Source organism: Oncorhynchus masou, chromosome 17, assembly GCF_036934945.1.
Source record: "Oncorhynchus masou masou isolate Uvic2021 chromosome 17, UVic_Omas_1.1, whole genome shotgun sequence".
Taxonomy (NCBI): Eukaryota; Metazoa; Chordata; class Actinopteri; order Salmoniformes; family Salmonidae; genus Oncorhynchus; species Oncorhynchus masou.
The window spans coordinates 32,906,263-32,978,351 of record NC_088228.1 but is presented as its reverse complement, the minus strand read 5'-3'; the positions used below and the strand labels follow the sequence as shown (position 1 = coordinate 32,978,351).

The 72,089-nt window shown below is 44.0% G+C and overlaps 2 protein-coding genes across 3 annotated transcripts in view; both read left to right on the top strand.

Moving 5' to 3' along the window:
* LOC135558883 (dynamin-3-like) overlaps positions 1-9,297 on the top strand; it is a 19,472-nt gene extending 10,175 nt beyond the window's left edge. For both annotated transcript variants that reach the window (XM_064993084.1, XM_064993083.1), the window contains 6 exons: positions 3,750-3,859; positions 4,113-4,227; positions 5,334-5,510; positions 5,765-5,991; positions 6,231-6,413; positions 9,145-9,297. In XM_064993084.1, the coding sequence (XP_064849156.1) occupies positions 3,750-3,859; positions 4,113-4,227; positions 5,334-5,510; positions 5,765-5,991; positions 6,231-6,413; positions 9,145-9,190 (858 nt within the window). In that variant the 3' untranslated portion in view covers positions 9,191-9,297. The remainder of the gene's footprint in view (positions 1-3,749; positions 3,860-4,112; positions 4,228-5,333; positions 5,511-5,764; positions 5,992-6,230; positions 6,414-9,144) is intronic.
* Positions 9,298-16,848: 7,551 nt separating this feature from the next.
* On the top strand, positions 16,849-43,097 carry LOC135558882 (SUN domain-containing ossification factor-like). The gene is made up of 23 exons (XM_064993082.1): positions 16,849-17,040; positions 17,231-17,325; positions 23,897-24,011; positions 24,159-24,341; positions 24,689-25,032; positions 25,197-25,338; positions 25,513-25,630; positions 25,715-25,839; positions 25,930-25,997; positions 26,317-26,424; positions 26,910-27,015; positions 27,622-27,642; positions 28,111-28,166; positions 33,973-34,067; positions 34,359-34,424; positions 34,620-34,764; positions 34,856-36,229; positions 36,406-36,493; positions 36,731-36,835; positions 37,093-37,253; positions 37,478-37,569; positions 37,764-37,819; positions 37,982-43,097. The coding sequence occupies exons 1-23, from the start codon at positions 17,008-17,010 to the stop codon at positions 38,417-38,419; spliced, it is 4,134 nt and encodes a 1,377-aa protein (XP_064849154.1). The 5' UTR covers positions 16,849-17,007; the 3' UTR covers positions 38,420-43,097.
* The last annotated feature ends 28,992 nt before the right edge of the window (positions 43,098-72,089 follow it).

Here is a 72,089-nt window from a genome sequence, read left to right as displayed (position 1 = left end):
TCTTTGTCTGTCTTTTTTTTGTCCCCCCCCCCTTCTTTCTGTCTCTTCACCTCTCCACACTGCGCTGGGAGTTAAGGCATTTGGTTTTCTTTTGCACAATTGGAACCATCCCAAAGAAAACCACTGCTCACACACACACACATGCGACTACACACATCGGCTTTATGACACATCATTCGACGAGTAATAATTCAAAACGGTAACTCGATGGATCGTAGACATTCTCATGTCGCGTTTACTATTAAAGTAGTTGTTTTACGAATCTCTGACCTTTCAACCAGTGTTAGGGGTAATCTGTTACTTTTGTAACACGTTGTGCAACGGATTACTTTCATGAGTAACGGCTGGGTAACGTTATTAGTTACTTTGTCAAGACTTTCAGCATCATGTCTCCACCGGACGCGTGTCTCCATGATCCAATCCCAACTTGTTTCCTCGTTTTAGTTCTTGAGCGAGCGGAGGAAAGCCGTTTTGGAGAAATGTCATAACAGCTGCTGTCCATAGAAATGTAGAGTATGCACCTCTGATCTTTGCTATTGATCGCTTCTGTGATAGCAAAGCCCATAGAGGGTTTTCACATCTAGTGGTAAATGTGCCTTCTGTACATCTCTATGGGTCCCTTTACACGCGGTCTATAACCAGAACTGGCGGCTCGAGAGAGATTTTGAGTGAAAAGATAAGAAATCTGTACAGATGTTTGGCTTACATTTATATATGGCTAATTAAGCAGGACTTGTAGACTAGCACAGGAAAGCAGCGCCACAGATGAAAGGAGAAACTAGAGATAAACCTGAGTTAGTAAATAGCTATTTTTGGTAGTGCGCTCGCCATGCTCCCTCCCTCTGACAGTCAAACAAACAGGGAGATTTTTAGATTTGTTTCATGGAAGTACATGATAGAGTAATGCTTTACTTTCCACACAAAGTAATATTGTAAAGTAACACATTACTTTTGTAATATTTAATGTACAACTAATCGCACCACTGCATTCAACCAAGCATTTTTCCAAATTTCCTTGGGCGTCTTACTGTTTATTTATTCTCTCTCTCTCTCTCTGACCCCCCCCCCCTTCTCTTTCTCGGTGCAGTTGGCAGTTTCTCTGAAACTGCACACATTCTTGGCAGGAAAATCACACATTTGTAATCCAAACATCAGCCTCCAATGTTTCAGGGAGAAATAACCTATTAAATGGCAGTATTCCTCCCTCTCTGTTTCTGAACCCAATAGCCCTTCGTTATCCAAACCATCTATCACCAATACAATTCCACAGCCACCCTAATATTACAGTAATCGTGTTCCCAACACCATTGCTAATCCTACAGTAGCATCCCTACCCAATAAAATATTATTACCTATACAGTATACAACTCCCAATACAGTAATTTACTGTAACACAACCTTACATACATAATAACTCTTATACATCCTTTTAACAGCATCATCCACTTGCCCCACTAAACTACCAAACCACTAGGCCTCTCTAGTTGGTTTATTATATCAGTGAAATAATATTTTTGCTGCTTATTCACCCTGGACAGTATGAAGACCAGCTGCCACACAATAGTTTGAGCACAGAATATGATAATAGTATCATTTAACTCTATCTCTTGACTTTGACTGTATCTTTAGGCAACATTGTTACTGTTACCTCCCAACCTAACGCCAATGAAATACTGGAAGGATGTGTTGTATTTGAAACAGGACTTGATGGATGGATTGATCACTTTGCATGACTGTTTGAGCCTATGGTCCTCCCTCTCCCCATCTACTGCATCAGAATCGGGGCTGGATTCTTTGTGTAAAGATCCAGGAGCCGACACACTTCTATTGCTGTTTATACCGTACATTTAGTAAACCGACCGTTTCAAGGCCATTAGAACACATTGGTCTGAGATCTGACTGACTTTTTAACTTTATATAGGTCTTTTTTTCTTCTTCTTTCTTTGAAACCAATGATGTACATTTATTCCACGAAGGTAAAATAAGTCTTAAATGCAGTCAGAACATTCAAAAAGTACAAAATAGGAACCGATACCCGACACAGAGTAGAAGACAAAGCAAAGAGATGAGCAAACGGCAGTGGAAGATGGTCGGTGGTGGAGTGTAGATGATCAAACCCACTATGAAACCTCCTTTTGAAAGCCAGTGTTTCCCCAAATGGAAGAGAAGTGCTTCCCTGCCCAGTCTAACCAATGTGCAGACTACTGTACACCAGTATGACAATGAACAGGTAGTCTGAACACTGGGAGGACGGAGCCGGACAGTCTGTCTTAGGCCCCAAAAGACATTGACTCTCTGCCATGCCGTAGGCCGTAACGTTTGCTGATCTTTGTCTTTCTTCCTTCCTTCCTCCATTTTGGCATCAAGAAGTAGGGATCCCCCCCCCCCTCAAACCCCAAAACCTATTTTCTTTTCACCCGTCTTTGTCGCCTCTTCTCCCCCTCTCTGTCGTTTGTCTGTTGTGTTTCTGGGTGTCGTTCCCGTCACTGTCCGTTTGGGTCATGCCGGCCTTGCAGAGTATCCAGGCTTGACGTGGCACATTCACACTCAGACGACCGACCGGGACAGACTGGCTGAGCACTCAGGGAGGGGATATTGCAAAAAAAAGAGAGAGGGAAGGAAAAAGAGGGAGAGATGGAGGAAGAGGGAGGGACACGTGTGACCATATATGGGTTGGAGTGACCCCTTGGGGAATACAACCGAGAGAAGTCTGCAATGGTTCTTTTCTCGTTTCATACCTAGTGAGACGCTACAATCCTAGTGAGACCCTACCATCGCTCTGCAGGGGGTCACATATGGACACCTCTGTTGAACCACTTTTCGGGAATCCTTCACTTTGTTTCTTCTTCAGGTCTCCCTCTTTCTTAACTCCGCTCTGGAAGTTCTTCCCTCCTTCTCTTGCACCCCGTCTCTCTGTGCTGTTAAGCAGTACCAGATGTTGAGTCTTAACGCCAGGCTGTCATTTAATCTCTCGCTCTTTCTCCCTCACTCCCTGGAAAATCAGGCAGGAAGTGGGCCTCTGGAAAGGAAAGTAGAAATATTGAAGAAATAAGAGGGGGAGGGATAATGGGGAGAGAGGGGGAAGAAATGAGATGGCCAGGTTTGATGGAGTGTGTGTGATGGAGTTTTTTTTACAGTAAATTTGACTCTCTCTCAACTCTTTACTCATGTCATGCTCAGTGTTATCCTGACCAGCAGACCCCTGCTTGATCCGACGTCCATGCATTCAAATGCACACCACAGTGCATTCCCGGAGTCCCCTGTGTTTCTCCACATCTGTATTTCTCCTCTTTATCGTAGCCAGAACGTTTCCTCCAGCCCCAGCTCTCTCCCCCCCCCCCCCCCTTTTTCAAACGTACCGTGGAGAACGACCCACACACTAATGACTTCCACATGTCGTCTCCCCCTCCCTGCCCCGCTCTGCCTCCCACTCTCATTCTTCCTCCCACTCCACTCCATCTCCACCTCTGTGCTCCCCCACCCTCTCCCCTGTGCTCCCCCAACTTCACCTCCTTCTCCCTACTCATCTTTCCACATTCCCCTTCTCTCCCTTTCTCCCTGGATCAGCGCCCGACTAAGCCAACCTGTTGATTTTAAAAATCAAGCTGAAAAATAAACATAATATGACACACAGAGATCAGATAGTAATCAGAAACGAAGTAAACATTTCCCTAACATGGTTCTTTGCAGTTGCTTGTTTATATTGTAAAAACCTGCTGATGGTACCTCCCTTTCTGTTTGCATCTCAGGAGAAGGAAAAGAAATACATGCTCCCTCTGGACAACTTGAAGGTGCGCGACGTGGAGAAGGGGTTCATGTCCAGCAAGCATGCCTTTGCCATCTTCAACACAGAACAAAGGTCGGGAAACCAGACACACATCTTAACATTACTTGTAATATTATGGCATCACTTCTACTTAAAATATTCCTACTTTAGTACCACTAGTTTTAATAATAACGATACATACTGTAGAAGGAGACAGAAACCAGATAGTCTGTTGGGCTCGTTTTCTTCCTTTTTATTTAAATTGATGAGCCTGCCATGTGGCCCTAAAATGACCCGGAAGCGTAACGAACTTCCTCTACCCCTCCTGTGTGTTGTGGTCTGACAGGAATGTGTACAAGGACAATCGTTTCCTGGAGCTGGCCTGTGACACTCAGGACGAGGTGGACAGTTGGAGGGCTTCTCTCTTGCGTGCTGGAGTCTACCCTGAAAGGTCTTCTAATGTGAGTGACCACTGCACTGGCCACCAGGGTTGGGGGTCAATTCCATTTCAGTTCAGGAAAGTAAACCGAAATGGCTGAATTGAAATTAAATTGACCCCCAACCCTGGTGCCCACCATTGTGACCACATACCGTGGTGTCACTGCATATTAGGCACTGCAACTTATTGTCCACCTCATCTGCCCTGTTGATCCTGTTCCCTATTACCCATGACTACCCTTCACTCCCTTCCCATGTTGCACTTCTGTTATGTCGTCCATCCTATCACTTCCCAAGTGAGCCATCATCACTTTATTTTCCCTTTCTCCATCCTCTCTTTCTCAGTGAAGTTCGATGTAACTGTGAAGAGGGTGTAGCAGGTCACAATAGATGTTGGCGACACCTTGTTGATATGCTATTTGATATTTGTATTTATTTAAGGGTCCCCCATACTGTTCCCCATTAAACAGTACATCATATAACGTTATTTCACCACTACATAATTACAATACAAAATGTACAACACAAACGTTATAATACCACCGTACAACAACCATGCGTGTCTCAATAGTCTCCGCTGTTCCATAAGGTGTATTTTTACCTTATCTGATTCTACTGCTTGCATCAGTTATCTGATGTGGAATAGAGTTCCATGTAGTCATGGCTGTATGTAGTACTGTGCACCTCCCATAGTCTGTTCTGGACTTGAGGATTGAGACCTTTGACATGTCTTGTGGGGTATGCATGGGTGTCCGAGCTGTGTTCTAGTAGTTTAAACAGACACCTCGGTGCATTCAGCTTGTCAACACTTCTTAGAAAAACAATTATTTGATGACGTCAATCTCTCTTCCACTTTGAACCACGAGAGACTGGCATGCATCTATGCTACTGTTATAGTGTCTCATTTTTGCTAAAAGTTATTATTATTTTTTTTTAAAGCCTTTCTTAAGGTTGTTGCTGATGATGTACAGAGCTTTGTGATTCCCATGTGTAATGAAAAGCGCTTTACAAATACAATTTATTATTTTGTCATTTGATGTGCACATGAGTTTTCTACATCTAAAGAGGCAAGCCACAATATCTGTGTCACTAAATACAGGTGTGTTAACTTAAAGCTCTCTTCCTCCAGGTGGAAAGTGAGGGAGGCGGCACATCGTCCTCGTCCCAGGACAACTTCTCCATGGACCCTCAGCTGGAGCGGAAAGTGGAAACCATCCGGAACCTGGTCGACTCCTACATGGCCATTGTCAACAAGTGCATCCGTGACCTCATGCCCAAGACCATCATGCACCTCATGATTAGTAATGTAAGGGATCTCTGCTCCACGCTGGTGGAATTGTATCGGGCATGGGTTCAAATAGTAGTTGGTGTTTTTTACAAACACTTTCAGCTTTCGCTTGAGCCTGGCTGGTGTGCAACTTTTCACGTGGTTCCGTTGTGCCAGGCAAGCTAACTCGAACAGGTTCCTGTATAACACTGTGTGACAACCATGGTAAAAAAGAGCTTTTATCAAATAATTTGAATGATTGATTGATCCATCAACTCTCTCCCCGCCACCAGGTGAAGGACTTCATCAACGCGGAGCTGCTGGCCCAGCTGTACTCGGCCGAGGACCAGGGTGCCCTGATGGATGAGTCCCAGGAGCAGGTCCAGAGGAGGGACGAGGTCCTCAGGACCCACCAGTCCCTGAAGGAGGCCCTGGCCATCATAGGGGATATCTCCACCACCACCATCTCCACCCCCATGCCCCCGCCCGTGAACGACTGGCGCGGTGGAGGCGGAAACAGGTAGGCATCCTGGTAGTCCATGGATAATGACTTCCCTAGATATCTAAGTGTAATGTAATGGAGTCGACAGGTGAAGACAGGTGTAATTGGTCGACAGGTGAAGATGTTGGGTTGGAGAGCAGGAGAACCGTGTTTGAAGACTGTCATTAATTTTTATTTTACTTGGAGACTTAGTCTTATCTATGTGATGTCAAGAATATGTCATGCATGAAAGGGTACTGATGGCCCCCTCCCCCCAGGTCTCCTCCAACCAGCCCCACTGGTTCCAGGAGGATGTCATCAGGCCAACGCCCTAGTCCCGGAGGAGGGCGAGGGGCTCCACACCCTCCTAACCGCCCAGGACCCCTGGGGCCCTTCAACAACAGTGCTGACAGCCCCCAGGTCCCCAGCCGCCCTAACCGGGCCCCTCCCAACATCCCCAGGTGAGGCCAGGGTATCCTACTTTAGGCCTATATGCTCCTGTGTAGCTCAGTTGGTGTGAGCGTGCTAAGATCGTGGGTTCAATTCCCACAGGGATCACATACGAAAAATGTGTGTACTCACTAAGTTGCTTTGACCTTTTGATGAAAAGGTCTGATATACACTGCTCAAAAAAATAAAGGGAACACTTAAACAACACAATGTAACTCCAAGTCAATCACACTTCTGTGAAATCAAACTGTCCACTTAGGAAGCAACACTGATTGACAATAAATTTCACATGCTGTTGTGCAAATGGAATAGACAACAGGTGGAAATTATAGGCAATTAGCAAGACACCCCCAATAAAGGAGTGGTTCTGCAGGTGGTGACCACAGACCACTTCTCAGTTCCTATGCTTCCTGGCTGATGTTTTGGTCACTTTTGAATGCTGGCGGTGCTTTCACTCTAGTGGTAGCATGAGACGGAGTCTACAACCCACACAAGTGGCTCAGGTAGTGCAGCTCATCCAGGATGGAACATCAAGCGAGCTGTGGCATAAAGGTGTGCTGTGTCTGTCAGCATAGTGTTCAGAGCATGGAGGCGCTACCAGGAGACAGGCCAGTACATCAGGAGACGTGGAGGAGGCCATAGGAGGGCAACAACCCAGCAGCAGGATCGCTACCTCCGCCTTTGTGCAAGGAGGATAAGGAGGAGCACTGCCAGAGCCCTGCAAAATGACCTCCAGCATGCCACAAATGTGCATGTGTCTGCTCAAACGTTCAGAAACAGACTCCATGAGGGTGGTATGAGGGCCCGACGTCCACAGGTGGAGGTTGTGCTTACAGCCCAACACCGTGCAGGACGTTTGGCATTTTCCAGAAAACACCAAGACTGTGCTCTTCACAGATGAAAACAGGTTCACACTGAGCACATGTGACAGAGTCTGGAGACGCCGTGGAGAACGTTCTGCTGCCTGCAACATCCTCCAGCATGACCGATTTGGCGGTGGGTCAGTCATGGTGTGGGATGGCATTTCTTTGGGGGGCCACACAGCCCTCCATGTGCTCGCCAGAGGTAGCCTGACTGCCATTAGGTACCGAGATGAGATCCTCAGACCCCTTGTGAGACCATAGCTGGTGCGGTTGGCCCTGGGTTCCTCCTAATGCAAGACAATGCGGCTGGAGTGTGTCAGCAGTTCCTGCAAGAGGAAGGCATTGATGCTATGGACTGGCCCGCCCGTTCCCCAAACCTGAATCCAATTGAGCACATCTGGGATATCCATGTCTCGCTCCATCGACCAACGCCACGTTGCACAACAGACTGTCCAGGAGTTGGCGGATGCTTTAGTCCAGGTCTGGGAGGAGATCCCTCAGGAGACCATCCGCCACCTCATCAGGAGCATGCCCAGGCGTTGTAGGGAGGTCATACAGGCACGCGGAGGCCACACACACTATTGAGCCTCATTTTGACTTGTTTTAAGGACATTACATCAAAGTTGGATCAGCCTGTAGTGTGGTTTTCCACTTTAATTTTGAGTGTGACTCCAAATCCAGACCTCCATGGGTTGATAAATTTGATTCCCATTGATATTTTTTGTGTTATTTTGTTGTCAGCACATTCAACTATGTAAAGAAAGAAGTATTTAATAAGAATATTCCATTCATTCAGATCTAGGATGTGTTATTTTTAGTGTTCCCTTTATTTTTTTGAGCGGTGTATATGGACATGGTGACACTGAACAATTTGGTACCCATAACCAGGGGTAACCCTGAGTTTTTCCTGACCATATAGCTAACCTGACTCAGCTACCAACATCATTTGTAGACGTTCCATTATTTTAAGCGGAATATTTGAAGGGTTATTAGTTCAAGTAAAACACACAAACACATTCCAGTGGTTTGTGGTTAATGAAACAAGGAAGAGTCCACAAGCTCAAGTGTTTCTCTTCGTGCTGAGTGATTAACGAAAATACTACATTTTCCAGGTTATTAAACAACGACTTGACCGATGTCAGTTAAATTACTTGAATTCCATTTTTTATTTTTTTTATATGAGTTCAACCTGACATTTCTCTAGAGAGAAATCAAATTTTCCATGAGAAATTAAGTCAACAACTATGTGGGACGCCGGGCTGATTTTGGAAGTTAGGCAAATATTCAACTTAGTTCAGCGCAGAAACGTGGTAATTAGTTACAATGACCCTAATCCATTGCACCTGTTCTTTTTGCATGAGAGAGGAATGACTCAACATAACAACGAGAGGGATAGAGAGCTTGTGAGGTAGCTCTACCCGATGGATAGTTTTAGTAGTTGGTAATAAGCAGCCTTGAAAGTATGCCTTATCTACATTGATGAACCAGTAAAATTATTTTGTCAGCCAGCTAGCTACTACTAGCCTTGCTAAATAGAATGACTCGTTCAATGGGGAGCACGGAGATAACGTTAGATGGTTGTCTGGCTGGCTGGCTGCTTCTGCCTGAGCAGAGATGAGATGATGACTTTAAGAAATGACAAATAAAATCCTAAAATAAAAAAACAGAAGTAATATACACAACGGAATGTATTTTTTAAATTAAAGTTCAAAGTAATGCGATTGCCTGTTTTTAACCCATCTGCTTCTCTTCCCTCTCTCTCCCTCTTCCCTCACTCTTCCTCCCTCCTCTCACTCTTCCCGCTCACTCGCTCTCCCTTTCTGTCATCCTTTGGCCTCTGAACACTACTGCCCTCCCACCCTCCCTTCCTCTCCACCAGTAGGCGACCCCCTCCTTCTCCAACAAGAAATATCCCCCCATCATAAGCAAGGAGCTTGCGATCTCTAATGGGACTAGTGTTCATCTCCTAGCTCATCCTTCCCCTATTCTCCCCAAGCCCCTCTATCTCTCTCTCCTTGGTCTTTACCCCCCCCCCCCCTCCCCCCCAGTGCAGACATTGAACCCTCTGACCTCAGGCCAGGTGACGATCAATGTCCATGTATTTATGTACAGTATGGTGCTTGTCTTGTGGTGTGTATATATCTCTATGTGCACTTGTGCTCGCCTGTGGTCCAGGTTTTCTTAGCAGATTCAGTTCCGACTGGGTTCCAGACCCTAGAACTTCCATCTCCCTTACCTAGAACACAACCTGCGTAGAACCCCTCCACCCCAGCTGCTGCTTCTCTACATATCTATGCTCAGCAGTGGCACTGCCCTACCCATTCCAAATGCGGCATGGCACATAGGCTGCTTTTGCTGCACGTACTTGTGTGTATGTGGGAGGCGGAAAAATTGGCCTATATATATGCCAAGTTCGTTTTAGTATTATATATTACACATTGTACAACACCCCCTTTCTGTATGTTTTTGCCTAGGTGTTCTTCTCTTAGAGACGAAAGGGTGTGTGTGAGAGAGAGTAAGTGTGCCTGTGTCAACCCCATGTGCATGTATTGTCTGTCTGCACGTTTGTTGCTGTTTTAAGTTTGATTTGTTTTCATGGTTCAAGCTGTTAATAAATCAAGACCCTTGAGAGTAATTTGATGTTGGATCGTACTGTGATTTTTGTTCCTGTGTTGTAGTAGCAGCCGCAGCAGCTGATACACATATAACAATGCTGAGGACCAGTACCAACAGTGTATTGTTTCACACACAACCGCCGCAATAAATGCACTTAACCCTGTCAATGGAGTCTGGTATGCCTGTATCTGCTGTATCGGTGGTCATCTTCGTCACGCCTTTTTTTTTTTTTTTAAAGCTCAAACTCAGAGGCTGGCTGGAAAGATGGAGGGAGGCTATTCCCAACACAAAGACAGACAAGTTCACCGATATTACTTCGCCTACCACAATTATGGGGATACACATATCCCTGTATGACTGAGAACATGGTGACATGTTCCATTTAGCCTTTTCCTCGGGTTGGGTTGAAGCCCTCCCATGTTCCTGACAGATCACAGGCCACTTCAGAACTCTCTCTATGTGTAAAACCTTTTCTCCTCTCACTCACCACCTCTCCATTTCCCCCCGCCCCCCTCTCCTTCCCCAGTCCTGAGTCCAGTCAGCCGCTGTGCCAGAGCTTAAGGTGGATTTCTCTGAAGTGTTCTCTGTCAGTATGTTATTGTGAATGTGGGCCTGTCCTCTTTTTTGAAACTGTTTTCTGCTGTGTGTGTGTGTGTGTGTGTGTGTGTGTGTATACACATACAAACATAGGTATGATTGAGAACGGTTGACTATAATGACCTTGTTACAATCTAGCACTCTCTGTGTCTCTAGTAGCATCTCACTCTACTTCTTTATCTGGAAATTAGACCACTTCAATGGCATGATTTTACAAGTCTGTCTTGCTAATGGTAGAGGAAATAATACAATATCAAGCAGAACATCAACGAATGGTATGAAGATATCTTGCCTGTAGGAGGGTATAGATAGACGTAAGGAGTAATTGGGGAATTGAGTTGCAACAACGGTGGTTATTTTATTTGTGTGTCTATCTCTCTAAAATAAACTCTCTCCCCTCTCACTTTCCATTTGTTCATAGTGTTTCTCTTCAAAATACATTTCTAGGCCCTTGCATGCCAACCCCTTGGCCCCTCTAACTATAAACAGTAGCTGAACATACAAGTTGTTAAATTCTTTCAAAGGACCTTGACTGCACTGCACACGTACTAAGACGGCGGGTTTGTTTTAATTGAATCAACGGATTTATATTGTGGTGTGGTTCTTGTATTAGGCGATCACCTTATCCATGATACACTCAGGAGCAGTATACGTAATCCTCCAGAGATGGCGCTGGATAGCCATAACTAACTGCAGGCCTACAATTGAAGTTTAATTCCAGAAAGCTATACATCTATTTTCAGCAATGTTGGTAAATTACCTTTTTATTGTTTTAAAGAATTTCTATTGGCATGTTTTGTCACCATCTTATCATGGCACAAGGTGTTCAATGACATATGTATGAAAAATGATCACTTGATGGTTTTATTTCGGAGAGATGTTTTGTTGCAAAATGCTATACTGTATATCCGCCTCAGTCCGCGTATACTAAGTTTTACAGTCAAATGTTATAACTACATTTTTTTAAATAAAGTGTACAAATGATACATTTGTGACATCAATATTTACAAAAAAAGGGGGTTTTAAATGAACAATTCAGTAATATGAGAGCTATGTAAAAATGTACATTTGATAGTTTTAGTTATTTAAGAGATGCTCTTATCTAGAGCGACTTAGTTACTGTAAGTGTATTCATCTTAGGATAGCTAGATGAGAACCACATAACAGTGAAATATACAGGATACAAACATTCCAGCTAAAGGATGAATATATAGTATTTAGCAACATAACCTGTTTTGAATACATATCTAAAATCTATTGATAAAAAATCTGAGAACCGTAATCTTTTGAACACACACATAAAGGTACCCATAAACAATTTCTGATGGAAAGGATTTTGGAAAGAAACTATTCAATTTATTATGGGGCCAATTAACACCTCACCAACAATGAGTTACATTCAAAGATTTATATATACACTAGATGACTCACAGGGGGCACTGCTTTGAAGCCTCTGCGCCTCCATCTTGGCACAAAAATATATATTTTAGAAGCTATAGAAAGGCCTTTAATGTAAACATTTGTTTTAGCGCTTTATTCTATAACAGATACATTAATGCATACTTACAAACTACACAGTATGTTAGCTAAATAAATCAAAAAATATAAGTTCTACTGTTACTGTCCCCACTACAACAAAAATGTTGAAGTGCTGTGGAATTCCATTAATTCCTATGGAGGACTGCTCCTTCCGTGCATTGCCAATATGGCTGACCGGTGGCTTCAAAGCCTCAAACAGGCCAAAACATAGCGTGAATACATAGCAATCCAGGGTTTATATACATCAGTGGTTGTATTGCATCACTTTTGCTTGTTTGCTTTTTTGAGTAATGCAGGTGTTTCAGCCTAACTCGGTGCTTTCTGTGGTGGTGGGGCAGCCACCGGAAAATACGAAACGTAGGGTTTGGTAATGTTCTCTAGTTGCGCCTTGATTAGCTCAGTGTTCTGTCACTCATGGGGACACTCACCGCAAAATTACGTCAAATCACGTTATATCTACCACAGCTTTGATTGGACTGATCATGTCAATGTCATCATACTTTCAAAATATTAGCTAACAAGCTAGACAAGGAGTCTTCATCATGCATCAAGTCTGCAATCTACTGGCAAATCCTTTGCAGTTCTTGTCATATGAAGAGAAATTATAGATCAAACGTATCGGTGCTCATCGGCCATTGGACATAAACCATTACACAACAAGTTGGAAATCTCAAATTCAGCAATGAGTGCTAAGGCGCCACTGTAGCCCTGGGTTCGATCCCAGGCTGTCTCACAGCTGGCTGTGACAGGGAGACCCATGAGGTGGTGCACAATTGGCCCAGGATCATCCTGGTTAGGGGAGGGTTTGGCCGGCTGGGATGTCCTTGTCTCATCGCACTCTAGCGTGTCTCCTTGTGGCGGGCCGGGCAATTGCAAGCTGCCCTTGTCAGTTCGACAATGTTTCCTCCGACACACTGGTGCGGTTGGCTTCCAGGTTAAGCGAGCAGTGTGGTTTGGCTCTCGACCTTCGCCGAGTCCGTAGGGGAGTTGCAGTGATGAGACATGATCGTAACTACCAATTGGATATCACGAAAATGAGGTTAACGCCATGGGCCAGAAAATATTGAATACATTGGCCATGCTGTCATCCAGCATGACTTCTGCCATGTTCATAACAACTGGAAACTTGGAACTGGGAAATCTCCGACTTCATTGAGTTCAAGACAACTGGGGAACTCAGATAAAACTAGCTCCAACTGGGAAAATAATTTTGAACGGTCATCCAACTCGGAATTCCAAGTCTCCACCTTCCTGTTCAAGTGAGCACAGCACAACAAGGTGAGTCCAAAAATGTCTTGTATAAATGATGGAAAATGCCAGGGAGATATGTAAACTGTAGCTAAGAAAGTAATACTAAGTGTATGTTGTGTAGTAATCTTTTAGTAGCCCATCTGCCTCACCCTAATAATTTGGTCACTTTCCCCTTCATAATTTAGCCTACTGTTCTGACTTGGTGGTGCACATGTATCCTATAGCCTTTTTTTAGAGCAATGTAATCATTGAATATTGTAAGAGCATTCATTGTCTGCTTATATCCCCTTTATTTATCCTACAGGTCTGACTTGGTGTACAGGGAGAATACTGCAAGAACAGCCCATGTTCTGAATTATGTTGCTGTACATTTCAAAAGCGCTGAACAAATAGTTATATTGACTACGACCGTCCTAGTTCGCTCATTAATGTCTTAATCCAAATTACGGATTGCCTCTTATGCACTCGTCGTCCCCTTATGTCATAGTTTGTACAGTGCCTTGCGAAAGTATTCGGCCCCCTTGAACTTTGCGACCTTTTGCCACATTTCAGGCTTCAAACATAAAGATATAAAACTGTATTTTTTTGTGAAGAATCAACAAGTGGGACACAATCATGAAGTGGAACGACATTTATTGGATATTTCAAACTTTTTTAACAAATCAAAAACTGAAAAATTGGGCGTGCAAAATTATTCAGCCCCTTTACTTTCAGTGCAGCAAACTCTCTCCAGAAGTTCAGTGAGGATCTCTGAATGATCCAATGTTGACCTAAATGACTAATGATGATAAATACAATCCACCTGTGTGTAATCAAGTCTCCGTATAAATGCACCTGCACTGTGATAGTCTCAGAGGTCCGTTAAAAGCGCAGAGAGCATCACGAAGAACAAGGAACACGTCAGGCAGGTCCGAGATACTGTTGTGAAGAAGTTTAAAGCCGGATTTGGATACAAAAAGATTTCCCAAGCTTTAAACATCCCAAGGAGCAATGTGCAAGCGATAATATTGAAATGGAAGGAGTATCAGACCACTGCAAATCTACCAAGACCTGGCCGTCCCTCTAAACTTTCAGCTCATACAAGGAGAAGACTGATCAGAGATGCAGCCAAGAGGCCCATGATCACTCTGGATGAACTGCAGAGATCTACAGCTGAGGTGGGAGACTCTGTCCATAAGACAACAATCAGTCGTATATTGCACAAATCTGGCCTTTATGGAAGTGGCAAGAAGAAAGCCATTTCTTAAAGATATCCATAAAAAGTGTTGTTTAAAGTTTGCCACAAGCCACCTGTGAGACACACCAAACATGCGGAAGAAGGTGCTCTGGTCAGATGAAACCAAAATTGAACTTTTTGGCAACAATGCAAAATGTTATGTTTGGCATAAAAGCAACACAGCTCATCACCCTGACCACACCATACCCACTGTCAAAGATGGTGGTGGCTGCATCATGGTTTGGGCCTGCTTTTCTTCAGCAGGGACAGGGAAGATGGTTAAAATTGATGGGAAGATGGATGGAGCCAAATACAGGACCATTCTGGAAGAAAACCTGATGGAGTCTGCAAAAGACCTGAGACTGGGGCGGAGATTTGTCTTCCAACAAGACAATGATCCAAAACATAAAGCAAAATCTACAATGGAATGGTTCAAAAATAAACATATCCAGGTGTTAGAATGGCCAAGTCAAAGTCCAGACCTGAATCCAATCGAGAATCTGTGGAAAGAACTGAAAACTGCTGTTCACAAATGCTCTCCATCCAACCTCACTGGGCTCGAGCTGTTTTGCAAGGAGGAATGGGAAAAAATTTCAGTCTCTCGATGTGCAAAACTGATAGAGACATACCCCAAGCGACTTACAGCTGTAATCGCAGCAAAAGGTGGCGCTACAAAGTATTAACTTAAGGGGGCTGAATAATTTTGCATGCCCAATTTTTCAGTTTTTGATTTGTTAAAAAAGTTTGAAATATCCAATAATTGTCTTTCCACTTCATGATTGTGTCCCACTTGTTGTTGATTCTTCACAAAAAAAATACAGTTTTATATCTTTATGTTTGAAGCCTGAAATGTGGCAAAAGGTCGCAAAGTTCAAAGGGGCCGAATACTTTCGCAAGGCACTGTACATCTCAATTCTCAGTGGAAACCGCATTTGTTAAAGCAAGTCAGCCATATCAGCTGTTTTTTTTTTGTGGCAGTAAATTAGGCTGAATTAACTGTTTCGTTGCCAGATAAGGCTCTGCTGATAACCAGGTGTAGCAGGGGTAAGGATTCACTCCATGGTGCTGAAAAGAAAGCTCTGCTGTTGGGACAGCTTTATGTAGGCCCTAACAGGTTGTGGGCACAGTTTGTCACCGTTATAGTGCAATTAGTGTATTGTGGCTTTGCTGGCATTCATCTAAGATTATATATTTTTTGTTATCCCCACCAAGATTTACATGCTAAAATCGCCACTGATCATGAAGTACAGTTCTACACAGAGTAGACTATGGTCGTACGTCATTGTAATTACATTATTATATTAATATGCACACAAGAATTGGGTTGTTGTCTTAAGTGGGTTATTTTCTAACAGACAATGAGAAGAGGAAAAGAAAGCAACTCAGACATTTTGGGGGGTTCAGTTGAAAGCTCCAACTCATCAATGAGTCATTTGCCAATTTACTGTAAAAGTCCATTCACATATCCAGTAATCAACAACAAAATATTTTTTTTTATTGAATTTAATATGTTATACTTATTTGTGTGATAGTTGGGAATTTGAGAGCTACCTCACTTTTTGAAAACTTATAAACTTTACCACAGAGTTTCTCAGCCCAGAAGCGCAACATCGCGAGACTTCCGGGAACGCTTTTGAAGCAGACCAGTCCGGGGTTAGAGATGTCAATGAGAGAAGTGAAACATTAACATCAAATTGTATTGGTCACACACATATTTAGCAGATGTTATTGCGGCTATAGTGAAATGCTTGTGTTCCTAGCGCCAACAGTGCAGTAATATCTAACAATTCACAACAATACACACAATCTAAAAGTAAAATAGTGGAATTTAAGAAATATATAAATATTAGGACAAGCAATTTCGGAGTGATATTGACTAAAATATAGTAGAATATAGTACAATATATACATATGAAATGAGTAAAGCAGTATGTAAACATTATTAAAGTGGCCAGTGATTCCATGTCTATCGGGCAGCAGCCACTAAATGATATCCTTGATGATCTTTTTGGCCTTCCTGTGTCATCGGGTGCTATCTGTGTCCTGGAGTGCAGGCAGCGTGCCCCCGGTGATGCATTGGGCAGACTGCACCACCCTCTGGAGAGCCTTGCGGTGCGGGCTCGATGCAGAGATGCCATGTCTGTCTGTGCCATCTTACCAAAATTTCTTAGTTGTTAATTTTCTCATTCTAAAGGCACGACCTGGATTCGAGCCAATATCTTAAGTAGTGGGACGTGTTATTATTACAACCTCGTGAAAGTTACAAACTGACACGTTTTTCATTTTCGTCAAAAACAACTTTATATCGAAAGCTGCTTTTGAGGTGATGGCATGCACATGCGCAGTTCGGCGCGAGATGACCGTTAGACGTGTGTCTGCTCATGAGTTTAGCTAGCCAACGTCGCCATGACATCGACTAAAAGCTATATCGGACATTTCTATTAGAGAAGCAGTTTCTGCTTATCTTCATAGGTTACTGTCTTTGATTTGACTGCGTTTTCATTGGACAGAGCCGGGGACCGGATGACAGCTGGGGCAGGTTGGCGGGTGCGCAAGGTCTCCAGACAGTACACACCACCACTGGATTTGACAGCCAACAGTACAGTACACTTTTAGGAAACTAGCTAGCTAGCAGTTTTATATGTCGGATCAGTAGCTTGTCATTTCAGAAGTTAGATAGCTAACGTTACTACGTTGACTTGAAACATACAACTGTTGAATAACCACAGTATTGACACGTTTGTAGGTAAACGGCGAGAATGTTGGTCCCTGCGGGATGATGATGAAAAAGAGACTGTGGCGAGTTGTGACAGTGTGCCTACTTGTGTTTTTACCGTGTTGGTAAGTTAAGCCTTACATTACTTTCACACCAAGAAAGATGTTTTGCATCACTTAGTAACGTTATTCAAAAGTCGTTCGAGGATATGTTAAAATAATGAACTACAAAATCATAACGTTAACTAGCTTGCTGCGAGCTAGTTTTTTTTAGTGGTAACTTACCAGCGAGTGGCTAGCTAACGTAGCTCTATACTATACAGTAGCTAGCTACTGTAGCTAGTTTAGTCGACTCGTCTGAGATGTCAATGCAGTTTGCCAGTTACTATACCTAACTAGCTCAATTCAACGGTTAATTTCTCCGTGTTATTGTTTTGTTTTCAGTGTCATTAGCTAGTTAGCTATCCAATTCAGGGTACGTCAACGATCCATCAAATGCCGCCCTCACCCTGCCTCACCATCCATCAACATTGCAACAAACATGGAACCATTAGTTCAATCAACAACATCCCTATATAATACTGAATAGGACAGCTTTAAAAAAAATAGATCAAGTCAAAAAACTGGCACTGCATTGAGCCTGTGGGCATGTGTTCTGTTCTGTGAAAGACAGGATTTGACTCTTCAGCTCTTGAGGGGATTACAGCCCACTTAACGTTAGTCAGTCAGCTAGCAGGCTCGCTGCGATTAGGTCTTGACCCCTGGCTGTGAATCCGTTGACTGGGTCCATCCAGAGGTGCTTATGGAGAAGAACGCACCAAGTTTACTTTAACTACACATCAATGCTACATTCATACTCAGTCAGATATTTAAATAGCCTGAAGACCTTTCGAGGAAAGGTCAAAGAACCTAGCCTGGTCTCACACGAAATGCTGCTCTGTCGTTCGCTACGTACGTATGGTCAACAAGCCGGTTCGGACAGACATTTTAGCTTACAAATCGATTTGTGGAGAACATAGATTGAAATGGCTTGCATTGAGTGAGATACTCATGTGTCCGTGAGAATTAGGGCTGTCTCTTGCCTGTGTGAAGCAGGATGTGAAATGTACACCACTTGAAGCTGATATGTCCCTCCTGCCATTTCATTCGGTCTTCTGACTGTCCATCAACTCCTGGTTTAACCTTACCTCGCAGCCACTAACAACACATACAGTGCCTTGCGAAAGTATTCGGCCCCCTTGAACTTTGCGACCTTTTGCCACATTTCAGGCTTCAAACATAAAGATATAAAACTGTATTTTTTTGTGAAGAATCAACAAGTGGGACACAATCATGAAGTGGAAAGACATTTATTGGATATTTCAAACTTTTTTAACAAATCAAAAACTGAAAAATTGGGCATGCAAAATTATTCAGCCCCCTTAAGTTAATACTTTGTAGCGCCACCTTTTGCTGCGATTACAGCTGTAAGTCGCTTGGGGTATGTCTCTATCAGTTTTGCACATCGAGAGACTGAAATTTTTTCCCATTCCTCCTTGCAAAACAGCTCGAGCTCATTGAGGTTGGATGGAGAGCATTTGTGAACAGCAGTTTTCAGTTCTTTCCACAGATTCTCGATTGGATTCAGGTCTGGACTTTGACTTGGCCATTCTAACACCTGGATATGTTTATTTTTGAACCATTCCATTGTAGATTTTGCTTTATGTTTTGGATCATTGTCTTGTTGGAAGACAAATCTCGGTCCCAGTCTCAGGTCTTTTGCAGACTCCATCAGGTTTTCTTCCAGAATGGTCCTGTATTTGGCTCCATCCATCTTCCCATCAATTTTAACCATCTTCCCTGTCGTTGCTGAAGAAAAGCAGGCCCAAACCATGATGCTGCCACCACCATGTTTGACAGTGGGGATGGTGTGTTCAGCGTGATGAGCTGTGTTGCTTTTACGCCAAACATAACGTTTTGCATTGTTGCCAAAAAGTTCAATTTTGGTTTCATCTGACCAGAGCAACTTCTTCCACATGTTTGGTGTGTCTCCCAGGTGGCTTGTGGCAAACTTTAAACAACACTTTTTATGGATATCTTTAAGAAATGGCTTTCTTCTTGCCACTCTTCCATAAAGGCCAGATTTGTGCAATATACGACTGATTGTTGTCCTATGGACAGAGTCTCCCACCTCAGCTGTAGATCTCTGCAGTTCATCCAGAGTGATCATGGGCCTCTTGGCTGCATCTCTGATCAGTCTTCTCCTTGTATGAGCTGAACGTTTAGAGGGACGGCCAGGTCTTGGTAGATTTGCAGTGGTCTGATACTCCTTCCATTTCAATATTATCGCTTGCACAGTGCTCCTTGGGATGTTTAAAGCTTGGGAAATCTTTTTGTATCCAAATCCGGCTTTAAACTTCTTCACAACAGTATCTCGGACCTGCCTGGCGTGTTCCTTGTTCTTCATGATGCTCTCTGCGCTTTTAACTGACCTCTGAGACTATCACAGTGCAGGTGCATTTATACGGAGACTTGATTACACACAGGTGGATTGTATTTATCATCATTAGTCATTTAGGTCAACATTGGATCATTCAGAGATCCTCACTGAACTTCTGGAGAGAGTTTGCTGCACTGAAAGTAAAGGGGCTGAATAATTTTGCACGCCCAATTTTTCAGTTTTTGATTTGTTAAAAAAGTTTGAAATATCCAATAAATGTCGTTCCACGTCATGATTGTGTCCCACTTGTTGTTGATTCTTCACAAAAAAATACAGTTTTATATCTTTATGTTTGAAGCCTGAAATGTGGCAAAAGGTCGCAAAGTTCAAGGGGGCCGAATACTTTCGCAAGGCACTTTATGCCTGGAATTCTTACATTGAAGCTCAGCAGGGGAGAGGGGTTTCGCCTCTGTAGTACATTTAGACAGGGCTTGACATTAACGCTTGTCTGCTTGCCTGGGGCAAGTAAAAAAAAAAAAAGTAAAAAGCTAAATTCACAATATGAAACCAGTTAGGCTACTCCGTTCAGAATTGTATCAGTGTCCTCCCAATCTCTGCAGAGAGCATCAGGGTATACTTATTGTAGGCCTGCATTGACAGGCACAAGCAGTCTTTCAATCATGCAGTTGTGAGATGCGTTTTTGAGATCAATGCATAATTTTTGGTCAGCAAGGAAAATCCTGGAAAAGTCCTGGGTTATGCATCACCTGTGTGTGCCTGTGGGCCTTGCCAGAGGGAAGAGAGGTAAGTAAAATAATATAGTGTAGTTTGGCAGGCTATCTTGCTAGTTAACTATTTAGCTTTTAGCTTGTATTAATGTCATTATTGTGTCCAATGTCCTAAAAACCTTCCACCGGCACTTGTGTATAACCACAGTTGATACGGCTGCACAGTTGATACGGCAGCACAGTTGATACGGCTGCACAGTTGATACGGCTGCTCAGTTGAAACCAATGCTGCATACTCTGGTTATAAAACAGTCTCTCAAGCGCTCAAAATTGGCTAGGATTATCCGCTATTCAATACTGGCCATGTAATTCTGACAAAGTAAAAAAATAAAATAATAATAATAATCTTAGAATAGCCTAATTGACAAGTAACTCTCCCCTGAACACTGCATATTTTAACCTTACAAATACATAAACATCTTAGTTAGCTACCTCTCCCACCGTAGCCATTTGATCCCTGGTTCACTGAATGAGGGAATTATTTTATAAAGACTTAAAACATATTTGACTGTAATGTTGCAGGGTGGCCAACTGTCCTCAAGGAGTTTCCAGGAGAGCTACTGGGTGTGCAGGCTTTTGCTCCATTCGTGCTCGAACACACCACATTGTCAAATATCAGCGGATCAACAGGACCTTGATACGCTGACTCTGGTGCGTTTTGAGCAGGGTTGGATCAAAAGCCTGCCACACCCAGTTGCTCTCCAGCTGGAGGGTTGACGGACCACATGTTTAATACAGTGGCCTGTCAGTGCAGTATTTTACGTTATGGAGGGTTAAGTGCCTTTTTCGAGGCCTCAAAGGCAGGATATACTGTGCGATACATGGGATCAGAGACCAGCAGTCTTCTGTCGTCAATACCAGTGACGATAATGAGTGTTGTTTTGTGAAGGGGGTTCCGTGCATCATGCAACACAATTTTCAGTCACCTTTTTGGCCCGTGGTGGTAGACCTTTTTCTAGTTTTGGGATAAGTGACTTGAGCTCAGTCCTACTTGTCCAAAGGATGTGGCCACAAAATATAATTTCAAGCCCTGTTCAGAGATCAATTTATAGCCAATGATCTAAAATAATGAATGAATTGATTTTAAACAACAACAACAAAAAGCGCTTTCTGTTTGTCATAGACATGAAAGGCAAGTTCCTAACGAGTTCCGTTAGCCAAGCTAGAGCTGTGTGAGACGTTCACAGTGATGGGCGCAGACGTTTTGATCAAGAGATACCTGTAGAAAGTGTGCACATTTTCTGTAACCCTGAACATACAAATATGTAAATATTATAGGTATAGTCATTTTTATAATTTGATTTATACTATATTTAGAAAGCATAAGTCACTTCAAGCCTCATTCATACAGTTGTTAAATAAGAAATACAACATCTAAAATATTTCATATTTTAATTTGATCATATTTCTACTATTTACTTGGCAGGAATCCATTTTAGATATGCATGCTCCGTTCAAAAAATTCAGAACTAAGAACCGATATAGCCCTTGGTTCACTCCAGACCTGACTGCCCTCGACCAGCGCAAAAACATCCTGTGGCGGACTGCAATAGCATTGAATAGTCCCCGCGATATGCAACTGTTCAGGGAAGTCAGGAACCAATACAACCTTGGCCCCAGTGATGTACTGGGCTGTACGCACTACCCTCTTTAGCGCCTTGCGGTCGCAGTCCGAGCAGTTGCCATACCAGGCGGTGACTCAACCAGTCAGGATGCTCTCGATGGTGCAGGATTTCGAGGATCTGAGGACCCATGCCAAATCTTTTCATTCTCCTGAGGGGGAATAGGCATTGTCATGCCCTCTTCACGACTGTTTTGGTGTGTTTTGACCATGATAGTTTGTTGGTGATGTGGACACCAAGGAACTTGAAGCTCTCAACCTACTCCACTACAGCCCCTTCGATGAGAATGGGAGCGTGCTCGGCCCTCCTTTTTCCTGTAGTCTTGATCACGTCGAGGGAGAGGTTTTCATGGCACCACACTGCCAGGTCTCTGACCTCCTTATATGCTGTCTCATCTTTGTCGGTGATCAGGCCTACCACCGTTGTGTGATTGGCAAACTTAATGATGGTGTTGGAGTCGTGCTTGGCCACACGGTCATGGGTGAACAGGGAGTACAGGAGGGGACAAAGCATGCACCCCTTAGGGGCCCCTGTGTTGAGGATCAGCGTGGCGGATGTGTTGTTACCTACCCTTACCACCTGGGGGCGGCCCGTCAGGAAGTCCAGGATCCAGTTGCAGCAGGAGGTGTTTATTCCCAGCTTAGTTTAGTGATGAGCTTTGAGGGCAATATGGGGTTGAATGCTGAGCTGTAGTCAAGGAACAGCATTCTCACGTAGGCATTCCTTTTGTCCAGGTGGGAAATGGCAGTGTGGAGTGCAATAGAGATTGCGTCATCTGTGGATCTGTTGGGGTGGTATGCAAATTGGAGCGGGTCTAGGGTTTCTGGGATGATGGTGTTGATGTTAGCCATGACCAGCCTTTCAAAGCAGTTCATGATTACAGACATGAGTGCTACGGGTCAGTAGTTATTTAGGCAGGTTACCTTGGTGTTCTTGGGCACAGGGACTATGGTGGTCTGCTTGAAACATGTAGGTATTATAGACTCGGCCAGGGAGAGGTTGAAAATGTCAGTTAAGACACTTGCCAGTTGGTCAGCGGATGCTCGGATTTACATGTCCTTCCATGATCCATTCTGTTGTTAAAATGGTCACGCACTCTGATACATTATTCATTGTCTAGTGCCTTAACATCAGCATGGCTTCTCAGGGGTTATATTAAGACTGTTGGCTATGAATTAAAAGGTAAACAAACACTGTACAACTTACAGTATTTGTGTCTTACCAGACTCCAGTGGCCAAGCAGAGGTAGGTAACTTACCCTATTCACCTCACTACTAGACAATAGACTTGCTGTTGACAAGGCCAAGTTTGTGTTGAAGTATTTTGACACTGGAGCTTAAGACAATCACCTGTGTCCCCAGTAGAAATGTGACATTGTTGTTCGTGGAACTATTTAAAGCCTTGTTATGACTGACCGGTGATCTCTGTTGTCCCATGCCAGGATGAACAGGACAGCTGTGACATTGACTTGTCCATTTCCCTGTAACACCGTCAGACTGTCAACAGACGGCATGCAGTTGTCATTTTCTCTGTGCAGCCACATGGTTTTAGGTTTTGAGTTTGACCTCCAGCCTGGCCAGCCCCCCTCTGATTGCCCATGACTCATTCATGGATTCTTTTGAAATCAAGTTGTTTTCCTTCTGATTAAGGCTTGTCCTTGTTGGTATAGTAAACATAGTGACTCTAGGTTACAGGATATTGCCACATCTTAACAGGATTCGGGGTCAATTTAATCTAAATGACGCCGTTTCGGGGAGTAAACTGAAATTCTAATTCCACTTTTCCCGTTACTCTCGTCTCTCCTAACTCGAACTCAACTCCCCTTGCCCATAACAATAACACTGATGTCTTCTCCTGTGTTTCCCCAGGCACCCCACTAAGTATGTTGGCTGCACAGAGCAGCCCCCAGAGGCTCGGAGCATGCCTGCACCTGCTCAGGACAGCAGTGGAGAGGAAGACCCAGACGACAAGTCCCATCACAGGGTACATAACCTGCCCCACCTGTTGGACCATGAGATGTTTTCATTCTCTTTCTACATACCTAATATAACCAACTTTCCTGTTGACATAGGGTTCTTTTAATGTTGGATAAAACAGCAACTAATGTTTCCTTCCTGTCCCATCTGTCAGGGTGTTGTTCAGGTAGAGGAGGGCTGGGGGTCCCAGTATGTCCAGTACCTATCTGAAGAGGAGGCGCTGCCAGAGGGAGAGGAGGTGGATACACAGCAGCAGGGCCTAGAGGAGGAGGAGGAGGAGGAGGCGGCGGCGGCGGAGACTCCAGGCACAGAGGTGGACGACAAGGAGCATGTCAAGGTATTTGTTTGGTTTATTTAGATCCCCCACTTATCTGTTTACAACCTACTGCAACCTGCTGCTCCTGGGGTCCACAAGATACTGCAATGATGAATCCTAACGACTGAATCCTAAGGCCTGAAAAACTACTCCACCCTGGCTTGCTTACTAGATGTGAAAGCAGTCGTCTCTCTCTCTCTCTCTTTAGTGTAAGTGCAGATTGAGACTTGGATGCTGTCCGTCAGACCTATTGATCAGACATTTTGATTGTTTCTGAAATCTTTTTAGCGTAAAAGGTTATACATCACGTACGGCTCAGGCAGGTGGGTGGTTGTCATGGGCCATCAATACTAAGTTCGGTGTTTTAGTGCCGTGATGATGTTTCCCAGACGTTGGACCTGGAGGATTCTGTAGCAGAGAAGGAGCAAGAGACAGCACGGCCAGAGGCCCGGCCAGAGGCTGAGCAGCCACTTCCAGAGGCTGTTGTCACCCAAGAGCAGAAGCCAACCCCCGCCTCTGACCTTTCCCCTCCACCATCTGCCCCTGCCCTCAACCCCATCCCCGAAGACCCCTCCAGCACCCCTAGCTCATCCTCTAGTGTACCAGAGGAAATTGTGTCTGATGTCCCTTTGTCAGAATCCAGCGATGCTGATCTGGCCATAGCCGACTGTGAAGCTGGAGAAACCAACCCCTTTGACGGCACCCTCACCAGGTCAGTGTAACGGAGGTGCTCCCGTGGTGAGTAGCCTTACCTGAGGACTGAACCCAGAGAGCTAATGGCTAGGCTTAAATCAGCAGGTTAAGACAGTCTATTGGTGCTCAGGTTCGTACCCATTTTTTTAATGTAGGCTCTCTTTCTATTGTCCCCTTATGTAGTCTTCCCGTTGTCCTGGAGAACACATCCAATGCCCTGGGAAAGGGCACCAAGACTGACATAGACCCCCCTCCGGCCCAGGCAGGTCAGGCCTTAGTGGGGCTGGCTCAGGGGGCCAACGCCTCCCACATGCTCAAAGAACAGGTAGAGAAACACCAACATTTTGTTGTACGGCAATAACGATTTCTGATGCTGATAGTCCCAAAAGTAACAACCTCCAAGCTTAATAATCTGAACCTCAAAGGAAAGTATTTGTGACACACAGACAGTATGTATTTGACCCAGCTCTGATGCTTGTCTGTTGACTGCTCTTCTTAGGGCTTGATCTCACACATCGCCACAGAGACAGTTCCCACCGTGGCAACCAAGGACCCGGAGGACAACCCCACCTTTGACGAGTGGAAGAAGAAAATGATGGAGGTGGAGACAGAGAAGAGTAAGATAGATAGGTGTTCCTGGCCCATCACAGTCACTCAATCAATTACTGGTTTTGATTTAAAAGTCTTATCTCTCTTCATAGCTCAGGCCACTCATACCTCCACCAATGGCGGCTCCCACGCTGTAAAGAAGGTGCAAAAGAACTTCAACAACTATGCATCGGTGGAGTGTGGGGCAAAGATCCTGGGTTCTAACCCAGAGGCTAAGGTATCTATTTCAAACTGTCACCCTCCAAACCTATCTAAAATAGAGATGTTTAGCTTTGCAGATTTTGATGGAAGGATCTTTGTTTCTCAGAGCACTTCGGCCATATTAATGGAGAGCATGGATCATTACATGTTAAATCCCTGCAGCAACAAGATCTGGTGAGTGTGTGTGTGTGTGTGTCTAGATCCCTGTAAGAGTTCATGTGTTTTTGTCGCTCAAAAATGTCTTCTGTCCTTATCCTTATACTTCCTGTAAAACCTCCCTGTTGCTTTTCCTCTTTATAACCACAGGTAGAACAACATCCACTACTCCACTCACCACCTACTGTATCCTCATCCCTCAACATCCTCCTTCTTTCCCTCATTCTTTCTCTCTTCTCTTTCTCCTTTTCTCTCTCCTTTTTTTTCTTTTTCTTTTTTTTTTTTCTTCTTTCTTTCTTTTTCTTTCTTTCTTTCTTTTTCTTTCTTTCTTCTTCAGGTTCATCATCGAGCTGTGTGATCCCATCCAGGTGAAGCAGTTGGACATCGCTAACTTTGAGCTCTTCTCTTCCACACCCAAAGACTTCCTGGTCTCCATCAGTGACAGGTTTGACCTGGGTCATGTTCATTAAAGCTGGTGTCCTTAAATTGGTGAAACTGCCACGTCCGTTTGGGATATTACAACAACAAAGACGTTACTGCAAATAACGAACACTTTTTTTTTTCATCATTGCTTGCGCGATAGAACAGCAGAATATGTTTCGCCATTATTATTTTTTACCACGCTACTGGAGGCTCCTCTCCTCCGTTTCTCAGTTTCAACAACAAAACAATTACATTTTTATACCGTTTAGAAACTGAAACAAAAATAACTGCTGTTTTTTTTCTCTCCAGATATTCTCTCCCTGTATTAGTCAGTTCTCTTCTTTTTGGTGCCTAATGAACACGACCTCAATGGGAATGTCTTGTTCTGATATCTTTTAATCTGTCATTTGATACTGAACATCATAAATGCTACAAACAGAAACAGTCACTACTACTGCACTAAGGATAGATCAGTAGGTTGAATTATGTTGGATGATGCTCCGTCAGGTACCCAACCAACAAGTGGGTGAAGCGGGGAACTTTTCATGCTCGGGACGAGCGCACTGTTCAGAGTTTCCCTCTGGATGAGCATCTGTATACCAAATATGTCAAGGTGTGTATGGCGTCCTCGTGTTCCTTCTCTACTCCCGCTTTACTCTTTCAGTTTTTTGGGGGGAAAGAGGTACTCTGAATGGAACTTCTTATTTAAATTAAAAGAAAAGATAATCAATACTAGAGTATCCCCCACTTTACTCAAATCCTGCAGGCCTGTGTATGTATGCTGGTCCTCTCATTCTAGAGTAATAGTTTACAATTATACAACGGGTGGGTCTAATCCTCAATGCTGATTGGTTAAAACCGTATTCCACAAATTACTACCGGCCAAATCTATGACTCTGAAATTCATTTTTAATCTGTCCCATCTGACTGCGCAATCCACTGTCATCAGCCCAGCCAGGCAATTTATAAACTTGATCTCCACTATAAAAAGCATCTAGAAATGATCTCACATTTCTTTTAGACTAACAGTTCATTTTCAACAGCGGAGATTTGTATAAACCTCGCTGTTTTTCTCGTATTTAATCTGATGCTTCTGTACCTCTTCTCCGAGGACTGGAGCAGGAACCAGCATTCATACACTCAGTCCTGTTTTAAATGCATGTGTGCATGTTTCTTCTTGTAATTATTTGTTTCTCTTCTCTTGTTTCTCCTGCTTCAGATGTTCACCAAGTACATAAAGGTTAGCCCATTTCTCACTTAGAGGTGATCGGTCTGTGGAGGAGCATGTAGATAGTGGAGGGAATGGAAGGGCTTTGGTGTTAGTCACAATGCTAACAATAGGAGAAGCTTGCTAACTGATCAGCCCTAGCTTACTGCAGGCCAGGTAGCACAGAATCTATACAATCTGGACCAAGCCAATCAAAATATATTTGTAATTATTATCATTCATCTAGTCATGTCACTCATGAGAATTCCATATAATTTTTACTGTAGAGAAGCCCATCCTTTAGGGCAAGGATGTTTGATCACAGCTTCAAAGTGCGAAAGCTTGTCGTCTGTCACCCAGAAAAGCATCAACGTTAACAACTTACCTCTGGAATTTGACTATTTGTCCCAAGATTTCAATGAGAATTTGACCACCGGCCAAATCCCACCATGCGCTGATGCCTGTTTCCTGGATGTAAATGATGTCTTTGTTTCGTCGCAGGTGGAGCTGGTCTCTCACCATGGATCTGAACACTTCTGCCCTCTCAGTCTCGTAAGGTATGCAATGAATAGAAAACACTGAATTAATGGAACATTTTAAAATGTAATTGGGAAAATCGCAGATAATATAAAAATAACATATAGCTAGCTGTAAAAAGCATAGATTTACTGAATCCACAGGTCTTGTACAGTAATGTTTGCCAATGGATTACCATCAAGCTGAAGATAGTGTTTTGTGTGTGTGTGGGGGGGGGTTAAGTAATAGAGTAGGAGTGGTAAAAATTTGCCCCTAGTCGCCCCTCCTAAACCAGTTGGTAAGGCTGAGCCGAGGGGATTTTTGCATCTGGGACTGCTCGTCCTAGTGCTGTTGAACTTAGCTCTCTCCAACACCATAGAAATAAGCTGCCTTTTGTCAGGGGCACTGGGGGGCAGCTCTGGCCGTCAGAGATTGCAGAATATTATCTCTTCAAAAAAGTACAGCCAACCAATCACCAACATAGTTTTTCTCCTATAGAGGCATGAATGGTTGTAAAAAAAAATATAGAAACTCAGCAAAAAAAGAAACGTCCCTGTCTTTCAAAGATAATTCATAAAAATAAGAATAACTTCACAGATCTTCATTGTAAAGGGTTTTAAACACTGTTTCCCATGCTTGTTCAATGAACCATAAACAATTAATGAACATGCACCTGCTTACAGACGGTAGGCAATTAAGGTCACAGTTATGAAAACTTAGGACACTAAAAGCGGCCTTTCTACTGACTCTGAAAAACACCAAAAGAAAGATGCCCAGGGTCCCTGCTCATCTGCGTGAACGTGCCTTAGGCATGCTGCAAGGAGGCATGAGGACTGCAGATGTGGCCAGTGCAATAAATTGCAATGTCCGTACTGTGAGATGCCTAAGACAGAGCTATAGGGAGACAGGACGGATAGCTGATTGTCCTTGCAGTGGCATACCACGTGTAACAACACCTGCACAGGATCGGTAAATCCGAACATCACACCTGCGGGACAGGTACAGGATGGCAACAACAACTGCCCGAGTTACACCAGGAATGCACAATCCCTCCATCAGTGCTCAGACTGTCTGCAATAGGCTGAGAGAGGCTGGACTGAGGGCTTGTAGGCCTGTTGTAAGGCAGGTCCTCACCAGACATTACTGACAACAACGTTGCCTATGGGCACAAACCCACCATTGCTGGACCAGACAGGTCTGGCAAAAAGTGCTCTTCATTGACAAGTCGCGGTTTTGTCTCACCAGGGGCGATGGTCGGATTCGCATTTATCGTCAAAGGAATGAGCGTTACACTGAGGCCTGTACTCTGGAGCGGGATCGATTTGGAGGTGGACATGACCCTCCAGCATGACAATGTCACCAGCCATATTGCTCGTTCTGTACGTGATTTCCTGCAAGACTAGAAAACAAATGTCAGTGAAGAGCCCGGATCTCAATCCCATTGAGCCCGTCTGGAACCTGTTGGCTCGGAGGGTGAGGGCTAGGGCTATTCCCCCCAGAAATGTCTGGGAACTTGTAGGTGCCTTGGTGGAAGAGTGGGGTAACATCTCACAGCAAGAACTGGCAAATATGATGCAGTCCATGAGGAGGAGATGCACTGTAGTACTTAATGCAGCTGGTGGCCACACCAGATACTGACTGTTACTTTTGATTTTGACCCCCCTTTGTCCAGGGACACATTATTCCATTTCTGTTAGTCACATGTGGAACTTGTTTAGTTCATGTCTCAGTTGTTGAATCTTATGTTCATACAAATATTTACACACGTTAAGTTTGCTGACAATAAACACAGTTGGCAGTGAGAGGAAGTTTATTTTTTTGCTTAGTTTAAATCTTTTTTTTTTTTCTTTTTTTAAGGAAACTGTAAAATAATGTACCAAATCCAATCACTAGGGAGCATAAGGGGTCATTATTGTAAGGGACCAAAGACTCAACCACGCATACACCCTTGATAATGACTCCATGTGTAGTAGTGTTGCTTCCGGCGCCGACAGAGATGGCCGCCTCGCTTCGCGTTCCTTAGGAAACTATGCAGTTTTTTGTTTTTTTACGTGTTATTTCTTACATTAGTACCCCAGGTCATCTTAGGTTTCATTACATACAGCCGAGAAGAACTACTGTATATAAGATCAGCGTCAACTCACCATCAGTACGACCAAGAATATGTTTTTCGCGACGCGGATCCTGTGTTCTGCCTTACAAACAAGACAACGGAATGGATCGAATGCAGCGACCCCAAAAACGACTCAGAAAAAGAGGGAAACGTGGCGGTCTTCTGGTCAGGCTACGGACACGGGCACATCGTGCCCCACTTCCTAGCATTCTTCTTGCCAATGTCCAGTCTCTTGACAACAAGGTTGATGAAATCCGAGCAAGGGTAGCATTCCAGAGGGACATCAGAGACTGTAACGTTCTGTGCTTCACGGAAACATGGCTCACTGGAGAGACGCTCTCGGATGCGGTGCAGCCAGCGGGTTTCTCCACACATCGCGCCGACAGAAACAAACACCTTTCTGGTAAGAAGAGGGGTGGGGGTGTATGCCTTATGGCTAACGAGGCATGGTGCGATGAAAGAAACATACAGGAACTCAAATCCTTCTGTTCACCTGATTTAGAATTCCTCACAATCAAATGTAGACCGCATTATCTACCAAGAGAATTCTCTTCGATTATAATCACAGCCGTATATATCCCCCCCAAGCAGACACATCGATGGCTCTGAACAAACTTTATTTAACTCTTTGCAAACTGGAAACCATTTATCCGGAGGCTGCATTCATCGTTGTTGGGGATTTTAACAAGGCTAATCTGAAAACAAGACTCCTAAATTTTATCAGCATATCGATTGCGCAACCAGGGGCGGAAAAACCTTGGATCACTGTTACTCTAACTTCCGCGACGCATATAAGGCCCTGCCTCGCCCCCTTTCGGAAAAGCTGACCACGACTCCATTTTGCTGATACCTGCCTACAAACAAAAGCTAAAAAAGAAGCTCCCACTGAGGTCTGTCCAACGCTGGTCCGACCAAGCTGACTCCACACTCCAATACTGCTTCCATCACGTGGACTGGGACATGTTTCGTATTGCGTCAAATAACAACATTGACGAATACGCTGATTCGGTGTGCGAGTTCATTAGAACGTGCGTTGAAGATGTCGTTCCCATAGCAACGATTAAAACATTCCCTAACCAGAAACCTTGGATTGATGGCAGCATTCGCGTGAAACTGAAAGCGCGAACCACTGCTTTCAATCAGGGCAAGGTGTCTGGTAACATGACTGAATACAAACAATGCAGCTATTCCCTCCGTAAGGCTATCAAACAAGCTAAGCGTCAGTACAGAGACAAAGTAGAATCCCAATTCAACGGCTCAGACACAAGAGGCATGTGGCAGGGTCTACAGTCAATCACGGACTACAGGAAGAAACCCAGCCCAGTCACGGACCAGGATGTCTTGCTCCCAGGCAGACTAAATAACTTTTTTGCCCGCTTTGAGGACAATACAGTGCCACTGTCACTGCCTGCAACGGAAAAATGCGGTCTCTCCTTCACTGTAGCCGAGGTGAGTAAAACATTTAAACGTGTTAACCCTCGCAAAGCTGCAGGCCCAGACGGCATCCCCAGCCGTGCCCACAGAGCATGCGCAGACCAGCTGGCTGGTGTGTTTACGGACATATTCAATCAATCCCTATACCAGTCTGCTGTTCCCACATGCTTCAAGGGGGCCACCATTGTTCCTGTTCCCAAGAAAGCTAAGGTAACTGAGCTAAACGACTACCGCCCCCCGCCCCGTAGCACTCACTTCCGTCATCATGAAGTGCTTTGAGAGACTAGTCAAGGACCATATCACCTCCACCCTACCTGACACCCTAGACCCACTCCAATTTGCTTACCGCTCAAATAGGTCCACAGACGATGCAATCTCAACCACACTGCACACTGCCCTAACCCATCTGGACAAGAGGAATACCTATGTGAGAATGCTGTTTATCGACTACAGCTCGGCATTCAACACCATAGTACCCTCCAAGCTCGTCATCAAGCTCGAGACCCTGGGTCTCGACCCCGCCCTGTGCAACTGGGTACTGGACTTCCTGACGGGCCGCCCCCAGGTGGTGAGGGTAGGTAACAACATCTCCTCCCCGCTGATCCTCAACACTGGGGCCCCACAAGGGTGCGTTCTGAGCCCTCTCCTGTACTCCCTGTTCACCCACGACTGCGTGGCCACGCACGCCTCCAACTCAATCATCAAGTTTGCGGACGACACAACAGTGGTAGGCTTGATTACCAACAACGACGAGACGGCCTACAGGGAGGAGGTGAGGGCCCTCGGAGTGTGGTGTCAGGAAAATAACCTCACACTCAACGTCAACAAAACTAAGGAGATGATTGTGGACTTCAGGAAACAGCAGAGGGAACACCCCCCTATCCACATCGATGGAACAGTAGTGGAGAGAGTAGCAAGTTTTAAGTTCCTAGGCATACACATCACAGACAAACTGAATTGGTCCACTCACACAGACCGCATCGTGAAGAAGGCGCAGCAGCGCCTCTTCAACCTCAGGAGGCTGAAGAAATTCGGCTTGTCACCAAAAGCACTCACAAACTTCTACAGATGCACAATCGAGAGCATCCTGGCGGGCTGTATCACCGCCTGGTACGGCAACTGCTCCGCCCTCAACCGTAAGGCTCTCCAGAGGGTAGTGAGGTCTGCACAACACATCACCGGGGGCAAACTACCTGCCCTCCAGGACACCTACACCACCCAATGTTACAGGAAGGCCATAAAGATCATCAAGGACATCAACCACCCGAGCCACTGCCTGTTCACCCCGCTATCATCCAGAAGGCGAGGTCAGTACAGGTGCATCAAAGCTGGGACCGAGAGACTGAAAAACAGCTTCTATCTCAAGGCCATCAGACTGTTAAACAGCCACCACTAACATTGAGTGGCTGCTGCCAACACACTGACACTGACTCAACTCCAGCCACTTTAATAATGGGAATTGAATGGGAAATGATGTAAATATATCACTAGCCACTTTAAACAATGCTACCTTATATAATGTTACTTACTCTACATTATTCATCTCATATGCATACGTATATACTGTACTCTATATCATCGACTGCATCCTTATGTAATACATGTATCACTAGCCACTTTAACTATGCCACTTTGTTTACATACTCATCTCATATGTATATACTGTACTCGATACCATCTACTGTATCTTGCCTATGCCGCTCTGTACCATCACTCATTCATATATCCTTATGTACATATTCTTTATCCCCTTACACTGTGTATAAGACAGTAGTTTAGGAATTGTTAGTTAGATTACTTGTTGGTTATTACTGCATTGTCAGAACTAGAAGCACAAGCATTTCACTACACTCGCATTAACATCTGCTAACCATGTGTATGTGACAAATAAATTTGATTTGATTTTATTCAGAATGACTTACAGTTAGTGTATTCAGCCTTAAAGTAGCTAGGTGAGACAAGCACATATCACAGTCATAGTAAGTACTGTGGGATTTGTAGTATTTCCAAGTCCCATTTGGATGGTAGATACCCTGCAAGACTGGAAAACCTTTTTGGTTTGAAACCTTTTCCTTTAGGATACTTATAATAACCTTAACTATTATTCAACCTACTTGGTGTGTTATTACTGGGCTACTGGCGTCTCTCTGTCTTCCCTCTAGTGGCTCCTAGAGAGTATAACAGCTCTTCACCAATATAGCCACCAGTCAATGTAGGCCATTCTTTGGCAATCCTCAATCTCATTCAAAAACACAACTATGTGAGATGGCTTAGAGCGGTTTCTCTCCGCTCTGTTGAAGGGTGTTTGGAACGAGTATGGTGGAGGAGTACGAGGAGATCGCTGACCCCCTAGACAGACCGGAAGACCAGGATGGCGACCAGGATGACCACCTCGGTGAGAGGAGAGCCTCTTCTACAGTAGCTTGAATACCTGTCAATCACAATCACTGTGACAGTGAATGCTATATAAGATATGACACATTGACCAATGGTCATTTATATGTTTCATGTACACAACAGTTTCACTTTCATGAGGAGAACCTGGTATAATATAATGTGAACGTCTGAAGTCCCGAAGCGACTCTACTGCAGGTTTTATTCGTACATGTTACCGCTCACCTTTTGAACTGTTTGGATGACTGATGTTGGTAAGTGTAGTGTTATCGCTCTGCTGTGTGACCCTCAGATTATCCTTCTGGATATGTCCCTGTAGAGGACGAGGCGTCTAATGACCTCATAGGATCAGCCAAGGGTGAGTTTACCGACACCGTACAGCCAGCTAAATATCCTGTTACACCAGTCACACAAATGTGGTATCAAACTGCACATCAATATTGAAAGAATGTGATGTGTCGTACTTGAGTCGCTCTCCTTTGGCGAAGCCAATGTGTAGATGAATTCAGTGACTGGGATAAGTATTCACTAATGGGCTGTCCTGTTGTTCCAGATGTCATTCTGAACATGGTGAACAACATTAAAGTCAACGTGCTGGGAGGAGGACCAGGGGAAGGGAACTTCTCAGGCCAGGCAGTGAACATGACTGCCAGTGAATCTTCATCTGACCCCGACACCACCTCCGCCGTCAGCCCTGTGTAAGTACCAGCCAACCAATCACTTCTACACCTAGTCTTTTACTGTATCTACACGCCGCTGTAGTAGCTTATGTCCCCGTCTCTGTTCCAGGCCTGACACTGTAGGCGTTGAACAGTCTGAGGTACCAGAACACCCTGTCACTACCACAGAGGATCACACACCAGAGCCCCCTACTCCAGAACCCCCTGTCACAGAGGAACCCAAACTAAAGAATCTAACTGGGGAGGAGCCGGTTGTGACTCCTATAGAGGAGGGGGAGGTCCAGTCCATAGTTACCTTGCTGGAGAAGGAAGAGGAAGGGAGGGACAGAGAGGTGCACCATTGCCCTGGCCTCCGACAGCAAGAAAGCCTTGACTACTGTGGCCTGTCTTCCTCCTATCCTTGCTCCTGCTCAGCCTCCTTCCAGGAGTACCTCCTCCACCAGTGTTCCGTTCAAAGGACCTGCACCAGCCAGGAGAGGGAGCCAGAGGCACCCCCAGTCCCAGGAACCAGCATCACCCCGTCACAGCATCTCACCATCTCCCCCACGGCCACTCAGACCCCACAGCAGCCCCACACTCTGGGGGAACAGCCTCAGGAGAGAGAAGCCAGCTCTGCCCTCGGGGAGAGGGCAGCAAGTCCCACTCAAGCCCCACCACACCTTCCATGGGTTGAGACGGAGGCAGTGGGAGAGAGAGAGCCCAGCACTGAGCTGCCCCACCTGGAGCCCAGCCAGCCCTCCAGCCTGCCCAGGCCCAGCTCCACCGACATTGCCAGCTCTGCCACTAGGCCCACCCCTACCATGGAGCCTTCACACCAGGCCTCCTCGAAAGATCTGCCCGGGCAGAAGCAGCCCGACACTGGGGCAGAGAAGAACCGGGAGGTGCAGCAGGAGGAAAACAGCCAGCCTTTTCCCACTGTCACCACCACCACCTCCTCCAGCCCCAGTGGCCCACTAGAGCAGAGTTGGAGAGCCCCTGTAGAGAGGCCCTGTCCAGACGTCCAGCCTGCCAAACAAGACATCCCGGTCATCCACACCCCACATGTGCCCGATCCCCTCCCCACTGTCTTCAGCCCCACAGAGCAGCAGCAGCAGCCTCCTGCCCCCACAGCTGAACCAGAGAGTGCTGCTGGCAGTGGCAACACTACTCCTGGGGAGTCCCGCTCTATCCCCATCGTGGTTATGACAGAACCCCCCTCGCGTGGCCAGACTGTCGCAACGGAAACCAAGGGGGAAGCAGAGCTTGTGGAGGACATCCTCTTCACCTCGGCGCCCAATGGCAACGGACAGCAGCTGCTTCCCCCACCCTCCCCCTCAGACTTCTACGCAGAGCTCCACAAACCCACGGAGCAGGCGGTCGGAAACCCGATGCACGGCTCCACCAGCCAGAAGGAGTCTGTGTTCATGAGGCTCAACAACCGCATCAAGGCCCTGGAGATGAACATGTCGCTGAGCGGACGCTACCTGGAGCAGCTCAGTCAGAGGTATGGGCACTCTGAGGTTGATGGCTCGTACTAAGCATTGTGCATCATCCAGTCAGCCTTCGTTAAAATGTCCAATGTCAAACAGTGAATCGCTGTTGAAATGATCAGTGCTTTCAAATCCATTTGAACACAGTCAGTCCGTTGAAGGTTTAGATGGTTTTGTCATTGTATTGAAGGTACCGAAGGCAGATGGAAGAGATGCAGAGGGCTTTCAACAAAACCATCATCAAACTGCAGAACACATCCAGGATAGCAGAGGAGCAGGTGGGGAGTGGAGGACCACCTTCAATGTGTTTGTATAGAGTGTTACATACTACGCAGCCCATTTTAAGATGGAATCTCGCACCGTTTTGGCCGATTGAATAATGAGAATGTCGCATGAAAGGCTCTGGTTGGATGTTAATCAATCAAAAATCAAGCTGTGATTGGCAATGTATGGGAATGTGGCTTGTGAGAGTGTTTGTGATTGGCCCAACTCATTCGTTTCCTGGATCCCTATAGGACCAGAGACAGACGGAGTCCATCCAGTCGTTGCAGGGCCAGCTGGAAGACATCACACAGCTGGTTCTCAACCTGTCTGTCGGAGTCAGTCAGCTGCAGAGCCAGGTAGATACTGCATACCTAACCTAGCCTATTGAATACAGCAGGGTTGGGGTCAATTTCAAGTCAGTCAATTTGGTAAGTAAACAAGTCCTATTCTTCATTGCTTTTGAACAAGGAAGTTTGGCCTCCTGAATTGACAAGGAATGGATCCAAAACCTGGAACGCAGCAGTATTCAAATGAATTCTATATTTCTTTAAAGTCTTTACCAACCCACACCACATGGCTGCACTGTGTTAGTTTTCCTCTGCCTATGTTGTAGGTGTCTGAAAGGCAGAGTTACCTCCTGCTGTGTCTGGTGTTGTGTTTGTTCCTGGGGTTGCTGCTGTGTGTCCAGCACAGTCGCATGTCTGCCATTGATCCTCCCTCCACAGACCCAGCGCCTCCTATACCCAAGAGCTACAGCTACTGCTGCCCAGAGAGGTATCTACACTGGGGGGGATGACACACACACACCATTGTTTGTGCTTACGTACTGCTTACGAACGTGTTATGAAGTCCTAATAAAGGTACCCTTGAACTGGAGTTGTCCCATCCAAGGGACACCACACATTCGCCCGCACAATATTGTTGAGACACACATTGTGTCATCAGGATACTGTGTTTAAGTCTTGTCCTAATCGAACTAACACATCTGTTCCTCTCAGGCGTTTCTGGGAATATGAAGACATGAGCTTGAAGAGAGGAATGTCATATCCTCTCCTGCACTCGGGCTCCTTCCAGTTACCCACCACTGAAGGCAAGTTTACCTACGACTATATTGTGTGTAGTGTTCTCCCTTGTGATTTCTTTGTTGCTGGTGAATATAAATATAGCTTGACTTTGTCATTTTATATTTATGATAGTTTTTGTTTTGCTGATTGATTAATATTGTTTCAACAGTAAAATAAAAAATAAAAAGTTATTTACTTGGTTTCCTCCTTGTGCTCGCAGGTCCAGAGTCACCGCACACTGTTGAACCATTGAGTTTTCTACCAGCTAATAAAAAGGTATGGATGGAATAGTGTCCCTATCTCAAGGAACGTCTCTCTCTCATACTCTCAGAGTATAACTGTCTTATGAACATGATGTCTCATCGCCAACCTCGACAAGTCAAATCTCCCGCTCCTCAACCTTTCCACCCTCTGTCCCCAACCCTTCTCCCTCTGCAGAAGAAACGGAGTAAGATGAAGACCGTGGAAACCTTGAAATGCACTGCACTCTGCGCTCCTCTGCTTGCTCACGGAGCACCCGTATGTAACGGTGGTACCACAGACCCTACACCCCGCATGGGGCGTCTCAGCCACCACGCCTTCATGGACCCCCCTTCCGGGGGCAGTTCAGAGAGCTCCTCCCAGTCGGACGAGCCCTCCTTATGCGGCCTTGCCGCCACCTCCTGCACTCGCCTCTGTGACGGCCTTCCCCCACCCAGGAGCAGGGCAGAGAAGCGGGCGTTCAAGCGGCATCGCTACAAGCCTGGGTGCGTGGTGGCGGAGGATCTCCTGCAGGCCCCGCAGAGAGATGCAACACCCATAACCCCCACCCTGCAGGACCTCATGGGGGGAGGGAAGGAGCTGTCTGCAGGGATGTTGGGAGTGACTGCGCTCTGAGGTCCTGTCGGACCTAGACTAAACTCTCCTCGTGTCTGCTCCTCCTGAAAACAGACTCTGGAACAGTCACCCCCTGGAACAGTCACCACTGAAAGGAGGGACGTTGTCATCCCTTTATACACAGGAAGCTTTAGGCCAGGAATAAGACAATCCCTATTCGTCCACCTCCCAACCAGTATGTTATGTTCTCTGTTGAACCTTTGTCAGGCTCTGATGTTTCTTTCTTGCTTTGACCAATGGAAAAAAAAAATATTTTCCATCTGTCCTTCAAAATGTTGTTTTGTTGTTGTAAATACTGTCAACCCTACAGCTGCGCCATGTAACAATCAAACCTACAAATAATAGCCAATGTCAATGATGGGCTAAAGGAATATAAAAAAAAATAGTTTTGAAGATGCTTTTACTGGGGAGTGTCTTCCTAGTGTCTTCCTGTACTGTATCCAGATAGATTCTCATTCTCTGAAGTTGAAACCTTTTACAACTGTTATGCTTTTACCAGCCCAGCTGCTGCTTTTACAGTACACAGGGATGCAAGACCGCCTACACTGAACAAACATGTCAACGCAGCATGCCACAAAGATTTCTGAGTTACAATTCATATAAGTAAATCAGTCAATTTAAATCAATTCATTAGGCTCTAATGGATTTCACATGACTGGGTATACAGATATGCATCTATTGGTCACAGATGCAGTACCAGTCAAAAGTTTGGACACCTACCTTTTTCAAGGGTTTTTCTATATTTCTACTGTTTTCTACATTGTAGAATAATAGTGAAGACATCAAAACTATGAAATAACACATATGGAAGCATGTTGTAATCAAAATATATTTTATATTTGAGATTCTTCAAAATAGCCACCCTTTGCCTTGATGACAGCTTTGCACACTCTTGGCATTTTCTCAACCAGCTTCATGAGGTAGTCACCTGGAATGCATTTCAATTAACAGGTGTGCTGTTAATTTGTGGAATTTCTTTCCTTAATGCGTTTGAGCCGATCAGTTGTGTTGTGACAAGGTAGGGGTGGAATACAGAAGATAGCCCTATTTGGTAAAAGACCAAGTCCATTTTACAGCAGGAACAGCTCAAATAAGCAGAGAGACACGACAGTCCATTACTTTAAGACATGAAGGTCAGTCAATACGGAAAATGTCAAGAAATGTGATTTATTTAGAATTCAAGGCACGCTTAACCAGCATGGCTACCACAGCATTCTGCAGTAATACGCCATCCTATCTGGTTTGCGCTTTGTGGGACTATCATATGTTTTTCAACAGGACAATGACCCAAAACATACCTCCAGGCTGTGAAGGGCTATTTGATCAAGAAGAAGAGTGATGGCGCGCTGCATCAGATGACCTGGTCTCCACAATCACCCAGTTGAGATGGTTTGGGATGAGTTGAACCGCAGAATGAAGGAAAAGCAGCCAATGAGTGCTCAACATATGTTGGAACTTCTTCAAGACTGTTGGAAAAGCATTCCAGGTGACCACCTCATGAAGCTGGTTGAGAGAATGCCAAGACTGTGCAACGCTGTCATCAAGGCAAAGGGTGGCTACTTTGAAGAATCTGAAATATAAGAGATTTTGATTTGTTTAACACTTTTTTTTGGTTACTACATGATTCCATTTGTGTTATTTCATAGTTTTGATGTCTTCACTATTATTCTACAATGTAGAAAACAGTAAAATTATGAAAAACCCTTGAATGAGTCCGTGTGGCCAGACTTTTGACTGGTACTGTATATACAGTGCATTCTGAAAGTATTCAGACCCCTTGACTTTTTCAACATTTGTTTAGTTACAGCCTTATTCTAAAATGGATTCAATTAATTAGTTCCTCATCAATCTACGCACAATACCCCATAATGACAAAGCGAAAACAGGTTTTCAGAAAACAGATACCTTATTTACATAAGTGTTCAGACCCTTTGCTATGAGACTTGAAATTGAACTCAGCTGCATCCTGTTTCCATTGATCATCCTTGAGATGTTTCAACAACTTGATTGGTGTCCACTTGTGGTATATTCAATTGTTTGAAAAGGCACACACCTGTCTATATAAGGTCCCACAGTTGACTGTGCACGTCAGAGCAAAAACCAAGCCATGAGGTTGATGGAATTGTCCGTAGAGCTCCGAGACAGGATTGTGTCGAGGCACAGATCTGGGGAAGGGTCCCAAAAACTGTTTGCTGCATTGAAGGTCCCCAAAAACACAGTGGCCTCCATCATTCTTAAATGAAGTTTGGAACCACCAAGACTCGAAAGCTGGCTGCCCAGCCAAACTGAGCAACCGGGGGGAGAATGGCCTTGGTCAGGGAGCTAACCGAGAACCCAATGGTCACTCTGACAGAGTTCCATAGTTCCTCTGTGGGGATGGGAGAACCTTCCAGAAGGACAATCATCTCTGCAGCACTCCACCAATCAGGCCTTATGGTAGAGTTGCCAGGCGGAAGCCCCTCTTCAGTAAAAGGCACATGACAGCCGGCTTGGAGTTTGCCAAAAGCCACCTAAAGGACTCTGACCATGAGAAACAAGATTCTCTGGTCTGATGAAACCAATATTGAACTCTGATCTGAATGCCAAGCGTCATGTCTGGAGGAAACCTGGCACCATGCCTACGGTGAAGCATGGTGGTAGCAGCATCATAATGTGGGGATGTTATTCAGAGGCAGGGACTGGGACACTTGTCAGAATAGAGGGAATGATGAAGGGAGCAAGGTACAGAGAGATCCTTGATGGAAACCTGCTCCAGAGTGCTCAGGACCTCAGACGGGGGTGAAGGTTCACCTTCCACCTTCCAACAGGACAATGACCCTAAGCACACAGCCAAGACAATGCAGGACTCTCTGCATGTCCTTGAGCCCGGACTTGAACCCCATCGAAACTTATAATAGTTTTGCAGCGACGCTCCCCATCCAACCTGATAGAGCTTGCGAGGATCTGCAGAGAAGAATGGGAGAAACTCTCCCAATACAGGTGTGCCAAGCGTCATACCCAAGAAGACTGAAGGCTGTAATCGCTGCCAAAGGTGCTTCAACAAAGTGCTAGTCTGAATACTTGTGTAAATGTAATATTTCAGTTTTTTTGAAGTTTTTTTATGTGCACACAAAATACAACCTTTTTTTGCTTTGTCTTTATGGGGTATTGTGTATAGATTGAGGGATTTAAAAACAAAATGGGGTGTCTTAAGGGGTCTGAATCGCTCTAATGCAGTTAACATTTTACATTCTGATTCGTTATTTTAATTGGGATTTATTCAACCTGTATGCAAATGCAGTTGCATTATTTTTACGCCATTCCATAGAATCCTGGGGTCATCAACTACACTTCTATTGATCATCATTAATTAATTTAGTTTCATTTCAAATTCAAATTGATCCCAGAATGTTGGATTTTTTTTCGTGGCTCTTTTTAGGGGAATCTGAAATGTGCAGTTGGCAGTAGTAAGCGTGGTGATCAGATGAGCTCATATGTTTCTATTTTCTTAATTGTAGAAGATACAGGTGTAGATAATATAAATCACATTCTCGAAATAATGTTTTATGCCTATTTGAGTAGAAAGTGTACTCTCTTGCTTTTGGAGTATGTCTTCACCAGGCATCAATGAGGTTGTAGTCAGACATTGTATGTTGGAGAGCCTTTGGTTGCGTGCGGATTGTAGGTTGTCTTATTAGATGCGTCCTGAATGTCCGAAATGGTTTTCATGTCCGTCCCAACAACCAGTTAGAATCCAGTTCATTCTAACAATATGCTGTTCAGTGAATCAAAAAAAACAACATAGAATCATATGTATTTGGATCATACATATGAAGAAAGGCAATTTTATTTCCATTATGGCTACAGTTAAGGAAAGTGATTCTGCTTTTTTATTATTCGCTTTTACCCAAGATGGTGATTTTGAGTTTGTGTCATCATGATTACACCTTTTAGTTTTTGTTTGGGGCTGATGAAAAAAACCAGCCAGTTTATACAAATGGTTCTCTATTCTATGTGCGTCTTTTTGTAGCGGGTGTGTTTCTTGGAGCATTGCTGTGTTGATATGGTTTCATGCTAGGATATCAAGACAGCTGGAATGTTTGATAGGACAATTTAGTCCTTTCAAATTCCAAGAGAGAATAGCTAGCGTGGCTGTTGTTTTTCAAAAAGGAATGTTACGTTATATAATTGTTATCTTTAGTGTTGAAAGAATGTTTTTGTCCATGGATTTGTAACAAAAAGCAAGGACCCACAAGGAATCTCATCCATGGGTTGTTTCCCATCCAGAAAGCCTTGCCTTTTATTTATTTAATAATTTTTAGAAAACGGCTGTTAACGTAACGACATTTGGAAAAGGTCAAGACTTTAGGTCTTAAGTTATTAACTATCGTATAATAAAATAGTTTTCTTATTTTAATACAGAATTGCTCTGTTTGCTGTCATGATAATGACAAATTAATGAAGTTCTATTTCGAAAAAATGTATTTATTGCCTTGAATATTCATAAAAAGTCTATCTTTAAGCTCTGCTGATATAGTCCCCAATCGGTATTAAATAGAAGGAATAGGAAAACAACTTGTGGTTACCCCATTGAAAAAGTTTTTGCTGTGACACAAACACAATTTTCCTGTTGTCTCCTTGTTTTAGTCCATTACAAAACTACATTTAATTAAGAAAAGTACAACTTGTGTAAAGATTACTTTTCAACAATGCCTGCTCCAGAGTGTTCTCACTACTTTAAAAAACGTAATATTGTAAGGCTACCCTTATGCCCCTTTTCATGACGGTGCTAGCAGCCAGGTGAGTGGGTGCTATAACTAGCTACCGACCAGAACATTATGCTAGGCAAGACCAATAACACAAACAAATTGACTATACTAAACAAGTTAAATGTCTTACCAGTGATCATGTTTTCCACACACACAGCTACGTGTAGCCTACTTGGACACCGGGTCCCCACATTTCCCACTCTCCCACGCCAAATAGCCTGAAGCCACAGGGCTCTTCAGAAGGCTCTATTTCCCTACGTGGGAGCATTGTGATCCATAGGTCTGTAATTACATTTACATTGAACAACAAAGCAGCTATACGGTGTGTTTTGTTGTATCTGTATAACAACAACAAAATCAACGCCAAAGTTGGCTCTGACAATGGGGGTGACTGAGAAAGAATGTTTGTTTTCCCCAATTTGTGGTCGAGGGAAATTCCTTATCGCCTTGGACTATGGGAATTCCAATACTAGAATGGACATGAACCTTCTTATGATGGGATAAAAGGTCAGTCATTTTGGTCAGGGAGTTGTCAACCATGGTTTGCCACTTCTGTGATCAAATATTGTGTAAAACAATGAATTTGAATAATCTGCACTGTATGTTCGTTAGCTAGCTTGCCAGCCAGTTTTAGAGGAATGATTCCATACATTTTTCTAATTAACTGCCAATATGTTAACATTCCATTCAAACAATGCAGTCAACCCACTGGCTGAAATCAGTTGATGATAGGACCGAGACAAGTTGTAAAAGCAACAAGAACTGATATTATATCGTACAATCGCACTCACAGTTTACGAAGAAAACACATATTTATGGTAAGTTATGGTCTGTTTACATATATTGTAAAGGCTATTTTAGCATCCAAACCTCAAGATGTCTATTACAAGATCACCTTCACTAGTTCTTAACGTAGCTTCTAATAAGAATGTGTTTAACAGACATGCTTCTCTGTCATATAGAGAGAAGTCCGTACATCTGCCACAGTCAGAATGTTGCTCCCTCCTAAACATATCCCAGTATTAATCAAATATATTTATAAAGCCCTTTTTTACATCAGCCAAGGCTACTTACTTACTTGACTTTTTACATCAGCAGTTATCAAAGACCCAGATACAGGCAGGTGCCATCCAACCCAAACCTGCAAACCATCATCATCATCATTCAGTGCTGGATAGTGGAGATGGCATTTGGGCCCAGCAGAGGGCACTGTAGCCTTGGATTCAATTTGAGGTGACTGGCTGTAGTATACAGGTCTAGGATCTTAATTTGAGACAGTTTGCTGCCGCATGAAAATAATCCTGCAGGAACAGGAAATGTGAATTATTATGTGGATTATGATTCATTTCAATTTTTGTAGGGATTGAAACATTTTCCGGAAGGGGAGTATCGAGTCTGAAATGTTTTGCATTGCAGGAAAGTTTTATCCTGCAACAGGGTGATCAAATTATGATCCTACATCTGTGCCTCCATTTCTGTGGGAATTGAACCCCAGTAATCTAGTTGTGTGACATCTACCCTCTTACAAATCACTTGTTGGGGCTGCCGTTCATTGATTGTCAGTTCCCTTATCATGTATGTATGATCACAATGCATCTGAAATACGTTTCCATGATGCTCAAAGGGCTCACCAGACCCATTTTGTGTATAGCCTACTGTACCTGTAGTGAAAATCAATGGGGGAGAAACCCTGCACTATTGTCATTGTAGGCTATAGCTGTTGATGTGCAGCCTTGACCAGCATGGATGTATTACATACAGCTGCTGCTGCTGTTTTTATGTGAAAAACTGGATTAATCCCCCCCCCCTGTTCTCTTTCTCTCTGTGGACAAGCCCAGCGAGAGTTGTGGTTGATGTCAGAAATTAGGTTAAAACCTCTTTATTCCTCTGACCCTTTCACAGATAAGCGTCTCTGATGGTCTTTTTTTCCCTTCACTCTGTTCTGTGGTGCACAGAATTCCGAGGTTTCTCTCTCCCTCTCTCTCTCATCCCGAGGATTATCTGTAAAATGCACAGCCGTAAGGCTACAATCCTCTTTACTTTGGGGCTCTGTTTTCATCTGAGGTCCTCCACTGGCTACTCTCAGTATTTGATAACATTTTTCTTGAATAACTTCCCCTTAAGAAAACCTTACTGTGGCTAGTTGTCTGTTATGACTGAGAGTGTTTTCTAGTATTGACAGCAGGGGAGGGCTGCCTTCAACATTATCCTCCCAACACTTGTAATCATTCTCGTCTTGACAGCGTTCTTAGATTTTTTTTTGTGTCAGTGTGGGAGGATGAGGATGTGAGTGTGTGTTGGCTGCTGTTGGGGTTTTCAAATACCAATGTCAGGTCTCATTAGTTGAGAATGCTGATCCATCCTTTAAAGGAGGTTAATTGCTCATCTCAAGCCTAGAGGTGCTAACCCTCTCTCCATCTCCGTCTCTCTCCTCCTCCCTATTTGTCCCATCACACTCTCCATCTCTTTTCCTATCACTCTCTCTTTCCCTCCCTTTCTCCATCTCTCTCTGCCCCCTCACTCTCTCTTGCTCTCCATTTCTCCATCTCACCCCTCCTCTTACTACCTCTCTCCTACCTCCTTCCTCTCCCACCCTCTCCATCTCTCTCTACCCCACCTCTCTCTCTTCCTCCCATTCTCCCCCTCTCCATTCCCCCCCCCCCCTTCCCCCCTCCTCCTCTCTGGGTCCGGGAGTATATGAGCTCATCTGTGAGTGCAGAAAATAGAGAAGAGAATCCCCCTCAGTGAGGCCTCCTGTGATTGGAGGAGGAGAATCCTCTGAGTGTTGGGCTTTCTTTGATTTGTGAGGGATATTCTTTGATGTTACGCGGATACCCTTTGAGACCACCGAATAAAATGAGGATTTGCAATTTATGTTCCAGATTTCCCCCCCCCCAACCGTATTTTCTTTATTAATACGCTTATTTTTTGCCCCCTCCAATTTTAGAATTCACTGCACATTTGATGTGGTTCTGCAGTAAGAAAAAGCATCACAATAAACTGTCGTAGTGCGATTTATACCTCAGTTATATCTTCCTCATGCCTCAGCAGCAATAGCCTTCTGGTGGAGGGTGTTTAGTGGTCCGCTTAGACACAGACTGATAAGACGTTGGCAGCCACTTGAAATCAATTGAGCCATGCCTTTACCCCTCCTTATAAGTCCCCAGTGATGCGTCCCCAGCCACAGCCCAGCCCCGTTCCAGCCCCATTAATGTATGATTAGGCCAGGCGCGTAGAATGGACCAGCCATTGAAATAGCAGAGGCTGACATGTCACATTTGATAAGACCTGGAGATCTGGTATATATTTGAACAACTGCCTTTTCTTCTCCAGGGAGCCTCTGCTCAATGTTTCATGGGTTTATTTTTCATTCCGTGGCCCTTCTGTTCGCCTGAGATTTGCTGCTCTCTCTGACAGAGCAGGCAGGAAGTGTGTGTTTGTGTGATCGTGGCTCGTTGAGGTGTGATGATGTACACTCACACACATGTACACACACATACTGTATGCACACACACTCACATCATTTCAACATACAATATTGACGTAGACAATATGGACTCCCACTACATACACACACCCAATGCAAGGTGGAATTGTTGCCCACGTGCACTGGGCACACATGGTTGAGACATGTTGACGAATCCCAGCACACACACTCCAGCCTGCGGTATGGAGTCATCCTAAGCACACATGGACACGCACTTCCTTAGAGGCGTTTCACATTTAGCCGGCTGATAGCTGAGTCATATCCGTGTTTCTAGATGGCATTGTGACTGATGACCAGTGATAACCGATGATCAATGAGCCCTCCGACAAAAACCAGGTTACTACCTGAGCTGGCCAATAAGAACTCGTCTTTTCGCGTTTCGTATACAAGACGTTAGGCTACGGTGTGCCCTACTGAACGCAATCCTGATGTTTATCCACAATGAACTGAGACTGAACACGTGTGTAAAGAAGGCAGTTATTTTACAGTGCCTTAACAAATGTGTTGCTACAGAGACCTGTACAAGGCGTAGTGTAAGAGTGACACTGTCTGCACCGCACTCTATCTAGTGAGAAAGTTGCCCCCTTATTCTGTTTGTCACTATGGTTACCACCCCTGGGTACCTTCAGAAGAAGATGTGATGATGATGGTGGGGTGGTTTGCCCTCGGGCCCCTCTCCTCTGTGGGTGTGTGTGTGCGTATGTCAGCCCCAGAACCCTCATCACGCTTCCCCTGACCTCTGTCACCTACCCCGGGGACTCGCCAGCCAGCCAGGTGAGAAAAGCACGCAACTGGAATAAAAAGGACTATGGTCTATTTGTGTCCGTGTGTACGGTCCCTGGAGCAAGGTTGTGTGGTTATAATGAATTTTCAACAAAGACCCTTCACACCGATGAGCAGATCTGTCTGTATATTTTAGAAGCAGCACTGCAGCAGTGTCCTGTTGGGTTGTTGATCAATGCCCTGACAGGACAGAGAATTCAGGGGAGACATCAGGTGTGCACTTGAGATTGTCATGCTTTCTGAGACTGGACTGCGTCTATGGACTCCTATGGGGACACCTGGATGCTATATGACAAGGTTATTAATGACACACCAAATTGAAGGACACATTCCTAGGTTGTCTTCATCGCTCGTTGTGACGCCCAAAATGTCAGATCTCACAGCACCCAGAGAAGTGTTCAATAGCTCGGCAGCCGCATGAATATGATACGGAAGATGGTATCTGCTTCTGCGACTGCAATAAAGACAACCAGGAACACGACGAAAGTTGCAAAGACTTCAAAGAGCACAGCTTTTCCCTGTAGCTCTTCAATGTCTCTGCCATTGACCTCCTGCTGCTCTTTATATTCTCCTCTCAACCGTGAAACACAACAACAATTTATTTACGGGAATGAATTGGCACACGGTCCATTAGCGAACTGACGGAGAGCGAGCGTCACGTTCAGGAGTGTGCAACTTGGGAGTCTAAAAATACCTTCATTGATATGTAACTGGAGTGAATCAAAGAGTACTCCATGCCCCAGCGAGCTTCTCATCCATTTCTAATTAAGGTTTCCTCCTTTTTTTGGTGCATGGAGGTGTTAAAGGGAGGTACCTTCTCCTCATGTCTGAGACGGTTGTTGTCTCACTCAGGCCCTCTGCTCATGCATAGTGACAAGGAAGAAAAAAAGTTTCCCTGCAGAATAGTGTGTGATTCTCTACAGATATGTGTATTTCTTTTGCAAGCTATGTATATCCTTGCATATTTTTCCCCTTGTATTGATTTAACCTTTATTTATTCAGGTTGGTCAATTAAGAACATACAGTATTCTCAATTTGCTACCTTTAGAACCTCGTAAGGCCAAGATGGCCAAAATAGCCAGAACATAGCACTAACCTTTATACCCGTTCACAGCATTCTGCCACACATCGGGTAATAAAAAGAGACATCTGTTCTACGCTCTCTAGGTGTGTTAACGTGACGGGTTCACTCGAATGGGCTTTTGAGAAGTTTCTAGGACTAGACAATCTGGTACAAGCAGACACTCTTGTTTCACCCTCGACCCTGCCCCCACTCAAGAGCTTGTACAGTAAAGCAAGCCAAATGAGGGACATGATACAAATGCCGACAATAACCTTCTGCGTCAAGCTCTGTAATATATTATGAATGGTTGCCAATGTAAGCTCAGACAGACAGTAGCCCAGAGAGCGCCGTCGGCAAATCACATCAAAGTTACTCTATTCTACACATAGCCACACCTGGTTTCAAATACTATTCAAAAATCATTTCTCTGGGGTTGACTGCGCTTGCCTGGCTTAATGTACCAATAGAGCAGTCCCAAAACGGCTAGCTCCACCCATATGGCATGCCAGGCAGGCTAGAGAAACGCTCAAAGTATATTAGAACCAGGGACGGACTTAGTTATTTGGAGGCGCCTGTCTGTGGGTTTTATAGTAAAAATGCAAAAATGTATTACATTTTAATGTGCCATGAATGCAACCAATCATGATGTTTTCATCAGATTGTCAACTACTTCCGGCGCCGACAGAGATGGCCGCCTCGCTTCGCGTTCCTAGGAAACTATGCAGTTTTTTGTTTTTTTACGTGTTATTTCTTACATTAGTACCCCAGGTCATCTTAGGTTTCATTACATACAGCCGAGAAGAACTACTGTATATAAGATCAGCGTCAACTCACCATCAGTACAACCAAGAATATGTTTTTCGCGACGCGGATCCTATGTTCTGCCTTACAAACAAGACAACGGAATGGATCGCATGCAGCGACCCAAAAAAACAACTCCGAAAAAGAGGGAAACGTGGCGGTCTTCTGGTCAGACTACGGAGACGGGCACATCGTGCCCCACTTCCTAGCATTCTTCTTGCCAATGTCCAGTCTCTTGACAACAAGGTTGATGAAATCCGAGCAAGGGTAGCATTCCAGAGGGACATCAGAGACTGTAACGTTCTGTGCTTCACATGGCTCACTGGAGAGACGCTCTCGGATGCGGTGCAGCCAGCGGGTTTCTCCACACATCGCGCCGACAGAAACAAACACATTTCTGGTAAGAAGTGGGGTGGGGGTGTATGCCTTATGGCTAACGAGGCATGGTGCGATGAAAGAAACATACAGGAACTCAAATCCTTCTGTTCACCTGATTTAGAATTCCTCACAATCAAATGTAGACCGCATTATCTACCAAGAGAATTCTCTTCGATTACAATCACAGCCGTATATATCCCCCCCCAAGCAGACACATCGTTGGCTCTGAACGAACTTTATTTAACTCTTTGCAAACTGGAAACCATTTATCCGGAGGCCGCATTCATCGTTGTTGGGGATTTTAACAAGGCTAATCTGAAAACAAGACTCCCTAAATTTTATCAGCATATCGATTGCGCAACCAGGGGCGGAAAAACCTTGGATCACTGTTACTCTAACTTCCGCGACGCATATAAGGCCCTGCCCCGCCCCCTTTCGGAAAAGCTGACCACGACTCCATTTTGCTGATACCTGCCTACAGACAAAAGCTAAAAAAAAAAGAAGATCCCACGCTGAGGTCTGTCCAACGCTGGTCCGACCAAGCTGACTCCACACTCCAAGACTGCTTCCATCACGTGGACTGGGACATGTTTCGTATTGCGTCAAATAACAACATTGACGAATACGCTGATTCGTGTGCGAGTTCATTAGAACGTGCGTTGAAGATGTCGTTCCCATAGCAACGATTAAAACATTCCCTAACCAGAAACCTTGGATTGATGGCAGCATTCGCGTGAAACTGAAAGCGCGAACCACTGCTTTCAATCAGGGCAAGGTGTCTGGTAACATGACTGAATACAAACAATGCAGCTATTCCCTCCGTAAGGCTATCAAACAAGCTAAGCGTCGGTACAGAGACAAAGTAGAATCCCAATTCAACGGCTCAGACACAAGAGGCATGTGGGTCTACAGTCAATCACGGACTACAGGAAGAAATCCAGCCCAGTCACGGACCAGGATGTCTTGCTCCCAGGCAGACTAAATAACTTTTTTGCCCGCTTTGAGGACAATACAGTGCCACTGACACTGCCTGCAACGGAAAAATGCGGTCTCTCCTTCACTGCAGCCGAGGTGAGTAAAACATTTAAACGTGTTAACCCTCGCAAGGCTGCAGGCCCAGACGGCATCCCCAGCCGTGCCCTCAGAGCATGCGCAGACCAGCTGGCTGGTGTGTTTACGGACATATTCAATCAATCCCTATACCAGTCTGCTGTTCCCACATGCTTCAAGAGGGCCACCATTGTTCCTGTTCCCAAGAAAGCTAAGGTAACTGAGCTAAACGACTACCGCCCCATAGCACTCACTTCCGTCATCATGAAGTGCTTTGAGAGACTAGTCAAGGACCATATCACCTCCACCCTACCTGACACCCTAGACCCACTCCAATTTGCTTACCGCTCAAATAGGTCCACAGACGATGCAATCTCAACCACACTGCACACTGCCCTAACCCATCTGGACAAGAGGAATACCTATGTGAGAATGCTGTTCATCGACTACAGCTCGGCATTCAACACCATAGTACCCTCCAAGCTCGTCATCAAGCTCGAGACCCTGGGTCTCGACCCCGCCCTGTGCAACTGGGTACTGGACTTCCTGACGGGCTGCCCCCAGGTGGTGAGGGTAGGTAACAACATCTCCTCCCCGCTGATCCTCAACACTGGGGCCCCACAAGGGTGCGTTCTGAGCCCTCTCCTGTACTCCCTGTTCACCCACGACTGCGTGGCCACGCACGCCTCCAACTCAATCATCAAGTTTGCGGACGACACAACAGTGGTAGGCTTGATTACCAACAACGACGAGACGGCCTACAGGGAGGAGGTGAGGGCCCTCGGAGTGTGGTGTCAGGAAAATAACCTCACACTCAACGTCAACAAAACTAAGGAGATGATTGTGGACTTCAGGAAACAGCAGAGGAACACCCCCTATCCACATCGATGGAACAGTAGTGGAGAGAGTAGCAAGTTTTAAGTTCCTCGGCATACACATCACAGACAAACTGAATTGGTCCACTCACACAGACAGCATTGTGAAGAAGGCGCAGCAGCGCCTCTTCAACCTCAGGAGGCTGAAGAAATTCGGCTTGTCACCAAAAACACTCACAAACTTCTACAGATGCACAATCGAGAGCATCCTGGCGGGCTGTATCACCGCCTGGTACGGCAACTGCTCCGCCCTCAACCGTAAGGCTCTCCAGAGGGTAGTGAGATCTGCACAACGCATCACCGGGGGCAAACTACCTGCCCTCTAGGACACCTACACCACCCGATGTTGCAGGAAGGCCATAAAGATCATCAAGGACATCAACCATCCGAGCCACTGCCTGTTCACCCCGCTATCATCCAGAAGGCGAGGTCAGTACAGGTGCATCAAAGCTGGGACCGAGAGACTGAAAAACAGCTTCTATCTCAAGGCCATCAGACTGTTAAACAGCCACCACTAACATTGAGTGGCTGCTGCCAACACACTGACACTGACTCAACTCCAGCCACTTTAATAATGGGAATTGATGGGAAATGATGTAAATATATCACTAGCCACTTTAAACAATGCTACCTTATATAATGTTATTTACCCTACATTATTCATCTCATATGCATACGTATATACTGTACTCTATATCATCGACTGCATCCTTATGTAATACATGTATCACTAGCCACTTTAACTATGCCACTTTGTTTACATACTCATCTCATATGTATATACTGTACTCGATACCATCTACTGTATCTTGCCTATGCTGCTCTGTACCATCACTCATTCATATATCCTTATGTACATATTCTTTATCCCCTTGCACTGTGTATAAGACAGTAGTTTAGGAATTGTTAGTTAGATTACTTGTTGGTTATTACTGCATTGTCGGAACTAGAAGCACAAGCATTTCGCTACACTCGCATTAACATCTGCTAACCATGTGTATGTGACAAATAAATTTGATTTGATTTGAAATCACTTCAAAAAGTAGGCTACTTCTCTGCATGTTCATCCAAAATTATTCCAGCAAGCATCCAAACAGTGCAATGTGCACCCGCCAGCTTTCCTTCAATTCGCAAGTGGCTGAAACGATCTCACCAGAGAAAACATCAGAGCGAGCGAAACAGCAACCCTCTGTCTTACTATATGTAGCCCATGTATCTGATGCTGTCTGGCCCAAAACTTGTACGACATGCCATTCTCTTTTCTCAGACCAAATCAAAAAATCTAATCAAATTTTATTTGTCACATGGTTAGCAGATGTTAATGCGAGTGTAGCGAAATGCTTGTACTTCTAGTTCCGACAATGCAGTAATAACCAACGAGTAATCTAACCTAACAAATCCACAACAGCTACCTTATACACACACAAGTGTAAAGGGAGGAAGAATATGTACATAAAGATATATGAATGAGTGATGGTACAGAACGGCATAGACAAGATGCAGTAGATGGTATTGAGTACAGTATATACATTTACATTTACATTTAAGTCATTTAGCAGACGCTCTTATCCAGAGCGACTTACAAATTGGTGAATTCACCTTCTGACATCAGTGGAACAGCCACTTTACAATAGTGCATCTAAATCATTTAAGGGGGGTGAGAAGGATTGCTTTATCCTATCCTAGGTATTCCTTGAAGAGGTGGGGTTTCAGGTGTCTCCGGAAGGTGGTGATTGACTCCGCTGTCCTGGCGTCGTGAGGGAGTTTGTTCCACCATTGGGGGCCAGAGCAGCAAACAGTTTTGACTGGGCTGAGCGGGAACTGTACTTCCTCAGTGGTAGGGAGGCGAGCAGGCCAGAGGTGGATGAACGCAGTGCCCTTGTTTGGGTGTAGGGCCTGATCAGAGCCTGGAGGTACTGCGGTGCCGTTCCCCTCACAGCTCCGTAGGCAAGCACCATGGTCTTGTAGCGGATGCGAGCTTCAACTGGAAGCCAGTGGAGAGAGCGGAGGAGCGGGGTGACGTGAGAGAACTTGGGAAGGTTGAGATGAGATGAGTAATGTAGGATATGTAAACATATTAAGTGGCATTGTTTAAAGTGGCTAGTGATACATTTTTTACATGTATGGCAGCAGCCACTCAATGTTAGTGGTGGCTGTTTAACAGTCTGATGGCCTTGAGATAGAAGCTGTTTTTCAGTCTCTCAGTCCCTGCTTTTTTTGCACCTGTACTGACCTCGCCTTCTGGATGATAGCGGGGTGAACAGGCAGTGGCTCGGGTGATTGTTGTCCTTGATGATGTATATGGCCTTCCTGTGACATCGGGTGGTGTAGGCGTCCTGGAGAGCAGGTAGTTTGCTCTGGAGAGCCTTACGGTTGTGGGCGGAGCAGTTGCCGTACCAGGCGGTGATACTGCCCGATAGGATGCTCTCGATTGTACACCTGTATAAGTTTGTTAGTTTGTTTTTGGTAACGAGCCACACGCTGTCTGTGTGGGTGGACCAATTCAGTTTGTCCGTGATGTGTACGCCGAGGAACTTAAAACTTTCTACCCTCTCCACTACTGTCCTGTCGATGTGGATAGGGGGGGTGCTCCCTCTGCTGTTTCCTGAATCCACGATCATCTCCTTTGTTTTGTTGACCTTGAGTGTGAGGTTATTTTCCTGACACCACACTCCGAGGGCCCTCACCTCCTCCCTGTCGGCCGTCTCGTCGTTGTTGGTAATCAAGCCTACCACTGTAGTGTCGTCTGCGAACTTGATGACAGCATCAGAGACATGGGCTACACGTACATCGCTTCTGCCTCAATGGCGATGGCAGTATTGTCAGCAGCACCTGTCTTTTTACTAAAGAAATGTGTAATGTGTCCGCCTAGAGTCTAAAGGCTACTAAGCTAGCCTCGTCAAGAACCAGGCTTCTCTAATACAGGTAAACCTGTGGAAGTTCATGGCAGAAAAATGGCTAAATAGGACTGGAGACCCGGTGTAAATCAGACGCCTCACTACATGTCAAACCAATCAAATGCCTTGCTTGGGCAGAGATCCAATAGTGGTCACTAGATTTGTGTCATAGGTGCAACAGTACATGATTGTTTTATACAGTCTATGGTGAGGATGGCTGGGAAATTAGCTGATTAATGTTGCAAAGTAGCTTTCGGAACAACTCTGCAAAATGGGTCCTTCCCGGTCTGAAAACAGTGACGAACATAACACGTAGCACCAACGGGCATGTAGGGAGAGGGTTCTTGAAATGTAGCATCCAATCGAAATCTCAGCCAGACCATTCAAACAGAATTCTCCAGACCTCCAAGGGAGGCGTGACAGCTACGTGATTTGGAGATATGGCAACGCGAGACTACTACTAAGCTAACATATGGAATTGTTTTAATATGGTCACACGAAGGATCATTTAGATATTTGATTTTGAATTTTTGGACCCCTGTAGAAAAAATATATATTTGATGAATTTGGCCTTACTGCTATTAGCCCAACGTGTTGAATAACAGATTCATACATAGAAAAACAAATAGTAAAAATGTTAATAAATAAGAAGTATATTTTGTAGTGTCTGTTCTATATTTGAGAAATATAAGAAAGCTCCAAATAAAAAAATAAAAATTATTACTTGGAATTACCAGTATATCTTTAACATTGAAATGCCCTATTCACTTCTATTCATACCTTCAGACACGTCGCAAAAGGGATACCGCCATCGTGTTCTCAGGAGTCTCATTTTTCCATAGGTGGGTCATATTCATTTGTAGGCCAAACCCTTCGGACGCTACAGACTTTTGCAAGAGAAGACAGATTTTTGAGATGTCTCCTGGTCTGACAAACACCACGGTAGCTCTGCCACCCTCCGCCACAGATGTGGAAAGCCTACATCGGAGGATGCGGACGATTGATATAGTAAACATTCTGTTTTGCTGGTTAAAGCCAGGTTTTTCTGGTTGGTTTCCAACATCTCACAACCTAGATCCTAAATGTTTAATCTTGTGAACTAAGTTTATTTATGTTATGTTATTTATATGTTATTTATGTTATTGCACAACATCTCTAGTTTAAGCAGACAGAGTTTGATGGAGATTTCTTTATTCATTTTTTTTTATGTCTCTAGCAAAGCATGGGGGGGGGGCTCAAGCGGGGAAATTATTGAAAGATGTTTTTAATATATATGTTTCAATATATATTTTTATGCCCAGCTCATGAGGCCTCTTGATGAGGTGAGGTCTGAGGCCATTGCCTCTTCTGCCTAATGGTAAGCCTGCCAGTGATAGATCCCAGGTCTGCATGAATCCACCACACGCTACGAGGCACGAGGCAATCTTTAGGTTTGCTGACTGACATCCTCCACATGAGCAGTAATTCGTCCAGAGCTGCGCTTCCTCGTTCGTGTACACTTGAGAGCCCTGACATCAATTAAGCCGTTCAACTTTCAATTCCAGGGGTATTTTAGCCATTCTGCTCCCAGATTAGTAGTTCAGTGTGTTTTTGTGTTAGTTCGCTGGGTTGAAATACATTTCTCCACTAATTTAGTAATTGCTTGTGAAAGCGCTTTTTATCTGTGTGTTGGATAAGCCTGCGTAGCAGCATCAGACAGTCACTACTATATACTCCAGGCACGATAGATTTCTAGGTGTTTTATCATTTTTTACTCTGCTGCAGCACACGGCTTTTGACATTTCTGGCACCGACAGTTGTCCTCACATACAGGCTGCTCCACACATGGCCAAACAAAATATACTGAACAAAAGGCTTTCACTTGTTTTCATTTTTTTTGTTATTGCTGAGCCATTAGTGCTTTTTGAGGTTGGTTCGGTTTCGGTTGGACTATTAAAAGATAATCACGGTTTGAAACGTTAAATGCACTATGCATTATGTGGGTTGAATGCTGTAACAACACTTTGAAATATAAAATTCCCATGATGGTAGTGACTGCCCAGTACTGCTTATCAGTTATTAACCATAATGTGTTCACTTTACTTTACTTTAATAAAATATTAGTTGTTGTGTATATTACATTTGTTCTATTTGATGACTTTATTATTTCATTCCAAATCCTCATCTCCATAGAGGTGCTGCCTATTCTGTCTGACAAAATCACTATTTTAATTGCTCTTCAACGTAAATAAGGCATACTTTTATGACTGCTGAATACCAACTATCAATCACTTAAATCATGACATACCTCACGAAGCAACTGTTCTGCTCTCTATACCTCTCGATCAAGCATTCTATCTTTCTCACTCACTCACTCACTCACTCACTCACTGTGTCTTCCCCACGCTAAACTAACGTAGCAGGCATAAAAGAAACACAGACAGACAAGTAGGTGCACAATATATTATGGTCATTGTAGTTAATTACCACGTTTTCTACACTAAACTAGGTAGAATATTGGCCTGTTGGAAACTACAACTGCCTACTACATCTCACAGTTCGGGCTTAATCGGGTTTATCTCTAGAGAACTGTGCAATATGCAGTATTGAGCTCACTGAAAAAAAAGTAGAACAACATAGAATTCAAATTGTTGAACTGACTTCTGTCAATGAATTACTTTTTTTTTAAACAGAAGAAAAACAAATTTTGGTTAATCGCTCATCAATTTTTTTCATACTAAATCAAGACCCTGTAAAATATGTCCAAAACCGAGGGTGTCTACAACCTGTAAAACTGTGGCCTACACCGAGGGTGTCGACAACCTGGAAAACTGTGGCCTACACCGAGGGTGTCTACAACCTGGAAAACTGTGGCCTACGCCGAGGGTGTCTACAACCTGTAAAACTGTGGCCTACGCCGAGGGTGTCTACAACCTGTAAAACTGTGGCCTACGCCAGAGAGCATACGGTACATGGTGTGACACACAATCTAAAATTACTAGATTTGCAAATGATTTTAACCACATTTGAGATTTATTGAAAGACTGCTCTTCATCTGAGCAGCATTATATCCCATATCCTATACATATGTAGGATCTTAATTGTTCACACGTTTTTTTTGTTAATGAGAATTTTCCTGCAGACCAGGAAATACAAACAGGTAATGTATTCTAGGTTTTAAAAAGCTTCTAAAGTTTGTAATTTCCATTTTAAATGTCAGATGTGATTTGCCCTAATGAAAAATGTATCAACCCCAATAAAAAATGTCCATTAATCATGATCCATATAATAATTCCGGTTGCCGCAGGATTACTTTCGTGCTGCAGCAAACTGGCTCAAATTAAGATCCTACATCTGTAACTGTGGATGAGTGTTATGCTAAAGCTTCTGGTTGCTCTCTCCATTAGAGTTAAGCTGCTTCTACTAGTCTGATATATAGGAGCTACTCCTCTCTACCAGCGCTATAAGTGTGTGTGCGCCTGTGTGCGTGTGTAGCTGGCTAGTGCTTATTGCAGTGGGTGGCGTCTGCAGCGGAAGGGGAGGGGTGATGTTTACAGTACGGGCACTACAAGGAAGTGGGCATGATGTGATGGTATGAGGACGTAGCATGGTGATGAGTGACTCTCTGTCCCATAATCCCCCCCCTGACCCTTCTCTCACTCTCTCTGTGTCTGGAGGCTGGAGGAGAGTGACTCAGTGTGTCTCTATCCTGTGGCCTCCCCTATCTTCCACTCTCCCGTCCCTTGCTCAGACAGAGGCCCCTAAACCCCCTATGTGTATGGGAGTGACAGACTGGACTGCCTCGGAGATGCTTTCTGGCATGGGACGACTGGACGCCGTCCCCTGGATAGACGTGACCGCCGTAGCCTGGTTCACAGGGTCCTCTTCTCGCAGGCTCAGACCGTCAACATGGTGTTATGACACTGTCACTGGCTGATGTTACACTCGTTTGTCAGTTGGTTGTAATGTGTCACATTTATTGTGCTGGCGTGGGACCGCTGGATGCAGTATCCTCACCGTGCCCTTTTCTAACGCCCGCTGCCTCAGCGCGATAGGACAGCAGTCTACTGGCGGTTGGGCATCATTTGGACACGTTACAAACAACATCCTCTCACTCATCTGCTTGTTGTTCTACGGTAACATTTCTACTTCTCTTCCTCCGGCTGTCTGTCTCCGTTATCTCCAGAGGGTCTCTGTAATCGTCTGGAGTCCTGCGGTTGATTATCCTCCTCCTGCTGTGGTGTATCACTGCTCCTCGGTGGGCATCTTGCCAAGTCAAGGTGGCATTTCTGCAACATGACACCAGGTGTTGTTTCTGTTTATGCAGAGGAGTTGTGCTTCCTGCGCTGTTCCATCCCTAGACAGCAACACACACTAGTTAATCCCGTCGAGGTCTATTGTAGAGCTGGAATAAAGACACGCGTTTTGGAAGGGAGTTATTTCTCTAAGGGCAGGGCAGGCTGATGTGTTTATTGTGCGCTTACAAAGAGATTGAGCCCTGAGAGCTGGAGCACGTACATACAGACACACACATACATACACACACTCACACAGCTAATGTAAGCTAATCACACCCTGCCATAAAGCAGTCCAAATATACACTACTAATTTACTTCTAAATGACTTCCTTTACCACTGACTCTTTCTTTGAAAGGTTTTTATTGCAGATTTTGTGGTCCTCTTTGGTCGTTTTAAGTTGGGGAAGCACTTTTTTACCGTATACAAGTGTTTTTCCCATTTAGCGTAAGAACATCATTGCTTGCGGTTAGTCAGCTACTTAGAGTTCATGCCAGGCTAAATGGGAGAACTCTCTCATCTGAAGAAAGAAGGATGTGAAGAATGCCTCCTAGATTTGCTGGTCTTTTCTCATAAGGGTCCATGTGTTGGTTCAGAGGGAGTTAGCGCTACAGTAGCAGGCAGTTAATTAGCTGGGCTGGGTGGAAGTGGGTGGTTGGAGGGTTCATGTTCAGTGGTGGTTTACTGAGGCACCACCGACCATTTGTGTGCATGCCTGGTCTGTCTGGCATCTTGTCTGTATCTCTAACCCTCCTTGACTGGACGTGGTGGAGGAGGCAACAACACTAGCTGATATAATGAATAGCCTTACCCAAGGGGGACAATTAGATGTGTCTGATCTGATGGGGGAAGGGGGCATTTTGCTCCGGCGAGAGACAGTTTTACCATGCTTAACACACAGGCCTCGGAGTTAGGCAAGGCGCCCAGAGAGAGGTAGCTTCGGACACGAGCCCCATGTCTCTCGTAAGGCTTCTGTTCTATGTCAAATTCTCTTCTAGTTCTATGCTACGCCATTAAAGGGAGCGTGGACTTGGGGTTTTAGTGTTTGGGAATTGCTGTCTGAACCGCTTTTCTGTGAGAATCACCACAGTTGCTATACCCATTGCTCTTCACTACAACGAACTGGAAGATTGCCTCAAGGAGTTGGAGCGAATCAAATACCGTGTGGAGCAGTGGAGAGCCACAGTCTTTGTTCTGGGCAGGGAGACCCCAGACGTTTCCAATCAAAAGAGAATATTGAATATAAAGGATTGAAAAATGTGTCTCGTGTCTCTCCCTCAAGCAAAATGCTTGAAACGCTCTTTGATAAGAACACCAAATACAGGACTCTCTCCCCATGCCCTCTTTTTTTATTATTATTATATATTTTTTTACATCTGGGTGACTTAGACTTTGCCCATACAGTTCATGAGAAGCCCCTTTCTTTATTCATGTCATTTTCATAACGTACACTCCACTGTAACAAGAAAGGGTGCCACAGCAGCTATGTCGAACCGGAGAGGGTTCAAGGGCTCGCTTCATGTACGGCGCTCAAAAAAGATTCTAGCTGTTCATGCTGTATGTCCTCCTATACAAAAGAGATGTGCAGCGCTGTGGCTCCTATTCTTCAGCCTACATTATTGTCCGTGGCGGTTGTTGTTATCATTGTTCATTGGGTAGTAATGATAGCAGCCGGTAGGGGTGATTTTGATAATACTCTTACACCTTCAGATAGACAATAGACCTTTTGGGGTTTCTAGGTTTCTGCAGGGCGAGGAGGACAACTGTGTTTTCTGTTATCACTAGTGGTAGTAGTGATAGTACTGATAATGCAGTATACGGTATGGTCCTTCATATACCACAAATCATAACTAGACTGTTAGTGTTAGAGCTCTCTGCAGGAGGCAGATGAGGTGAACAGTTTAACAGATACGAGTGTTAAAATAGGGGGGGGTGATCTTAGTTTTGGCCCAGAAGCTAAATCTGACAGTTGATGTTGTGACACCTGAGTTACTGTTGGGGGTAGAGAGCATATGGCAGGTTGGGAATATGGTATGCAAACTGAGTCTGTAATTAGTCCAATGGTCCAAATGAGGTTATTGCAGTGAAGAGGGAAAAAGGAGGCGTGTGCGCGTCGATTAGAAGGAGGGGTGTGCGCTAAAAAATTCTGCATTGCTTCATTATGTAAGCAAATCCATAGGCTGTAGCTAGTGTGACAAGCCCTACAGCTCCCTGCTCTCCTCTCCTCCAATCCTGTCTGCCTGTGTGCCCTAAACAGATGCTAATCAACGATTGTTTCTCCTCTGAAGTTCCTCGGCTAATTGTTTCTCTGGAGGACCCGACCTTGCATCTTTTCTCTACTGTGGCAAATGGCCATAATAATGCACTAATGTGTTACTGTTGTGTTGGTGTGCTTTCAGTGACGCACCAAGAGAGAGGAGAATGCACTGGAGTAGTAACACATTTTTGTTGTGGTTTCAGTTCGCCTGAGCCAGTATGGATGTCAGAGAGGCTACATCATGCTCTCACAAACATGACATGACACCTATCAAGACTGCGAGATGACTGGGCAAATGTTCTCTGTTTCTCTCTCTTTCTGTTTCTCGCGGTACTCTCTGTTGCCCTGTGTTCCTTTCATGTCGACCATGTAATAATAAAGTCAGAGGGGGCAGGCCTGCTGTTTCCAGGAGGAGCTTGTCTGGGCGGAAACAGAGGGAAGAGACAAAGAGGGGAAAAGAGGAGGGAAGAGACAAAGAGGGGAAAAGAGGAGGGAAGATACAAAGAGGGGAAAAGAGGAGGGAAGAGCCAGATGGATGGGGAAAAGAGGAGGGAAGGGCCAGACGGAGGGGAAAAGAGGAGGGAAGAGACAGACGGAGGGGAAAAGAGGAGGGAAGAGACAGACGGAGGGGAAAAGAGGAGGGAAGAGACAGACGGAGGGGAAAAGAGGAGGGAAGAGACAGACCGTGGGGAAAAGAGGGAAGAGAGAGGGGGAAAATAGGGAAGAGAGAGGGGGAAAAGAGGAGGGAAGAGAGAGAGGGGGGAAAAGAGGAGGGAAGAGACAGAAGGAGGGTAAAAGAGGAGGGAAGAGAGATAGAGGGGGGAAAAGAGGAGGGAAGAGACAGACTGTGGGGAAAAGAGGAGGGTAGAGACAGACCATGGGGAAAAGAGGAGGAAAGAGACAGACCGTGGGGAAAAGAGGGGGGAAAAGAGGAGGGAAGAGACAGACGTGGGGAAAAGAGGAGGAAAATAGACAGGGCGCAAAAGAGGAAAGAAATTACGAGTGAGAGAGGAAAAGCGATGTCACACACACAGCCTAGCCAACCCAGCGAGATTAATGTGGTTTGGCTAAATCTCCCCTTTAGCCACTTATTATTATTCACAAACTCTCAAATCCTCCTCCATCGCTGCATCCTCCAAACTGAACCCTGTGAATAAAGATGTAGGTTTCAGGAATAATAAGGCACTTTCAGTTGAAATTGAACAAGAAGCAAAAATCTAGAGGTACTGTACATGCATGCTAAAACTCCTACTTCTTGGTTTGAATTAGAAGTAGCTTTTTTTTGGTGTGTTTTGGATATGTTTAACCTGGAATCCAAAGCGAATAATATCCCTATTCACCTTGGATTCCAGGCTGTGATTTGAGGGCAAATCACTGAAAACCCATTAACCGTTTGAGTGGCTAAGGACAGACCAACGCCCATCCAACCCAAGATCATGAACTGCTCTTGCTCCCCCACTTGTCTCTTATCTATCGTCTTAGTTCTCACTGCCCAACCCACCCTATTGGCTAGCTGCATACTGTATAGCACGTGTGCAATTAACGGTGACCAGATGGTCCAAGTTCAATCAATGGCTGTGATGAAGTGATGGGAAGGGAAGCCCAGTTCTCCCCCAGGAGTCTGACTACAGCATGGCATCAGCATGGCAGCGTGGTCACTGATCCGTGGCCACATCCAACATGTTTGATCAAGTGACTATGTGGAGGAGGGAATGTATTTACTTTGAAATTGAAATGCATGTTGGAGAGTATAATTATCGTATAGTACCGACGATGTTTTGTGTAGGACAGGTGCCCACGTCATCAGGAAAGAAATCTAATTCTCATACATAATTGATGACAATATGTGTCTGTTAATGTAGATGGTGAAGTGGTTTGTATATTGGTGGTGGGGGTGCATCGAGACAAAAATAAATAATAGAGGTGCCTTCAGAAAGTATTCACACCCCTCCCCTTGACGTTTATGCGTTACAACCTGAATTGTAAAATTGATTCAATTATGATTTTCATTTTGGTAATTTGCCTTCTCACAATACCCGATCATGTCAAAGTGGAGTTATGTTTTTAGGGATTTTTGCAAATTCATTAAAAACGAAAAGCTGAAATGTTTTGAGTCAATAAGTATTCAACCCCTTTATGGCCAGCCTAAATAACTTCAGGAGATGTGCTTAACAAGTCACATACATTGCATGTACTCTGTGTGTAATAATAGTGTTTAACATGTTTTTTGATTGCCTACCTCATCTCTGTTCCCCACACATACAATTATCTGTATGTTCCCTCTGTCGAGCAGTGAATTTCAAACACCGATTCAACCACAAAGAACAGGGAGGTCCTCCAATGCTTCGCAAAGAAGGGCAGCTATCGGTAGATTTGTAATTTTTTTAAGTAGACATTGAATATCCCTTTGAGCAAGTTATGAATTACACTTTGGATGGTGTATCAATACACTCAGTCACTACAAATATACAGGCGTCCTTCCTAACTCAGTTGCCAGAGAGGAAGGAAACCGCTCAGGGGATTTCACCATGAGGCCAATGGTGACTTTAAAGAAGTTACAGCGTTTAATGGCTGTGATCAACAACATTGTAGTTACTCCACAATAGTAACCTAAATGACAGAGAGAAAAGAAGGAAGCCTGAACATAATAAAAATATGACAAAACATGCATCCTGTTTCTAATAAGGCACTGAAGTAAAACTGCAAAAAATGTGGCAAAGAAATGAACTTTATCTCCTGAATACAACAAGTTATGTTTGGGGCAAATCCAACACAACACATCACTGAGTACCACTCTTCATATTTTCAAGCATGGTGGTGGCTGCATCATGTTATGTGTATGCTTGTCATCGGCAAGGTTTGGGGAGGTTTGTTTTAGGACTAAAATAAACAGATTAGAGCTAAGCACAGGCAAAATCCTAAAGGAAAACCTGATTCAGTCTGCTTTCCACCAGACACTGGGAGACAAATTCAGCTTTCAGCAAGTCAATAATCTAAACAACAAGGCCAAATATACATTGGAGTTGCTTACCAAGATGATATTGAATGTTCCTGAGTGGCCAAGTTACAGTTTTGATTTAAATTGGCAAGACTTGAAAATGGCTTTCTAGCAATGATCAACAACTTGATAGAGCTTGAAAAATTTTAAAAAGAATAATGTGCAAATATTGTACAATCCAGGTGTGCAAAGCTCTTAGAGACTTTACTCAGAACAACTCACAGCTGTAATTGCTGCCAAAGGTGATTTAAACATGTATTGACTTAGGGGTGTGAATACTTATTTAAAAAAACCATTTCAACAACAACATTTACTTTGTCATTATGTGTAGATGTTGTAATAAATAAATAATATTTAATCTATTTTAAATTCAGACTGTAACACAAGAAAATGTGGAATAAATCAAGTGGTATGAATACTTTCTGAAGACACTGTGGGCTTATAGTTTATTCCGGAGTAGCTAGCCGAGGATGACAAAATGTATGAAGGTGCTTAATCGTGTGATTTAAACATTTAAAAAACCTTGCCTGAGACCCGAAAACCTACGCTTTAGCTCTAAGGTCTAACAGTCAGGAGATTTGTGTTCAAAGCGAGTAGGTCATAGAAAACATGTGGCTTTCAACCTAATACAAATTATTACTAACCTCCTCCTCACACACGCTGCTTCAGCCCTCCTGCCATGATTTGAGTTGAAGGTTGTTAGGAAATGACTAAAGGAATGACCTTGCTCCGAGTGGAAAAGAGAAATCTAATTAGACATTTCCGTGCTTGAGTCAGACGCAACCAGTTACGTAACCCAGCAAAAAGCTTGCTGAATGTGAATCCAGGCTAGAAGAACTGTGGACGCTCTGGACGCTCTCTCTGTCTCGCTTTCTTGCTGTGACTCTTTCTCTCTCTCTCTCTCCCGGATTCGCTCTCTATCTTTTAGTCCTGTTGTTTTCCCAACATGCACGCACACACACACATACGCACACACTCAAGGTTCCATGGTTTCTTGAGATGTGTATAGGCCTGTGTGCGTGCGTGTTCAGAAATGTTTGTGACTAAGAAACGGTTCACACTTTAAGAAACTCTCATTTGTAAGTGAAAACTTTCTCACAGTTGTAAGGGTTATTGATGATTAAAAGTGTCCTTTTGTGGACTAGACTATCGACTTCAAGGAAACAGTGTGGGAGGTTATTTCCAAGGCAAGGCCTTTTCTCTGTAGACAATTTTTTGTTTGGATTATTTTTGGATTATTGCTTATTTGGGGATTTTGGGAAAAACTAGCTAACAAAACCAGGTTGACTGCGGGAAATTCCATGGAAACAGCATTATGTTTTGACTCTGATTTTTTCACTTTAAAATGTATGCCAAACAAAAACCATTGATTTCAAAGTTGAACAAGCCATTACAACTCTATATACACAAGGACTACTTTGAACAATTTACACAAACAATTCCACAAAAACACATTTACTGGAAGAACTGACAAAGTTTGGTGAAAGAATTACGGTAAAATCTCTGTTTTTTATGTGACCACGTTTTCACAAAACTCTGTTAATAAATATCTGCTCCGAATTAAGATTCAAAGATGTCTACAGTAACAGTGGGGTGTCAGCTATGACATGACACCTTGGGTTTCAAACTCAATATTTTCGTTATTGAACTAAAATAGGTGAAGTGGATTTACATCCGGTAATGGAATTGTGGTAACGGAATTACATCATGGGTCATAGAAATGGATATTATGGATATTAATATGATTATTTCCACGGTGATGTATCCTGAATATGTACACAAAGGTATAAATATGCAATATCCTTATTTTGCAAATTTGGGTATTATTCCATACACTGGCTATTATTATAATGAGCTCCGCCCCCAACAAGACCACAGTTGGTTGGTCCGGGCCAGACCAAATCTGAAAGAATCATAGTTGTCTATGTTCCACAAGTTTGGACATCACAGTACAGCACAGCACAGCAAAGTGGAGTACAGTACAGTACAGTACTGTACAGTAAAGTAGATATGTTCAGTACATTACAGTACATTATACTGTACTCTAGTGTACTGTACTGAACTCTACAACTCTACTCTACTGTACTGTGCTGTCCAAACATGTGAAACAGATTACTTTGATTGGATCAGATTTGGTCCGGCCAGCTGCTTTTCAACCATCCATGAATGTCTGGTGTTGGTTGGGAGGCTACTCACCTGAGTAGTCTCGTTTCACTGCCAAAAATAAAAGTAAACCATCGAGTGTTCAGCAAAATAACAACACAATGTCAAATACAGGTAGCCTAGTCAAATAATTAACATCCAATCACATTGACCGTTACTCTCGCCAAACGTAGCTGATGCTCATTCCACTTGGATCATAGAAGAGGCTCAAATATAATGAGAACTACATTGATTTGGGGTTATCTTATATTGGGAGTAGTGCCTTTCTTCAGCCACCGTGTGTTATAAGTGCAAAATATCTATCTCCCAACTCAGTGAAACATTTACTCTTGCGCAGACATTTAGAAACAAAACATGCCAATTTGAAAAATAAGCCACAGGAGTTTTTTGAGCGAGAATTAAGACAACTTCCAATTAGTAAGACCTGTATAAAACCAACAGATACCATTAATAAGAAGGGGCTAGAAGCGTCTTATATGGTGAGCTACCGAGTGGCTAGGACAGGCAAGCCCCATACTATTGTGGAGGACTTAATTCTTCCTGCTGCCGTAGATATGGCTGGGACAATGCTGGGGGGAAAGGCCAAAAAGACTTCATCAAACAACACTGTTTCACGACGCATCAGTGACATGGCAGGAGATGTTTTGAAACAATTACTGCTTTACATTACTGGATGAGTCAACAGAGGTGGCGGGCCTGGCACAGCTCCAGGTATATGTCTGTTACATTTATGGGGGGTCAATTAAGGAAGATGTCCTCTTCTGCAAACCACTGGAAACCAGGACAACAGGAGAGGATATTTTTAAAGTCCTGGACAGCTTTGTGACATCAAATGGACTTTGGTGGTCAAGATGTGTTGGAATCTGTACTGATGGCGCAAAAGCCATGACAGGGAGACATAGTGGAGTGGTAACGCGCGTACAAGCAGTTGCTCCCGACGCCACTTGGGTACACTGCAGCATCCACCGAGAGGCTCTTGCTGCCAAGGGAATGCCTGACAGCTTGAAAGATGCTTGGACACTATGTGAAAATGGTTGACTTTGTTAAAGCAAGGCCCCTGAACTCTCGTGTATTTTCTGCACTACGCAATGATATGGCCAGCGACCATGTAACGCTTGTGCAACATACAGAATGGCGCTGATTATCAAGGGGCAAAGGCTATGATTAAGAAGTTGGTGTAACGGCAGATTTCCTCCTCTTCGTCTGAAGATCGGACCAAGATGCGGCGTGGTAAGTGTTCATGACGATTTTAATAAGAAAAGCACTGAACACTATGAAATACAAAAACAATAAACAAATATGTGAAATAACCAAACCGAAACAGTACCGTTTGGCGACAAGCACTCACACGGAAACAAACACCCACAAACCAACAGTGAAACCCAGGCTACCTAAGTATGATTCTCAATCAGAGACAACTAACAACACCTGCCTCTGATTGAGAACCATACTCGGCCGAAACAGAAACCAAACATAGACTGCCCACCCCAACTCACGCCCTGACCATACTAAATAAAGACAAAACAAAGGAAATAAAGGTCAGAACGTGACAGTTGGAGCTCTTCTCGGTCTGCATTAACAAGGACAACACACAGGTCTTTCCATCATTGTATGATTTTGTTGTGTGCAAATGAACTTAAGCTTACGGACAATGTCAAATGTGATATAGCGAAGCACCTGAGTGAGTTAGGTGCGTAATTACACAGGTACTTTCCCGAAACGGACGACACAAACAACTGGATTCCTTATCCCTTTCATGCCCTTCCTCCAGTCCACTTACAGATATCTGAACAAGATAGCCTCATCGAAATTGCAACAAGCGGTTCTGTGAAAATGTTATTTAATCAGAAGCCACTGCCAGATTTCTGGATTAGGCTGCGCTCAGAGTATCCTGCCTTGGCAAATCACGCTGTTAAGATACTGATTCCCTTTGCAACCACGTACCTATGTGAGAGTGGATTCTCGGCCCTCACTAGCATGAAAACTAAATACAGACACAGACTGTGTGTGGAAAATGGTTTAAGACTGAGACTCTCTCCAATACAACCCAACATTGCAGAGTTATGTGCATCCTTTCAAGCACACCCTTCTCATTAACCTGTGGTGAGTTTTTCCACAATTTTCAATGAACAAATAAGGTTTTGTATGGTTATATAAAGAGCAAAATTATTGATTATTATATTATTATTTGTGCACTGGTCCTATAAGAGCTCTTTGTCACTTCTCTTTGAGCCTCATTCTTGTGTTTAATAATTGTATTGTGTGTGTGTGTGTGGCAGTCTTACAATGATGGCAAAAAACAACATTTGAGAGTGCACTGACCCTGGTGCTAGAGGGGGTACGCAGCTGGAGGTTGAATGTTTGAAGCGGTACGGGACTATAAAAAGTTTGGAAACCACTGCTAGAGCATACAAAATAATATACATACCTCGGCCTAAACATCCGCGCCACAGGTAACTTCCACAAAGCTGTGAACGATTTGAGAGACAAGGCAAGAAAGGTTTTCTATGCCCTCAGAAGGAACATAAAATTCAACATACCTATTAGGATCTGGCTAAAAAACTTTAATCAGTTATAGAACCCATTGCCATGTACGGTTGTGAGATCAGGGGTTCGCTTACCAACCAAGCATTCAGAAAAATGGGACAAACACCAAATTGAGACTCTGTATGCAGTATTCTGCAAACAATATTCTCCGTGTACAGCGTAAAACACCGAATAATGCATGCAGAACAGAATTAGGCCGATACCCGCTAATTTTAAAAATCCATAAAAGAGACATTAAATTCTACAACCACCTACAAGGAAGCAATTCCCAAACCTTCCATAGCAAAGCCATCACCTACAGATAAATAAATCTGGACAAAAGCCCCCTTAAGCAAGCTGGTCCTGGGGCTCTGTTCACAAACACAAACAGACCCCACAGAGCCCCAGGACAGTAACACAATTAGACCCAACCAAATCATGAGAAAACAAACAGAATTACTTGACACAAACAATTTACCAAAAAACAGAGCAAACTAGAATTCTATTTGGCCCTAAACAGAGAGTATACAGTGGTTGAATACCTGACCACTGTGACTGACCCAAAATGAAGGACATCTTTGACTATGTACAGACTCAGTGAGCATAGCCTTGCTATTGAGTAAGGCCGCCAAAGGCAGACCTGGCTCTCAAGAGAAGACAGGCTATGTGCACACTGCCCACAAAATGAGGTGGAAACTGAGCTGCACTTCCTAACCTCCTGCCTATTGTATGACCATATTAGAGACACATATTTCCCTCAGACACATAGACCCACAAAGATTTGAAAACAAATCCAATTTTGATAAACTCCCATGTCTATTGGGGGAAATACCACAGTGTGCCATCACAGCAGTAAGATTTGTGACCTGCTGCCACTAGAAAAGGGTAACCAGTGAAGAACCATACACCATTGTAAACAACACCTATATATATATATTTTTTTTTTTCCCTTTCGTACTTTAACTATTTGCCCATCATTACAACACTGTATATATAAATAACATGACATTTTAAATGTCTTTATTCTTTTGGAACTTTTGGAAGTGTATTGTTTACTGTTAATTTTTTGTTGTTTATTTCACTTGCTTTGGCAATGTGAACATACGTTTCCCATGCAAATAAAGCCCTTAAATTGGAGAGAGAGCATGCAAATAAAGCCCTTAAATTGGAGAGAGAGCATGCAAATAAAGCCCTTAAATTGGAGAGAGAGCATGCAAATAAAGCCCTTAAATTGGAGAGAGAGCATGCAAATAAAGCCCTTAAATTGGAGAGAGAGCATGCAAATAAAGCCCTTAAATTGGAGAGAGAGCATGCAAATAAAGCCCTTAAATTGGAGAGAGAGCATGCAAATAAAGCCCTTAAATTGGAGAGAGAGCGTGAAAATAAAGCCCGTTAAATTGGAGAGAGAGCATGCAAATAAAGCCCTTAAATTGGAGCGATAGCATGCAAATAAAGCCCTTAAATTGGAGAGAGAGCATGCAAATAAAGCCCTTAAATTAGAGAGAGAGAGAGAGGTTGTCCATACTGTTTTCACAGTTTTGCTTTCACCACCAGATGACAGAAAGAGAAAACAATGACTTATGAGCTCAACATAACTGCATCCCAGTGGAAGGGAGGACAGTAGCAGGTGACTACTATGGTTTCTCATTGTAACCAATTCAATCGATTTGGTAACAGTATTACACGTTTGAATCACTTAATAACTCATAAACAAACGTTATATTAGTTAAAACACTAACAACTAAATTGGTAGGTCTACCATTACTTGTTACTTCTGTGAACTTTCATTATCCTCCCTGATGAGGTTGAGAAATTACAAAATATCATAAAAATACACTACCGTTTAAAAGTTTGGGGTCACTTAGGAATTTTCTTGTTTTTGAAAGAAAAGCCAATGTTTTGTCCATTAAAATAACATCACATTGATCAGAAATACAGTGTAGACATTGTTAATGTTGTAAATTAATATTGCAGCTGGAAACGGATGATTTTTTATGGAATATCTACATAGGCGTACAGAGGTCCATTATCAGCAACTGTCACTCCTGTGTTCCAATGGCATGTTGTGTTAGCTAATCCAAGTTTATAATTTTAAAAGGCTAAATGATCATTAGAAAACACTTTTGCAATTGTGTTCAGCACAGCTGAAAACTGTTGTGCTGTTTAAAGAAGCAATAAAACTGGCCTTCTTTAGACTAGTTGAGTATCTGGAGCATCAGTATTTGTGGGTTCAATTACAGGCTCAAAATGTCCAGAAACAAAGAACATTCTTCTGAAACTCGTCAGTCTATTCTTGTTCTGAGAAATGAAGGCTATTCCATGTGAGAAATTGCCAAAAAGCTGAAGATCTCATACAATGCTGTGTACTACTCCCTCCACAGAACAGCGCAAACTGGCCCTAACCAGAATAGAAAAAGGAGTGGGAGGCTCCGGTGCACAACTGAAAAAGAGGACAAATACATCAGAGTGTCGAGTTTGAGAAACAGACGCCTCACAAGTACTCACCTGGCAGCGTCATTAAAAAGTACCTGCAAAACACCAGTCTCAACGTCAACAGTGAAGAGGCGACTCCGGGATGCTGGCCTTCTAGGTAGAGTTGCAAAAAAAAGCCATATCTCAGACTAGCCAATAAAAAGAAAAGATTAAGATGGGCGAAAGAACACAGACACTGGACAGAGGAACAATGCCTAGAAGGCCAGCATCCCGGAGTCGCCTCTTCACTGTTGACGTTGAGACTGGTGTTTTGCGGGTACTATTTAATTAATAACCTCTTGGAACTCCCCATCCCGGATCCGGGATCGTGACTAAAGCCTCAGGCTCATTAGCATAACGCAACATTAACGATTTCTGAAAATCGCAAATAAAATGAAAATAATGCGTCTGCTCTCAAGCTTAGCCTTTTCTTAACAACACTGTCATCTCAGATTTTCAAAATATGCTTTTGAACCATAGAAATTGACTAATTTGTGTAAGAGTATGCAAAGCTAGCATAGCATTTTGAGTAGCATTTAGCACGCAACATTTTCACAAAAACCAGATAACCAAATAAATAAAATCATTTACCTTTGAAGAGCTTCTGATGTTTTCAATGAGGAGACTCTCAGTTACATACCAAATGCGCAGTTTTTCCTGAAAGTGTCTGTGTGTAGGAGAAATCGTTCCGTTTTCTACATTGCGTCTGGCTACCGAAACGAACCGAAAATTCAGTCACCTACAACGTAAAACTTTTCCGAATTAACTACATAATATCGACCGAAACATGGCAAACGTTGTTTGGAATCAATCCTCAAGGTGTTTTTTCACATATCTCTTCATTGATATGCAGTTCGTGGAAGCTTGCTTTCCTCTCTGTATCCCATGGAAAAATAC

What these genes read in the sequence shown, in the direction of transcription:
- LOC135558882 (XM_064993082.1), top strand. Translation starts at nt 17,008, where the DNA reads ATGACAGCTGGGGCAGGTTGGCGGGTGCGCAAG. An exon ending in CCCTGCAGCAACAAGATCTG is followed by an intron (nt 25,998 to 26,316) that starts GTGAGTGTGTGT and finishes TTTCTTCTTCAG; the next exon opens with GTTCATCATCGAGCTGTGTG. An exon ending in AGCTACTGCTGCCCAGAGAG is followed by an intron (nt 37,254 to 37,477) that starts GTATCTACACTG and finishes TGTTCCTCTCAG; the next exon opens with GCGTTTCTGGGAATATGAAG.